The sequence below is a fragment of the Porites lutea genome, chromosome 4, assembly GCF_958299795.1.
Source record: "Porites lutea chromosome 4, jaPorLute2.1, whole genome shotgun sequence".
NCBI lineage: Eukaryota > Metazoa > Cnidaria > Anthozoa > Scleractinia > Poritidae > Porites > Porites lutea.
The window spans coordinates 5,333,099-5,403,038 of record NC_133204.1 but is presented as its reverse complement, the minus strand read 5'-3'; the positions used below and the strand labels follow the sequence as shown (position 1 = coordinate 5,403,038).

Here is a 69,940-nt window from a genome sequence, read left to right as displayed (position 1 = left end):
GTCTTTTTTGTTTTGTCTTGTTTGCCTATTTGTTTTGCTTTTTTTTTTTTTTGTTTTTTTGTTTTTAAATATATACTTAAATAACTGTTACTAAAGTGCAATAAACAGCAAGAAAAGTATTGTGTTTCCAGAACAAGGATAGTATATTTATAATCTGAATTTCTATCATTTCCTAAAATTCACTGTGGGAAAACCAGAGGTGATAACTACTTGATTATTTTCTAAACAACGTACCCACGAGTTGACGATAGTCTTTCTTTGATTTCCGTCCGAGAGACTTCACACTTCAACTTTAGATGCGAAGTTTTCTACATTCGTGATCAGGGACCGTCAATTGGTACAACACCACGACGTTTACACTTAAATGAAAGCTGCTGACCCAAAATACTGTACAGGAAGAATTATGGCGATAAAAAGGGAGTAAATCATTCCAACAACAAAAAAAGGTGTTCTGCAGGAAATTTGGATGACCTTCTATGAAAGTGTTGCAAATCAAGGTACGCAGGCTTAAGCTGTGCGGATGTTCATTGAAACTTCTGGCGAATGTGCAATGCACTTCGACTAGGAAGCGAAGTGTGTAACTGATACCGGCTAGCTATTTCACCGATTAAGAGAAGAAGGAGCACAAATGTTTAAAAACGTCTACAGTCTTTATTCTGCATTTTACCCCAACCTGCGTTTTACTCTCAGTCTGCAGTCTGCATTTTACACTCAGTCTGCATTTTACCCCTGGTCCGCAGTCTGCAGTCTGCAGTCCGCAGTCTGCGTTTTACACTGACCGAAAACGGAAGTAACCGCTACAAAATTGAAAGGCACATATTTTCACCACTTATCACGATACGAATATCTAATAAACTCTAACTAGTAATAGTTGACACTACAGCTGCCCCCGCTCTGTATATTGTCGGTCAATAGTGTTCTTGCTGATTGTGTAGCTCTTTGAAATATACCGATTCATAATGAAGATTTTCACACATATTCCATACAATAGGTGAGATAAATACAGGAAACGCAAGGTTCCATGCACAGTTTCAGCTCGATTTACACAGCTTTGATCAAAACATTCTCAGTTTCGAGAATATTTTATTCTAAACCAAAGGAAAAGATTTAATAAGAAGTTGAATTTTTTGCTATTTCTCTTTCCGTTTTTACATTCAGTTCATTTTATTTGCCGGAAAGTAAGCCTTAGAAATTAAAAGGAAGTTTGATCGATTCACGCTAGTGCATTCTAATCATATTTGAAACTTTATAACGGAAGGACATCTGCAGGGAATAAGTCAGCACAGAATTTGATTGTCGGCGAATTTCTGTAAATGTCCATCAATCTGCTAGTGATAAGCTAGCCGTTGTTCACTCGTCTTGCTTGTTTGGGGCTGAGTCTTATTCCGGTCAAAGAGAGAGAAAGAGTGTCTGGCAAGGTTTCCAATATAAATCAAAGATTTGTGAACTCGTGTCTGGCAAACCCTCCAAGTGTTTATATATACACAGTCAAACGCACCTTATAACCTCCCCTGCGCTTAACGAGTGTCTTTTGGTCCATAACTTTCAAAACAAACTGCTCCACAGAATGTCACTGCGTAACGAAGTATGACTGCACAATAAATGTCACAAAATCTACCTGAGCGGTCCCTTCGGGATTTTCTGTCTTTACGTCATCCTAACCATTTAGTACTTGCGGGCGCAAACAATAGAAACGTCATCATTACCTACCGATTCCTCGCGGCCCCAGTTCGAGCAAATCGAGATTTTTTCTAGTATACTGACTGTATATTTGAACTGTAAGTACTGTCCTTAATATACGCGCGAGTTACTAGGGTGCCTCCTCGGGATTTCGCTCGAGGCGAAATCCCTGCGGGGGCAATAAAGTCCGATGTAAAGAAAAAGCAACAAGAAACGCACCATATTTCGGCGGTAACTATCTGCATGCAATCGTGACTGCAAAGACTAACGTGGCCCCGTGCTGCGACTCGGGCAAAACACCACTAGACTTCGACATGCTTCTTCAAGTCTCACTTGTGTACCCTTCGGTTGAGTTTTTAACACTTACCCGCTTCATTTTTAGTACGATAAGTCTCATTCCATGGGCGCTTTAAACTCTCCATGACCTCGCATCTGCCAAAACATTATTCCATGTGTCACGCAATATGTATGACAAATGAACCGGAAATGGAATTGTCCGTATACTTTTAAGATACTTTCCTGACTGAACAAAAGCGAAACCACCTATAGTAAAACGTTCTAAATCAGAGGCTGCAGTTTTTTAATTAAATTTATATAGGCAAAGAAAATGAGCTCAGCCTTTACTATACTCACACATGTCTAGAGGATCACACATATCTAAAAATACCTGAAAGGCAAGGTACAGTGGAACCTCGCTCTACGGACACCCGGATATGAAACAGTTTCGAGTGTCCCGACAAAAAATGCATAAATTTTCTCAAAAATAAAATTTTCTCCAAAATCCTAATACGTTATTACGGACAAAGGACAATTTTTTTCCAAGTTACATTAACTGTTGTAACAGTAAACCCCGCTTAACAGTTTTTTCCTGCAATTTTCACATGTTAATCGGTTGCTAAAATGAACAATCAGTAGGGTAAGTAACAGTATTGGTTTCCTTTTTTTTTTTTTTCGTTACCAGAGCTGCTATCATTTCGGCTGACCAAAAGTTACGCAATATGTACATATCCTCTACTGAGGAACAAAAACTGGTTCGCAATTCTATGCTATTTGCTGTATTTGGTCTTGTTGTTCATTGTACAAAATCAAGCCCCCGCCCCCTTATCCCACCCGCGCCGTTGGATTTGAAACCCTGTTGTGCAAGAATCGCTCCAAACACCCCTTTTTTTTTGTTATGTCGACGAACTTCAAACGTAATAATTGGTAGCAAGCGCAAACATAGCTGACAGTGGAAGACAGTGGGAAGACTCGACTAGTTATGACATATACGATTATGTCTCTGAATTGCTCTATTTCGTATTAGTTATGGTCCCGCCAGGCACATTTCACTTGACATTAACTTTGCCCTGACGGGACAGTGAAAAGCCAGGCATTTTGAATTCTTATGTGGTTAGCCCACACGTAGCACGAGAGATGAAAGACCGCCGAAGGTGCGAGTTTCTCTAGAGGGGCCAGCCAGAAAATGTTGACAATTTGAAATAAACCCAGTGGTACCCCTGGAATTCTTGATGGGGGGGTGTGCCGCCCTTTTCTTTAAATCCTGACCTTATTTCAGACCGAAAATGTCATTTTTCACACCCGTTTGCAGTCCTGGCCCCTAGATCCAGACCTGGCCTCTAAGAAATTGTCGTCATTCGGCTTAGATTGGAACGTCAAAAAAAGAAACTTCTTAAAATCCCCTTTGAATTTAGTTATTATTTAGTTATCTAGGTAGTTTCCTAGAAAACCCTAAGCGATTCCAGACCGAACCATTCTTCTAGTTTTCTGCACAAAAACGTAAATTTTCGCCACCCAATCCAAGCTCATGTGGTACAACGGGAAGATAGTCATGTCGTGGATTTTTCTGGCGTTTGAAAAAGGACACTTCTGATTAGTCATAAGCTCAATTTCTGTTTCGCAATCACTGAATTGAAGCTGTTTATGTGAAGTGAGCCAACGAAGTTAGCCCGGCTTCCCCGCTTTTTCGTGCTGGCTCGGCTCAGATGCCTTGTTTCCTTATTCAATTTTTGTTGTGTTTGTATGAGAAGCCAGGCTGACGAGATCCCAGTTGCTCGAGCCGAGATCTCAGCTAGTGGGTCAGCCCGCCCTTTATATCAACACAACCACAATTTGACCAGCCATCCCAGTAAAGCGGGCCAGCCCAGCTAAGCCATTGGCTCACCATATATAAACGAGCCCCATGGCTGCTGATTTCAAGAATGACGTCATACTCTATAAAAAATATTTTACCCCTGCACGAATTACAAAATTACAAAAGAAGAAAGATGTCAAAGATTACATAACATACAAGAACCAACTGGAATGAATTCACCAGTGGCTTCCATTATGAATTTTGATTGAGCCAAGCTACAACCCCGCTCTGCGTTTTTCTTGGATTCATCACTATGTCCGGGGAAATTGCCCCGGAAAGGTCATGGATATTTTCTGGCATTTGAAAACAGGCACTTCTGGCTAGAATAAGCTTAGTTGCTCAAATTCTGTTTCGCAACCACTGAAATTGAAGTAGTTTTTTTATGGCTAGATATATTCTTGGAGCTTGGTACTATAGCTAGTGATAGGATTTTACGTGACCAGCTAGCCTTTGACTTTGACTCCACTGACCAAAAATGCGAGAAGGTACAGGCCATCCCTCAATAAGGTAAATCAACGTTTACGTTTAAAGATTAGCTCGGCTCTATTTTACTTCGTGACATACATGATTTATGATGAAAATTAGTTTTTCGGGCGAGACTTGTAGACCGAAAAAATGACAACACAAGACTGGTTGTAAAAAAATTGCGCCAAAGTAATTTAATTATCAAGCTCAGCTGCAAATTTAAACATATGTATATAAATTTTTTTTATGCATCTTACTGATGCCATTCTCAATCCCAATACCCATTTTAAGCGACTTTATGCCAGTCCAAAGTCTAACTTTTCTCAGTTTTGAAGGCATCCTCTGACAGAACCTTTATTGTTTCTGTTTTTGCAATCCCGTGTTGACTGACAGCCGTGAAGTCAGGATATGCTATCTACACAGGTGTTCTGTATTTGCATAAGGGCTTCGTGCAGTCAAATAAAGATTTCGTGAAAATTCCTCCACGCTGTTAAACCCAAAGGAAACGGAATATAAAGCTACCTCGCTCACCCATTATTCGACGTTACATAAAGTCTAATGACAGTGTCAAAGGTCGGTGCGTGACGTGTAGGAAATCAATGTCACGATATCATGCATGGGAGTCACAGTCCTATAAACCATTGCCAAATTGCCGTTAACTTTAAAAATAACAAAGAGACAGCGACATTTGTGTATTACCAAGCTAAATCTCAATTGCACTTATAATTTTAGACTGATTTTATCCAAAAGTAATACGATTTTTGTACGGTACTTTCTCACAATTTCAATGTGGGGGTCATCGAAAAATCTTGCAAATTAGCAAACTTCGGGGAGGTCGTATCGAAAAACTGAAAAAGATCCCAAAAAAATGAAAATCTATCCTTAAAATGTAGAGAAAGCGTATTCGGAGGATTTATTTTGGCGTATTTATCAGGCAAAACTAATTTTCTCGAGAAATTGATTGGGTGGTTTTAGTGAGACTTCCTGCGTTTCCTGACGATAACATAAACAGAGTCCCGGACTCCGTAAAATTTTTGCTTGTGGAATCCGGAATACTGGGCTTTGGAATCCGTATTCCGAATCCACTGACAAGGAATCCGAAAACATAATTTATCCAGTACCTGGAATCTGGACTCCATAGCTTGGAATCAAGAATCCAATAATGTATTGGATGACCTTACATGAGACCAATAAACAGGGTCACTCAACGACAGAATGTTTCCAAATACGTCAGAGGTGTTTCATATGGTTTCTCTATACTTTAGAAGCCTGTTAAGTATTTGGTTAATTTTGGCTGCCCTAAAAGCTATTTATCTGTTCGGATGTTGTTGCTACCGCATGCGTACATATTGCGGACCTACATGTATACCAAGTGCTTTTGTAATCTGATATGATAATATGTTGAGTTTTGTTTGTTTGTTTGTCTGTTTTGGGAACCATCTTGACTTTTCTTGACCGTTTGGGCCATCGTAAATTTATCGTTTGCTTGTTTAGAAAACATAACTTGTTGTGCATTTACTGTACTATAGGAAATTAACACTCCATGAAATTAACGCGAATCGTTACAATTCGCGTTAATTTAAGTCGCGTTAATTTTGTTGAGCGTTAATTTCTGGGACGTTAACTAGGTGCAGCGTTAATTTCCGCGCTCTTAATTTCCAGTTTACTAACCCCAATTTTGGAACCTGTCCAGACATTCTTGACACCTAAAAAACATTAACTACAAGCTTTCTTTCTTTCCATTTACCCTTTATTTTTCATCTTTCACAAAAGCTAAGGCGAAGGTTTACAATATTTCGAGTTCATCTTTATCGTTGTCGCTGTCAGAAGTGATGTCAATATCTCCTCCTTTGATTTCGGCCAAGATAATCACGTTAATTTCCTTTATTATGAAATTCTATCTCCTTTTTCGCGTTAATTTTCTTTATTCGAAAGTCGTTTGCCCTTAAATTCGCGTTAATTTAAGTCGCGTTAATTTCCAATACCTAAATTTCATGGAGCGTTAATTTCCTATAACAGGGTAACATGTTTGGATTTGCGACGTGATGTTAAACTCGTCGTGAATTTTGGAAGCTCGATCGGGATCTAATTCATCGTGCATATACTTGGACTCTAATCTGTTTCAAATATGGAATACTTTGATGGAATAAACATACGATTTAAATACACGCGGGGGTAGAGTTTTCAACTGATTTTCGTAACAGATGTCTTTGGGAAACTTTGGTCGTCTCCAAAGTTTTAGGTTGCTACCTGTGAGGGCAATCAAGAAATACCTTCTTCATCTTCATACCTTTCTTCATCTATGTCGAAAAAAGACAAAATGGTGGCGGCACTTCCAGAAGGCTCCGTTAGTACTGACATGCTTAGTTTTGGTGGCGGAGAGATGGGGTAAGGGGGTGATGGGTGAAAATGTCCAAATCAAAAATTATGCCAATAGTTCCTTACTTCAAAAGGCTATCTCTTTCCCATTTCACAGTTTAGGAGCAGCTATACACTCAAGCCGGCAAAAAGCGTAATTATAATGTATACTTCCCAAAATAATAAAGCACTGCATCACGCAGTCGGCAGCCCAATGAACCCCCACCGAATGGTGGTCTTGTCTCATCTAACCTGCGATCAGGCGATTTTTTTTTTTTGGGCGGGGGAAAAAAATACGCCTGATTTTTTTTTTCCCGCCAAAAAAAAAAAAAAAAAAATCGCCTGATCGCAGGTTATGTCTCATCTAAAACTGTCAGCTGTAACAATCAGTCTAACATTTTTGTTTTTTGTTTGTTTACTTGTTTTTTCAGTCAATTCTTGGAAAATCTTAAATACCAAATTCTTTATTTGACGAACACTTCTCAAAACAGATCAAAATTCAAGTAGTGATGTTCAAAATAATGTTAAAAAAATTTTTAAAAAAAATTTAAAGAATTATCTCACTGATAGCCGATCTGTCGTTTAATTTTCTGATCTTGCTCACTCTGCACTCAGCCATGAACTTAGTTCACTAGGTAGTTGAAGGAAACCTATTAATATAAGCTTCAAGCTTCGTTAGGCTTCCTTGTCACATTAGTTTTATAATTTAATTAACACCTTTTGTTCATGTTGTGTAAGGTTTTGTGAGTGACTAAATAAATAAATAAATAAATAAAAAATAAATAAATAAAGGTAGGAGATCAAAATCCTATGACAATTGCCTCACAGTGTCCATGGTGTCGTACATTACTACACTCAGATCCTCCTGGCAATCGTATTTAAAGCCCACTCGCGGTCTTATTTCTGAGCTAGACGAGCATAAAAAATACTTACGTCTTTACCTCTCTCTCTCCCTTCGCGTCTCTTATTAGTCTCGATTGCGTAAGCAGCGAGACTCATATCTGCAACGCGTTTTTCGTCGTATTTAGGGGTCACTGTGCCAGGCGTTCCTTGAGGAGACCGTGGAAACTGGGAATAAGAATCGTTGCGTGATCGAAGCCACGCATGTTTTGCGAAGAAAGCTTAGGAAAGATTAAATTTAGAGCTTTTCAGACGTGTCGGTCCACTAATTCTATCGCCGAAAATAAATCGCGTGCTCATCACAAGACCCATTTGACTTCAATGAAAGTTTACAACACCCCACCATCGCAGTATTCTCATTTTTTTTCGACCACTCAGTAGTGTTCACTTGTTCCAAAGTAATATTGAAATGACGTGCCATGTAAATCATCTTTTTGATCTCTGCCAATGATGTAATTTCTCTGGAATCGAGGCCCTTGAATTTTCGTGTATTTATACATGCGTATAGCCTGCGACCGCAGACGTATTTCCGGTCGTCGCTAACACGTGTACTAAATCAATTCAGAGACAAATAAAAAGTACCGACGACGTTAAAGTAGGAAGTAAAAAACCTTTAGCGAGTAAATCCTGTTTCGTGTAGAATTCATCGCCTCCCTATTTCTCGATCGAATCTCGAAGCAAGCTAGACTGGACGCCGCTGTCAGAGCGTTCTTGTTAGACTTGGTTCATAGAGAAATAATCACTCAAATCGCTCCTTAACTGACCTCTCAAACCTCCACCAATCTTTATTTTCTTAGTCCCAAAAAATGCCAAACTTCATGAAATTCATACTTCCATATTTCGGATACATCCGTGGAAATGCGGAATCTTTGCTCTTATCCTTCGGTGCTGCCATATATGGGCCATATAGGTATGTGCCACTGCGAAGGGTATGGTTTTCAAGCTGTTAACTCTGGGATAGGGTGTATAAATCAAAGAGTTTAAATCTAGAATTGGGTATCATTTTCCAAGAAACTGATCAATCTGTTGAAGATTTTAGTGAAACCCGGAATTGCCACTCAAAAATATAAAAAGATCAAATCGGCATGTTTAAATTTACGCAACTCAGCCTAAAAGCTACTCTAGAATTGGGGGGGGTGGGGGATTTGGGGAGTTTAGTCTAGAATAGGGTAGCAAATTTCAGCTGAACTACAATCACAGACAAAAGTAATTGGGAACGTTGTACAATTTAACAATACTCTATTTTAATCCTCCAAAAAGAGAGTTTTCTCTTTTGCTAAATATCCCCTGTTCCCCTTATTCAATGTTGGGATATAAAAGAACAAGTACGCGCACAAACATTAACGTTTTGCTCAGCATTGGGCCAGGGGCGGGAAGAGGAAGGAAAAAAAAGAGGTAAAAAAAGCAACCTTCCCAACACTTTTGACGATGATTGTAGCTTTGGTATAGGCTAGGGATGCCAAGGTCCCAGCGGCACACCCCCACTTAAAAATTCCTAAAGTATCCCTTCGGTTCTACTTTAATGAATCTTTTAACTCTCTGTGGTTTTTGTATGCTAATCAACTATAACTTTCAAGATTTCAGCATAAGTAAACAAGCTTTTTTCCACTAACTTTCATATGAAAGCAAGCTAAAATGTGGTATCTCTTACAGGATCAGAAATTGGTCATGGAATACTCGCAGGAGCAACTGAACTACTTCAGACTCTGCTACGTAGGATTCGATTTGGTTCCAGTAGGACTGCGGCAAATCTTTAAAAAAGAATGGGATTTTCTTTATAAGGCAACTTCATTTGGAGAATGGAAAGATACAGCACAGAATGGTCGTGATTTTTATAATAAAGAATCTAAGAAAAGTCCCAAGAAAAACGCCCGGTACCTAACGACAATACAGAGTGGAAACACGGCAGAGTGGGACTCTTCCTGTTTGTTTTTTGCCATCCTGTACTCAGACAGCGTTGGTACTACCTTAAGTCCAGCTGTCCGGAAAGAGGTCGATGATATTCGTCAGGTGCGAAACGAGATCGCACATATCACGGAAGCTAAGCTGACAGATGCCGACCTCCAAACTTCTATAGTTAGACTGTTAAACGCTTTTACATCTCTTGGTCTTGCAATAACTGAGATCCAAGAAATAAAGAATCAGAAGACCTTTCCAACGAAAGAAGTGGAAACTTTTAAGAGACAAGTTCATGATCTCCAAGATGAGTTAGATCAGACAAAATGTGACCTGAAGGAAACAAAAAGTGCACTTCAGAGTACAGAAGCTGATCTGGTTTCTGCAAAAGAAGAAAACAAGGCTCTCACGCAAGAAATTAGTGCGAAACTTCAACCTTTTTGCTTTCTCGCGTCGACACCACCACACGATATCATCAGGCGTTCTCATGACATTAGAAGAATTACAAAGAAAATGAAAGAACTTTCCAGTAGTGCCAATGGAGGAGTTAGTACTGTGTATTTGTCAGGAAATCCAGGATGTGGTAAGAGTCAAATTGCACGGGAAATCGGACAACAGTTTTTTTCTGAACGAACGGGTGACGTTGAAAATCTGATTTTTGTTTCGACGCTGAACGCAGAAAGCATCGAGACACTTGCTGCTTCTTACCTGACTCTTGGAAGACACCTAAGGATAACAGAATACTCCTTGTCAGGGTTAGAATCTTTAAAATTAGAGAAGCCTCTTGAAGCAGTTCAACAGCTCCATCGTTTGATTTTGCCCAAGGTCACTAAGTTTACCAAATGGATGATTATAGCAGATAATGTGGTTGAGTTGCGTTCAGTTAACGCCTTACTACCTCAAACCGGTAGTAAAGAATGGGGAAATGGTCAAGTGCTGATTACTACTCAAGATAGCACTACAATTCCTCATAACGCTCCTCATACATATCATGAATCATTAAGTAAAGGAATGAGGCTGGACGAAGCAGTAGAATTATTGGAAAAAGTTTCACAAATTTCAGACCGAGAGCAAGCAGAAAATGTCGCCGATTTTCTCGATTTTCAGCCCCTGGCCTTAGCTGCTGCTGCTTTCTACGTGCAAACAGTTATTAGCAGTGGGTCTTCAAAGTATGAATGGAAGGCATACCTCCGCGACATATCAACATACGGTCAACGAAGAGAGGTTGAAACTGTCCTTGCGAATGAGAGTTTAGCCTACGCTACAACAACAATGGCTGCCGTAGAAATGGCCATGGAAAGAACTGTAGACACCGATAAAGTTCTTCGTCACGCATTCTCCTTTCTTTCGCTGTGCGCTCACGACGATCTCCCACTCGAAGCTGTTTCAAAGTTCGTCGAAGCGCAAACAAAAGACCAGCCGGAGGAGTTGATCAAGGCAAAGATTGTTAGGTCTTCTTTAGTTCTTGTTCATTCCGAGAAAGGAGATGAACGTAGATATATTCGCTTGCATAAAATTGTTTATGAAGCTTTGATTCGAGGCGAAGTCCTCAAGCTAACATCAGCGGAGATTAATTGCGGCTTGGCCGAAGCAGGAAAGATTTTCAAATCCCTGTTTGAAGAAAATAACGAGGATTATGCGATTTTTAGGACCCTGAGGCCCCACTGTGAATCTTTACTTAAGCACATGACACCAAATTGCAGTTCTGATCAGCTGAGAACTTTTTTGAGAACGTCGACGCCTTTTGTAGATTTGAATATGGTTGCCGATTGGTTGAGGCGTCTTGCTTCAATCTGTTGCCATTTTTGTGATTTGTTGTTTGCTAAAACTGTGGTCGATTTAGGATGCGACTTGCTAGAGGACATAGAAGATACTGACCCAGGTGCCTTTTTAAAAGGGGATATTTTTTGTAGCAGTGGCCAAGTGTACGATAGGATTGGAAAATATATTCAAGCGGAAGGATTTCACAAAAAGGCGCTCATGATTCGGAAAAAGATTTTCGGTGAAGATCATACCGATGTAGCATCAAGTTATAACAACTTGGCATCAGTGTACAGCAGCCTGGGAGAATACAATCAAGCCAAAGAACTTCACGAAAAAGCACTGGTGATTTGGAAGAAGATTAACGGTGAAGATCATGTCGATGTAGCTACTAGTTATCACAACTTGGCATCAGTGTATGACAGCCTGGGAAAATACAATCAAGCCAAAGAACTTAACGAAAAAGCACTAATGATTAGAAAGAAAATTTTGGATGAGGATGACCCCCATATAGCATCAAGTTATAACAACTTGGCATCAGTGTACAGCAGCCTGGGAGAATACAATCAAGCCAAAGAACTTCACGAAAAAGCACTTGTGATTTGGAAGAAGATTAACGTTGAAGATCATGTCAATGTAGCAGCTACTTATAACAACTTGGCAACAGTGTACTGCAGCCTGGGAGAATACAATCAAGCCAAAGAACTTCACGAAAAAGCACTGGTGATTTCGAAAAAGATTTTAGGTGAGGATCATGACAATATAGCATCAAGTTATTTGAACTTGGCAAAAGTGTACCGCAACCTGGGAGAATACAACCAAGCCACAGAGCTTATCGAAAAAGCACTGATAATTTGGAAACGGATTTTCGGTGAAGATCATGCTCATGTAGCAACAAGTTATAACGACTTGGGTTCAGTGCACTACAGCCAGGAAGAATACAATCAGGCCAAAGAGTTTCAAGAAAAAGCACTAATGATTAGGAAAAAGATTTTCGGAGAAGATCATCCCGATGTAGCAGCAAGTTATGACAACTTGGCTTCTGTGTACAAAGCCCTGGGGGAATACAATCTAGCCAAAGAATATTCGGAAAAAGCACTAATGGTAAGGAAATGATTTTACGGTGAAGATCATACCCATGAGTTTGCATAACAGTGCGGCGATAAAGTGTTGTCATCAGTGTTGAAAAGGTTCTCGGTCGATCCTTTGGTGAACTTTTCTTTTTTTGAAGAAAGCCCTTCCTTCATTTCGATTTTTTTGTTGTTGAACTGAAACTTTTTCCATATGGATCGCTATTATAACGTGCCGGTAGTTCATTAAAGCGTGAAAGAATTTCCTCGTAAAACGCAGGCAAGTTGTCTGAGATTATCACTTGGTAATTGCGGTTCATTGGAATTCTAAGCACCCATTACCATAGTCTTAAAGAATAGGACATCTCCATGATCTGGAGAGTATTTTATTTAAATCAAATTGATATCACCTTGTACTAACCTTTGACTGAATTCATCGTGATAAATTTTAATGTGTCAAACTATCTCAGACTCTATTCTGTAACACATTTTATATTCCATATCTGGAAAAATCCTATTCCAAGGTCTCTCTTTACTGTGACCTGTTTACATGAGATGAATGCCAGGGAGATTTTCTACTCAGAAAGACCTGATCATGACCCAAGGCACTTTATTTTACAAGATTCCCTGTATCCCTTGGAACATTTCTTAACTTTGTCTTACTGATTTTAAATTCCCCTTGGTCAGCCCTAGGGTTCTCCCTTCCCCCTGCGGGTTTCCTCTCCCCCAACGGGGTCGCCATTGACAGGTGCATAAGGTCCCTTTAGAACTGGTAAGGTAGGACAGGACACATTGATATCGTTGTTCGCTGACTTTAATTACTTCTCGAATCGCGTTGAATGTCCAATATGAGCTACCCTTGTTCCACAGGTTTTATTTCTGTTAGTTCTTTTTCCTAAGAGAGCCAAACAGAATTGGGTCTCGTAGCGGAGACAAAGAGCCTCAAAGCGTCCAAAGAAGTAGACTACGTAGAATAGGCTACTTGCGAGTTCCAAAAACCCTCTAGACTGCAAAACAGTCCGTATTTTTGCGTATTCAAGTACGCGCGAGCAGTCAAACAAAAGGTCTGGAACGAGGCTGAAAACAGAAAGCGAGACTGAGGAGAGACGCTAAAAATACGCCTCACACGCTTCACGCGCGTAAGACTCTTACGCCACGCTTTAACGATTTCTTTACTGATTTTGAGAAAAAAACCGACTGTTTTGCAGTCTAAATACCCTCAGTCAAATGAGTTTTATTTGCATGAGAATGAAAAATCATTTCCAAATCAAAGGCTGAGCACTTAACCTCGTTTTGATACAGAGGCGCGGGAGAACTCGGAAATGGCCTTTGTATCGCGGGTGACTGACCCCACCCCCCTCCCCCTCCCCACCTCCCCCGCCACCACGACCACAGAAGGGCTCATTTTTGTTTATGTCAAGGTGTTTTTACGGACCTGTTTATTTTAAGACACATTTTACGGCACTTTTGCCCGCGAAGATAGAATCTCCACCAGGAAAACTAAACGATATTAAAAGCAAAAAATATCATTTTTAGGTCTGTATGTTTTGATTGGTTTGTGGAATTTAAAACTAAAAGATATTCAAAATTTGCGCCAAAACCGTTCTAAAAATTAAACCGGTCCGTGGAAACGCCGTGACATGAGCGCATGGAGGTTGTTCACTCCGGGTTATGGGTCCCTGGCTTGGTTAATAAAGGATTTAATAAATAGCCAAAAAAAGGAACTCTTCTCTTGCGGGACCAACCCAAAAGCTCCGTCAAGGTGAGCCCTTCTTGCCCGCTCGGGCAACGGCCTATCAAAAAATGGATTCGCTTCATATTGACCGCGTGGGGATTCAGCCATGAAATAAATTGAGATTGCAAATAGCAGTTGATAATTCGTTAATGATTCAGTTTACGTATTCGTAACCGCATTGGCGGATCTGGCCTCGCTGTAAGTCGAACCAAGGGTGTCACAGTGAAACCAGGAATCTCTTCAAATGCAAACTGCCGCAGAAGGCTGATTAAAACGACTTTCATCTCTGCCAAAGCAAACTTGTTCCCGATACAAGAGCGAGGGCCAGCAGAAAATGGTATGAAAGCGTACGGGTGTATGGACGGATGGGTGTCATCTGCAAAGAGAAAAAAAAAAGAAAAGCTGCAGCAATTAAAGATCACCTATATGGCGCGATTTTCCAGTGCAAATATTCCAAAGATCAAACACCAAACCGTCTAAGTGATGATAGGGAGATAAGGGGGAATTAAGAACCGAATGAAGAAAACCGATTTTAAACTTCACTAGCATGCATGATCAGTATCAATGCTATTATATTAAGGGAGTTTGAGCAGCGACATTTTTCAGCGACACAAATCAAGCGGAAGGGAGCCTTTTTCTCTTTTAATATGTCTTGACGATACCAAATTTGTATTGCTAAGTGATTTTACTCTTTTAGAGACGATCAAGGCTGAAGAGTGCCGCTTCCACTTCCGGTTGACGTGCGTCGCTCAAAAAAGTTGCTGCTTAAAGGAGCTGTGTCACGAAATTCACCCAAATTAGGAAATTACAAAATGCTAGTTAAATTAAAAGAAACAAAAAAGTAACCACTTGAAAACATTAAAGGAAGGTTAAAATCAGGGGCACCCAACGACAATTTTCGGAAAATATCTGTTCGGAACACGATTTGAGATCTAGAATTTTCGGAACATTTTTTGTAAAATTTCTTGTTTGCCTGCCTCTCCTAGGATTTTCGAACATCTAAAAAATGGGATAATTGCCTATTTTTAACGGATTTTTACCCTAAATAAGGTCACCTAGAATTTTCGGGAGCCTTTTTTCTGGCTGAAATTTTCAAAGAGCTAAGTTTTGACCCTATAATTTTCGGATCACTAGACTTTCAGCTAAGAAATCCGAACAGATAAAAAGTTTTTAGGGGATAAAAATATGCCTATATCTACTAAAAAATACTAAAATACGTTTAACAATGCTATGTTTAAGTGGTTTTGAACTATATTCTCGTTGGGTGCCCCTGTAAAATAACACAACAGATACAACAGATGCCACGGATGGGCAAAACTGAAGAAGATTGAAACGGATTGAAATTAGGGTTTTTGAAAACTGTTCAGCCTAACAGTTTTTCAAAGTTGATCTCTGCCGTTTGCAACTTCAAAAACAATACTCAGGAGACATATTTGTTTGTCTCGAATCTCTGATTTTGTCATTTCCATGTAATTTCTTTGCTTAGTTTAAGTTCCATAGCGATTGAGGGCGAGTAATTGGCAAAATTAAACAAAATAAACCGGACTGCCGTGACACAGCCCCTTTAAGTGTGCTGAAGTTTGTTAAGTGTTAGAGCAAAGTTTGCACTGTATTCTGCTGTTTTTGTTAAGTATTAGAGCAAAGTTTGCACTGTATTCTTCTGTTTTTGTGTTAACGTCTGCTTCAGTTTCTGTACCAGTACGGACATGCCATTTTTAAAAAGATCTCAGAGAAGATTAGCAACACTGAATTTTCCACACCACAGATCACCCAATTTTATAGACTGGATTCTCATCCACGAAAGACTCTCAGTAGATTAAAATTAAAGGGTACAGGGAATGCTGTTTTGTTGGGGCATAGCTCATTATCTGTACCATTATAAAGAGGTACAGGCTCCCCCCCCCCCCCCCCCCCCTCCCGCTGAAAAACAAAAATGCTGGGTCATTTTTTGGCTCGATATAGGTACTGACTGAAACCACTCAAATCGCAGTCATTTTAGAATTAAGTGCACTGTGCAGTATCAATACACACAATCACGTTACTCCCGAAAAAGTACACTCCTAACATTTTTATAGAAGACATTTTTATATCAGTCTGTTTTTATAAGAAGTCGCAAAGGCCTAAAGGCTTTTCTGAACACTTAAGATAAAGAGAAGACAAATTTACCTTTCTCATCAAATCTATTTGGATCAAAGGCGTGTGGATCTTTCCAGAACTTTGGTGAATTGTGAACAACATCAACTCCTAGCCCCACATAAGTCCCCTTGGGAATCTCATAGACGCCAATGACGTCATTTTCTTTGGCGACTCGAAACATCATAGCTGCTGGAGAATGGCGTCTTAACGACTCTTTGATGACATTTCCCAAAAACTTCATCTCAGCCAGTTTTTCCCAGCTCAGGTCTGATAAATTTGGTATCACCCTTTGAGATTATCGTCTGATCTCTTCAGCGATCTCAGGATGTCTAGCCAGCTCATACAGTGTCCACGTCAAGGAGACGCTTGTAGTTTCATGACCAGCTAACATAAAGGTGAACACCTGAGCTCGAAGAAGTTCATCATCCATGGCTTCACTGCCGTCCTCGTCCCTCTGGTCCATCAATAAGCCCAGCAAATCTCCTTTGGAATCGGCCATCCCTTCTTCTCTTCTTTTGCGTCTTTCTCTGATGATCTTAATAGAGGCATAATATTTCATCATCGTCATCAGTTTTTTGCCTTGTTTCAAAACAGTGCAAAGGGTTTACAGATAAATTTGTTTAGGACAGGGGACCTCAAGGAACCATCCGCCGCTTTTAAGAGAGACCACCCGAATGTAAATATATTTTACAAATAACAGAAGTGCGGCGCACGTTCGGCTTGGCTGACTCCGGATTATTAATTTTTAGTAAAAACTCTAACGTCTTTTTCTTTAAGCTAGGCCGCGGCTAGGTCAGAAAACCAATCGATAAATAGATAATTGTCGATAATCACGTTTTCATTCATATCGATTGTATCCATAAAAATCGATCGTAACAACTTTTTGCGTTGTCAGCGCTATTGATTTTATCGATTTTATCAACATTATCGATTTCATGGTCTTTCATTGCCTTCAAGGTTTAAAACCCAGTAATCCTGAATAATGCATTGAAAACTGGGCCTCGAATGAAACACTTGCGAACGGCTAGCGACTGGCGTTATCTGCATAAGTCTTTACTTGCTTTTCCGTTTACTTTCGAAATAAATTTCATTGGCACCCGCCAAGTCGAGTTTCAAACGTGAAACGCTACCGAAATTGTGCCAAATTAGCCTCCTCCCTTTCTCCTTTTCCCAATGAGATTCGGCAGAAGTGAAAATCATAGTTTCCAATGCAAGCAAGCTGAATCAATTGTTTATGATAAGTTTACTCATTTATAACTCTTTAGTGGAGGTACCTCTATGGACCTAGTCCATGGACCTCTTTGTGGACCACCCCTAATTTTTAAAGATGGATTTTTATCACAGGTCTAAACGAATTTTAGGAAACTTAAAAGGACGAAATTGTGTCAAAGGGGCCATTTCATAGAAGTGTCTCAACATCACTTTTGTCCATCATTGTAGTCTAATGACCTTAAATCCCTCGAGTATCCTGTAGCTCAGTGGTAGAGCATCAGGACTAGTAACCAGAACGTCATGGGTTTCACTCTTTTCGAGAGTACTCAGATTCTCTAAGTCCGTGGTTGTTATCTCGCAAACCGGTTCTGTAATCAGGGCTGTCAACAACCCATGTTTTCTGATATTGAGAATTGATAGGGAACAAAAGATAGAAGGCATCATAACACACAGTACATGACGTCATTTGCACAAAAAAATTCTCGTTGACTCTGATAGTCACAAATATTTGCAGTGACACAAAACGCGCAAAAAATATGTTATTACCATAGTAACATTTGTCCTGATTGGTTTTCTTTAATATAATGGCATACGGGAGTTTATGAGGAAACATTAGATGTTAACAGTAAAATAACTGGATCAAACAAGGCAAAATATTTGAAATTTCATTGTCGGAAAGTCGAGTCTACAAGAAATGGCAGCTTTGGCGATTACCCGGGAGATTTCAGACTCTAATCTGGAGACTGGAAGATACGGTCCAAAATCTGAAGTCTCCCGGATTATCCGGGAGAGTAGTTGACAGTACTTTGTAGTTACGTTGTGTTGCACTCATGACTAAAATGCTAGTGGTCATTAAGGAAACACTAGTGTTCACATGATAGTAAAATGCAATGAGCGGTGGCAGAGTTCTCTCGCTTTCCTATCATTTTGTTCTCTGTGTGAGAGAGCTGACTGCTAGCAGGAAAAAACAAAGATAAAATTATGACGGTAAAATTAAAATGATAGAAAAAAACTGTTGTATTATTTACCTTAAGAACAGTTTCATCAGTCTTTTCAAAAGATTTCTGTTCCTTTATATTGTCATCCAGTGGGAGAGAATCATAAAATGGAATAAGCCTCTTTTTCATCAACCGGCCAAATGATAAATTGTGTTGGTGGGCGTGGCCTTTTTTATTAAATTATTCACACATTTTGATGCTAGTTACATGGAATATAGTAGAGTGCAAGCATATCATTAAAGGCACATAAATCATACAAGATAGTGCTAAGTTATGCACATGTTATTGATTTCTATTGTACTTTGGAAATTAAGAACCTACTTCAAAACTTCAGCCTGAAATGGTTCTTACGTGAAGGGTGCTTAAAATGAAAATTTCAGCCTCACAGGTTCTTAAATTTTAGGTTCTTATACGTAGGGTTTTACTGTATTTAGTCTTGAAGAATAAGGGAGAAGGGGAAGGGGCTTAAACTTTCTTCCCATGAAACTAGGGGGGGAAGAGGGAGAGAGGGAGGGGGCTTAATTGAGAAGGGAGACTGAATAGAGGATTTACAGTAACCACACAAGATATTATTATTTCAAAACAACGACTGCAAAATTATGCACTTTCTTTATCCCATGCAATTTCAGCAAAATTGCCAGTACATCTACATGTGTTCAACATTGCATGAGGGGTTAGGCATATGAAGTTGTAAGTCATTTCATTGGTTTCTTTGCAGCAATTAAAAAGTGACACAAATTTCAATTTTGTCCCAAGACTTAATATAATTCAACATCTTATTCATGATCAAAACAGAAATACTCACAGTGATCAGACTATTTGAAACTTCACAAAAATCATTCACCATCCGACCTAAGTTGCTGTAATGAAATGCAGGGATGATCATTTTGCGCTGAAGAGTGTGGTCCTTGCCATTGGAAGAAAACAAACCATTTCCAATGCTGGGCATAACTTTGCATATAAATCGTGAACGCAAATAGTTCTTGGAATTTGTAACAGTAACATGTTTTATAAGATCAGGGTCTGCCAAAAAGACTCTGGTGTCCCCTGTCCAAAAAAAAGGGATAACAAAAGCAGATATAATCAATAGTAATTAATACTCTTGTAAATATCTTAAGGGGCTGGTCATTTAATTATTACCTGTGAGAGGGGGCTGCCACTTTGCTGGGGGTCACTTTCAAAATCTTGATTGGTTTTGGTGGGCAATTTTAGATAAGGGAGCATTACATGGGGGGTCATTTGAATAAATGAAAGTACATTAGTACCAAGTGTGAATTGAAATTCAATGTAACTGCAGGCATAAATTCTCCTCATTTAGGGTAGGTCACCACAAACTCAGAAAACAGCTGCAAATCATTAATTCCTTCAACCCTTTTGTCTTGAAATTGGGCGTAGACTGATTGTAATGTTCAATTATTGTACCAGCTGTTAGATCTAACTTGAGAGAAGATTTTACCAGAAACTACCAAATGTTTTAATTAATCAGGAGCACCCAACGACAGTTTTTGGAAAATATCTGTTCGGAAGACGATTTGAGATCTAGAATTTTGGGAACATTTATTGTAAAATTTCTTACATGCCTGCCTCTCCTAGGATTTTCGAACATCTAAAAAATGGTATAATTGCCTATTTTTAACGGATTTTTTTCCCTAAAAAGGTCACCTAGAATTTTCGGGAGCCTTTTTTCTGGCTGAAATTTTCAAAGAGGTAAGTTTTGATCCCTATAATTTTCGGATCACTAGACTTTCAGCTAGGAAATCCGAACAGATGAAAAGTTTTTAGGGGATAAAAACATGCCTATATTGTCATGAATGCCGAGGGCCGTTCTTCACGATATCACAGTTTAAAGCAAAACAGGGTTTATTTCACAGCTTCGATCCTCACAGTACAATGGCTCGCTCACACACTACACAAAATCGTGACTTTCTTGAATCTATAAGTTTTAGTTTTTAATCCGATCTGTCATCAAGTTCTCTGTCACTCTGACAGACGAGTGAAACTATTAATAACAAAATCTAAAAGGAATAAAATCACGCCATCTCACAATCACGCTACACTCTTGCTTCATAACAATATCTACTGTTTAAATACTAAAATAAGTTTAACAATGCTATGTTTAAGTGGTTTGAACTATCTTCTCGTTGGGTGCCCCTGATTAATTTAAGTTGCACATTTGAGGACACTGAACAGCTGCTAGGTGCAGGGAACTCATATTGATCAGAGTGTACATGCTCTATTTACCACTTCTATAATGATTTTAATGTCAATACAACTATAATCTGGAATATTATTTGCAGAAACTAATAAAACAGCAGCTTAAAGGTCAAATTTCCAAACCCCCGGGAATGTCAGTCGCCTCTTGCCCATTTCTCGGCTAAAAAAATAATACAGTTTAAGAGTGTGTGCAGTAAAACAACAAAACTATGCCGCATTATTAGCTTGGATATTGAGCAGCTGATTGAGCTTACCAAAACCACGATTGTAGCGAAAAATCGGTCCATGCTTCTCACTCCAGTCGCTTAGTACCTTCAAGTGGTTTCTCTCTCTAAGAAAAACCAATGCATGACCCAAAATTGGAACATGACTACTAGCGTAAGGGATTTTTCGCAATGGCGAAAACTCATCCTTAAATGTCCTGTACAGAACCCATATGATACCAAGAACTACTAATATGAGGAAGAACATTTCAGATGTCTAAAAAATGATTCCAGGGACAAGAAAACAACGCAAATGTTTGAATGTGAGAAAAGTCACGCAAACTCTGCCGCCATTTTCTTTTCGCTGTTCTTTTCGTGGGAGGGGTGGTAGACTAAGAGAGCGATTTGTGCGGGGATTTGTGAGATACCTGTAGAATAATATAATATTTTGTCAAACTGAACTCCGAATTGAACTACGAATCAACCACGTTTTTAATAATAAATGTTATAATGGTCAGTGTCAAAAATAATGATACAAAAGAATCAACAAAAAGCCCCCTACTCGCAACCTTGCTCCTAACCCTACCCCTATCCTGACGTTTTTCCCACATTCTTTCCCAGTCTTTCTGAATCGAAGTATTTTTTCGGCAGCTGGGTGAAGCAACAACAATCGGAGTTACATGAAATTGCATCAGCGATGAAAACCCGAGGAATTACAAAAAGACCAATTTTTATTCCCTTGAAGGTTTTCTCGTTGCATCAGCCTGGAAATACTGATTGGAGTTGCATCAGAAACGCGTACGTAATGCAGCCTATAGAAGCGGTACAAACAACAAGTAATTCCACTATGAGCTTGGATCTTTTCCTGGCTTTTCTGACAAGTGGTTATACCCAGTGGTTAGATTGCCTTAGTTTGGAAAAATGATCATTGACGCCTTAGGGACCTTAAGCGACTTTTGCAGCCTCAAATTCTTACTCCTGTCGACATTTTTGCTACCAGTCTTCTGGCTCGTGTTCAAGTTTGTAGAAGAACGATTGTCTCCTTTACAAAAGATACCTAGTCCACCAGGTGCCTTACCTTTGATTGGCCATGTTTTCGAAGTTCTGCGGCGTGACAATTTCCTTCAAGCGCTGCGATCGTGGACTAACCAGTATGCTCCCATGTTTGTTATTCACCCCGGATTGGGAATAGGGATTGGTGAGCCAGAAGTAGAAATAATATTACAAACACTAATAATTAATGACAACTTTATTACTCGTGTTAAAAAGTCCTTTTAAGCTTGTATGTTAATGTTTACCCAGTTCGACATTTTCAAGGGAATTTGCCTTTTGACTTTTCATAAAATTAATATGCACATGGACAGGCGGACCTATACAAAACATGGACTCCCCTGGTCCATGGACCACCCCTGTGGACCTACAGTCCTGGACAAAAGTCCTTGGGACAGTGCTGCAATATTCATGTTTTTCCATTATTTCTCGGTTCCCTCTTAAAACAATGCATCCTTTTCAAAATTTTCTTGCAGTTCTCCCTCCCCCCACCCTATACAAAGTTGAAACTCTGAAAAAATTCTGGATACATGCATCCAACATTGTTTGAGGGGTGAGGGGAGGGGCTGGGCCTGTGTTAATTGGAAAATGCCCCAGAAATGCAAAATTGTCCCAAGACTTTTGTCCACGATTGTAGTCCATGGATCCCTTTGTGGACCTGGGCATTAACTACCTCTATGGACCACCATTATTTTTTAAGATGAATTAAATAGTCAAGAAACTGTGTCAATAAATTATAGGTATTACCACAGGATTATGGACTCCCCATATTATACACTTGTTCAAATTTTTAACTAATGTAATGAGTTTGGTTTAGTCTGGTAGAGGAGCAACAATATTTGACGGGAACATAAGGAGAGCCAGGGAGGAAGTAGTCTTCCCACACAGCCTTTTTTGTGTCATCGTGTTGCATGATGACACAATACAGCTGCGTTGGAGACTAGGGAGGAAATACATGTCTAATAATGTCTAATATGGTCTTTATTTGTACTCACTCTTGCTAACAATGAAAATATTAAAAGTAGAATTAGAGTACACTCCCCAAGCTTTCCTTCCCTTGATAGCCCTTGGAAATGTTAATTGATCAGCAAACCTGTTGAATCCTGCTTTTTGTGTGGATCAAGCACAAAATGGCCAGCATATTTTCAAACAATGTGGTGGTTGGTCAGACGTCTGACAAGCTTTGCAGACATAACAGTTACAGCTATTTCGAGAAAGGTTGTCGGAAAAATGTGCACACGACAATCCCGAAAGGTAGTATGGGATATGATCAATACACTGTTTCTGACGACCGTACCTGTCAAACCTCCTTTTGTTGCTTTCCTTTAGCACTCGCAAACACATTTCCACGGCCTTTCGTACCAATTCTTTCAAATTTCATTAAAGAACAGTGAACTTAAAACCACCCACAATGCCTTTCAGGATTGTCGCATCCAACAACCTTTCTCTAAATAGCTGTATATGCAGGTAATTTTTTTGCTTGATGCATAAGCAGGATTCTAAAAGTGTGCAGATGAATAAACGTTTCCATGGGCTATCAAAGGAAGGGAAGACTTGGGAGGGTACACAAAAGCAACAACACAAAAACTTGTTGACGTAGGAGACTGCTTCTGTCATACCCCTCTTCCCATGCTCTTCACCAGACTTAACTTCGCTAGACTTAACTTGTCAATCCATGTATGGAATTTAAAAAAAAATTGAACAGTATATAATATGAGGAGCCCATAACCCAATGATAATGTAAACTGATGGAAGTTAATTTGTTCATTTAAAGTTCGTAAACACTGGCCCCAGTTTTTCAAAAACGGGATAATGTTATCTGCTGGATAAATCTCTATCCATTGGATATTGCATTAAGGTTTCCCTCACACTGTACGTATCTTCTAGATAGTGATACATCTGGCCCCAGTTGTTCCAAAGCTGGATAACACTATCCACTGGATAAATGTCTATCTACTAAAAAAAGCAATTGGTTTCCTAATACTTATCCACTGGATAGTGATTTATCCGGTGGGTAGCACTATCCAACGTTTGAACAACCCGGGCCTGGTGGATAGCACTATCCAGCATTTGAACAACAGAAGCCTGTTCAACCGTAGGAAGGTTAGGGATTCAGATCCCAGCTGGCACCACCCTTCTGAGGTGACAGGTACAGGTGAGGGGGGATGGCTATGGGCATAAAATAAATGATGAAAAAAAAGCAAAAGAGTAAAATAATGATACTGCAATGCTTATACTATCTTCAAATTTATGAGAGCAAAAATTGTGCTCATGGTAACCCTAAGGACCTTCATGTTTCACTCCGTTAATAGTGCTACTCAAATTCCTATCAGTGACTGTCAGTCAAGGAACTAACTTGACTCCTGCTTGTACCCATAAGGTGCTCTTAGGGGGGATATATACTTACCTAGTGTGAATTTCAAATTCAGACTGTTCATGTTTTGAGGAGTATAACCATGTCTCTGTTGGGTTTTAACCCATCTTTATGTTATTTGTCACCATTTCATCTTGTGTCGGTGTTTTAAGGCCATGTCACTTGTAAGAGTTTTTTCTTAACAGGGCCTTACGCATGCAAAAAACAGAGGAGGGGAAGGAACAATTTTAAATGAAATAGAGAGGGGACTGGGAAGAGGAAGAGCCGGCATTTCCTGCTTCTTTTCCATATCACTCTCACCCCCTCCCCCCCCCACTCCCCCGGCCACCCTTCCCTTTTTGTTATGTGCTATTTAAAGTTATGCATGTCCTTTGCTTCATGGATTGTAGTGACCTGGGTCCATCCCTTTGGTCCCAATGCACTCTGTTATGTTTAAGGGTGTTTGACATACTTTATACATCATTTCTTTATCATGATAGTTTAAAGAGCAAAAATGTATAGTAATGATTTTTTTTGTTGTTGTCTAATATTATAGTACCTGTGTTATTCTGTAAAAACCACCATAATTTTGCTTTTTCTTTTTTTGCTATTTTTGTGTGTTGTTTAGGTGGCTATCGAGTCATGATTGTTGATCCAGAGATTATCAGATCTGTAGCTGTCACAAACTGTCAAAAGTTTGCCCGTTCTGACTTTGTAACTAAGGTCATTCCTAGTATAGAAAAGGCGTTGTTTGCAGTTAATGGAAAAGAACATGCACGTCAAAAAAGAATGATTGGCCCGGTGTTTAACTCTTCAAATTTGAGAGGATTTCTGGACGTTTTCAAGGAAAATGCAGAGAAGCTTCTACAGGTAATCAAGCAATAAATTTACATAAAAAAAACAAGTTTAAGGGAAAGATAACCTTGTTTATTGGGGGCAACAAGAGGAGCGTGCAATCCTAATCTCCATCTGCTATTATGCATGCTTGGTACGTAAGTAGCCATCGTTCATGTGGATTCACTAAAAATGACTGGAATGCATAGAACGCAGTCTGATTACACACATTTGTGCCATCCAGTGATCACTCGTAATCTGATCGTGTGCACTGGACCTTCTATCGATTCACATGGAAACTTATGCAAAAGGCACACCAACAATGGAGCAAAAGTGTTTTGACCTTCAGTCACAAGCCTGAAATTTGCCCGCACCCGCTAACCTTTGGAATATTACCAGTTTTATAAATTGTCTGGAGTGAGTAGTGTTTTTCTTTTTACTGGTATTAGCATTAGTCTGTGAATTGTGAAATTATTTTGTTTTATTATTTTTTGGTCTTCTGCTCCTTTCTTTACCCTTTTGAGTATTGTTAATGTGTATAGTTAATGTAGTAGAGTTAACGTGTTTAAATTCCTTGTAAGAATTTGCGATAAACATCAATAAAATACAAAAAAGGTTTTATTATTTTTAGATGCTTGGAATTGGGGAGAGCAGTAAAATAAAACATTGTCATAGTTAATTCTGTTTATTCCTTTAAACTTAATTAGAGTTGATTAAAAACAAGTTATGGATCTTAAGTCTTCCATTTGAGAAAATTTATGTTTTTTACTGTGATACTCAGCTTTGGTCTGGCCAGTTAAAAGATTTGAAATCACCAGAGGGATTCATGGAAACAGAAGTTATTAAAGACCTAAGCCATCTTACTCTTGATGTTATTGGAGAAAGTGCTTTCAGCTACAAATTCAACTCTGTACTTGGAGGGGACAGCAAGATTTCTGAAGCTTTCAACACTGTAATTCAAGGATTTGAATTCAAGTATTTAATCCTGAAGTTGATGATTCCATTCTTTGATTACCTGCCCTTAAAAGAAAACAGGAGAATTCAGTCAGCCAGGGAAATCTCTGATAACATTGTAATGGAGGTACATAGTGTAGTTAAACGGATTACTAATAATGATATGTCGATTGAATTAATGAAAGGGAGCCATTTCCGTCGTTGTCTCAGTTCAAAGTGAGAAACCATTAATATGAACATGATTTTTTATTTTCATGCAAATAAAGCTCCTTTTCAACAAAGGTTTTGCACTTAGCCTCAATTTGAAAGTGAGATTTTGTAACTTGGAAATGGCCTGTTAATTTCTATTCAGTATCAGTCCAACTGTGCAGATATAAGCCTTAATTCACTCATGATAAATTGCTATATTCTCCTTCAAACTGCTTTGTACTTGCTTTTGAAAAAAAACCGCAGGAGAATTTGAAATTTTCCTAGCTATGCTCGTGAATGGTCATGAACAGACCATCAACAGGTCACCTATTGCAGTTGTTTGGCAAGAGAAGCCTCAACCTCGTTCCAATGGACTCTCTTCCCGGCGGGGGGGACTCCACATATTAAAGGGCTGGGGATGCTCGTCATCTCGCTTAGGGGTGTCAATTTCGGATTTTGGTCTCACTTAGGGTGTTCTGTATATTATTTTTAATTCGTTTTATTTACTCCATTCATATAATCCAAGTATTCCCATTTGTCTATGTTTTAACATGGTCTCTTTTAGGGGTCAAAAAAAGCTTGGGCCACGCTCAGATCCGTCTCTTTTAGGGGTTTACTTTAAAATTTCCGACCAGCATCCCCACCCCTTTCATATGCGCAGTCCCCCCGGGGCTCTCTTCTTTTCTGGAAGATGTTAACCCATAGAAACAAAGTCCGTTGGCCTGTTTACTTCTCGATACTTCAGTGATTTTTAGATTCTCTGCCCCAACGACGCAGCACTGTTAGTGTTTGACAAACTAATCGCTGAACTCAAATTAAACAGGTTATCCTAGACCGGCGCAAACAGAAAAGAGAAGGAAATTATGCGCCATTAAAGAAAGATCTTCTTGACTTGTTAATGGACATGTATGACGAAGAAACTGACTCAAGAATGGACGATGAAGAATTAAGGGCCCAGGTATACGTGGAAGTATAATGACTTTACGAATAGGTGATAATGTGGAATAAAAAAACACTCTAATAACGCTAAGCAATGGGTATTTTTCTGAATGTCCAACGAACAGGTAGTGACTGGGTTCTGCTTAGATCGGAAAATTTCAGAGTACTAATAACCTTTTCATATCTCCAGGATTATTATTATTATTATTATTATTATTATTATTATTATTATTATTATTATTATTATTATTATTATTATTATTATTATTATAATTACTTTTTTTGCAAATCGGAAAGCGCTTCTCGAGCCTTTGAAAGAACGAAGACCTTTTTCTTATTTTTTGGTTTCGTTTTGTTTTGTTGGCAAATTCTATTGGTTCATGGAGGGATTCATGCAGTAGCTTTGAAAGAAACTTAACTGTGGTGCCGAGTTCCTTCGGTCAGGGGGTGAAACATAAAGATTTGGTTTTTTAAGTTGATAAAGTCATTTTTTACCACCGTAAAAAAAAAAGAAATCCTGATGTTTCGAGCAATAGGCCTTTGTCAGAGCGATTTTAGGGCCTTTCATTTCAGCCTTTTGTCTAATTACTTTATGATTTATTTTGGCAGGTTTTCACTTTTCTTTTAGCGGGAAATGACACAACTAGCGTGGCCATGGCTTGGACATTGTATGAACTTGCCAAAAACCCACACATTCAAGAACGGCTAAGATCAGAGGTTAAGGCAGTCTTCCTAGATGATGACAAAATTACATGGGAAAAACTCGAGAAGTTACAGTACTTGGAAAATGTTCTGAAAGAGTCTCTGCGCTTACACTCACCTGCTCCTGTCACAAATCGCGTCTCCATATCAGATGTTGAAATAGCAGGGTATTTTATACCCAAAGGAACACAAATTCTATTTCCCATTGATGCGATTGGGCGTTCATCTCAATTCTGGTCCAACCCGGACATATTTGATCCAGGACGCTTTGAACAAGAAGGTGAGTAATAGTAATAGCTTGATTTGAAACGCTCAGCTTGGAGCCACAAGGTTCCCTTGGTGGCGGAGCTGGAAGATGTTCAGTGTATGATTTTTTTTACCAACAGAAGCTTTCATTCTAAAATAATTTCACTTAAGCTTTCCTGCGATTCAAGGGTAGAATCGCATTCAGCGTAAAGCACACATTCATTGTCATGATCGTAGCAAAATTGATCATGGTAGCCGGTCCAGCTTTGTTCAGTCAGAAGTAACGTTTTACAGTAACTATCCTCCATGCTCTAAACCGTTACTGAATTCTTTGTACTGAGATATAGTGGCTTATGATAGTACTGACAGTACTTTTGGAGTGAATGCTACCTGTCGGTGCATTTATTCTCCAGGTTTGCTCATTATTTAGTGTAAGTAAAGTAGCTTGTTTCCTACCCTTACTAGCTCCGCTTTTTAAGAGGGGCGAAGTCAGGAGGATATTACTGTTTTAGGTCAATTCTGTTCTGAAGTGATTCCTTAGTGCCTTTACCCATACACAACATACTCCTGCAGCCTAGTCCCTCGGCGTTCTCGGCGCGGTCAATCCTGGACTCTACTGTGAGCTGTGACGTCACCGAGAGTCTTTCCCAGACTTCGCGTTCGCGCGGACAACAGGACACGAGAGAACGCCTAGGGACTAGGCTGATACTCCTGTAGAATTATCCAGAAGATATCAAGGTCATCAAGCAACTTTCATCAGAAAGCGCAAGTCATAATGCTGATTTTTGCAGGCATAGTATAGACCTTGTCACGGTTTTCGACGCCATCTTGATGAGTAGGCAAGAGCGTGAGAAATTACAGTGAGAATCTAATGTGGAATAATTTCCGTAAAACGGCTGTTCTGAACAAACTATCAATTGTAAACTAAAGCTACAAAGAAAAGGATTGTCCTAAAAAAATTTGGGGGGGGACCTGTGCTTAAATTTCTCCAGAGGTTTTCTTTAGATTTTCCATACATTTGTCTGTAATTTTCCCGGGACTTTCTTACAGACAAATGTACAGAAAATTTTAAAAAGTGGTTCTAGATCTTGTAGTGCATGTAACGCCCTCAAATTTTTTCAGGAGAATCCTTAGGAGTGAAGCTTTAGTCTACAAATCATATTTTTTTTCAGAACAGCCGTTCTACGGAAATTATTCAACATTAGATTCTCATACAATCACTGTAATTCCTCGTCAAGATGGCATCGAAAACCGTGACAAGGTCTATTAGAAGTTGACCCAACTGTTTCAAGTTTCAATCCATGTCCATCCTTACCATCTGTTGCGACAGACGACAGGAAACAGTTTCAATGCCTTAATTATAATGTTACGTAACAAAACTGGAACATTAGTTTTGGAATTTAATTGATGAGAAAAAGGTTTAAGCTTTTTAAAAAGATACCAAATTGCGTGACGTAGCCCCGTTCAACTCCCGGCACCATCCGAGAGCGACCATAGGACTTTTATATGATACTTGTATTTGACTGGATGAGTTTGTTATAAAGAAAGAAGGTTTTCGAATAAACTATGGCCCGGTGTCACCAGGGGAATGAAAGTATTAAGCTTGATCACAGCGAGTGGATAATAGGGAGCAAGGGATGGCGCAGTGGTGAGAGCACTCGCCTCCCACCAATGTGGCTCAGATTCAGTCCCGGCGTCGCCACCATATGTGGTTTGAGTTTGTTGTTGGTTCTCTCCTCTAGTCCGAGAGCTTTCCCTCGGGTACTCTGCTTTTTCCTCTCACCATCTGGGACGTGCAGACACGTTTAAAACGAGTTCTTGATGTGCTGCAAAACGTTTTTCGAGAGAAGTATCTTCCAGCTCTAGCTACAGCATAAAAATGGTTCATCTTCCCTTTTGCTTAAACTCCCTAACATCGCGATACCACCCATTTACGTCTATAAGGAAACTCTGTTGTTTTAATTTTGTCTATTTTCCTCGTTAGATGTCCAATCTAGTATCCAGACTTTCTCGCTTATTCCGTTTGGGTGTGGTCCGCGCATGTGTATTGGTAACAAGTTTGCTATGATGGAGATGAAAGTGGTTTTAACAACGTTGGTAAAGAATTTCTCTTTTAGTGAGGTTCCTGGTTGTGTGGTGAAAGAAGCTGCCTGGGCGACTGTACATCCAAGTGGTCTGAGGTTGCGAATCAAAATGGCCTAGACTCGGTTGTAACTTCAGTGTGAAGAGAGCCACAAAATCTGGCCGAACAGTGTACCGATTTTTATATTATTTATTGCATTGACCCCAGGGTCAGTTTTCAAACTCTTAGAACTTTTTTAGTAAACTTTTTTAAAAAACGTAAGCAAACTAACAGTGTATTGGTAATAACCTTTGAACAGTACAGTCAAGTAGCAACCTTAGTGTGCCGATTTTTATATTATTTATTGTATTGACCCCCGGGTCACTTTCAACCTTTTGAAACATTTAGTAAAGAAATTCTGCGCAGTTGAAAATTAAAGGTGGCTGCATAGCTTTAAGAATCCTCCTTCAAGTTTGAGGCCCGAGGCATGAATGCGGTCAAAACTGGAGTGTTCATATCACAGGCAACCCAAGATCAGTACGACGTATGAGAGCTTATAAAAAATTTAACATCATGTGCTGTCACTGGTGTCTCACATTGCGCTATCCTCAAAATGGCCGTGAACATGAAGGCCTGGAATTCAGGTAATAGATTCATGAAGATAAATTTAAATACTCGCTGAAATTTTCAAAATAAAACACTCATCTTATTTATTTGGGTTTTTCTTGCCTGCTGTGTAGTTATTTTCCCGATCCCTTGCGGTTTTAGAGAGTCAAATGGAAACCCGGGGGTAGATAGTCTGCTACACAGCCGTTTTTATTGTCGTCACGGCTGTATAGCGGACTAGTGGGTAGAGGAATACATCGCTTAAATCGCTAGCGGAAAGCCAATCAAAAGCTTCGTGGTTCCAAGCTGTTAGAGACGGCGAACTACGATGGCGACAGCAGGGAAAAAGACATTTGCAAAGTAACTACCTGTATCGTTTTCTTTTTTATCGTGATTAGTCTACCCACTCATTTTCCAATTAAGGCCAATTTTCCTGGAGCTGTATATTCTTCGGGATCACATACAGTAACCACCCCCTAATAAGAACTTGCTGGCAGAAATTTGGCACTATATATAATACCTCCCCCCCCCCCGCCCCTCCTTATCTCAGGGTCTGGATCCGCCACTGATTTCATGTAACTGTGAGTTTTGCGGGTTCTTCAGGATTTATGGAGATTAGTTGTCATCTACTGAGTGTTTGAATTTGCGATGAGAACACAGCGCTAAGACGACAGCAAAATTTGTAAATGTAATGAAACGATCAAGATGAATCCACTCTTAAATTCGACTTTTGCTAGGCTTATCCGAAATTCTTGTGTACTCCGTTTATTGGCCATGGCGTCATCACTTAACCAAGGTCATTCAAGGGGAACCAAGGGCTGGGTAACGAGTTCAAGCCTTAGTTGTTCAGAAGGTGAATAAGCTAGATGCGCTATCCACCTCTATCCAGTGGATAATGCAACTGGTTTCCGGTTCCCTTAAAACTTAGTGACAGTTTATCAGGCCCCCAGTTGTTCAAAAGCTGGATAGCGCTATCCACCGGATAAATCACTATCAAGTGGATAAATATTAGGGAAACCAATTGCGCTATCCAGTGGATAGAGATTTATCTGGTGGATAGAGCTATCCACCTTTTGAAAACTGGGACCTGGTGGATAAGTGCTATCCAAAGTTTGAACAACTGGTGTCATAAGGATACATGTATGATGCAAAAAGGAGTCAAAAGGTGTTACCCTGTTTGTTTGTTTTTGTTTCCCACTTTGAATGTTTTAGAACCAAGGCAAAAGGATTTGTATGGTAAGATGCATTTCTCAATATATGTACCTTCTGGCCGACTATACAGTTTTGCCGATTGTTTAGTTGTGATGGAGAGAAGAAAATTAAAGCCCACTTGGGATGAAAATGAAGAGCCTTTCGCTTTTGAATACATTGGAACCTCTATTCAGGAGACACCTTTGGGACCAAGAAAAGTAGCCCCTGAATGGAGGTTGGGCTGGGATTTGTTGTTAATTAACCAACAAAGAAAATTTTTTTATTAGAGCGCAAAAGGGCGTCTGCTCCCGCAGGCCAGGGAATCCCCAGCAGTCGTTATTTCAAGCAGCTAGATAATGTATAAGTTGTTGAATTCCCACAACTGCAGTTCATTGGGTTAAGTGAGTTAATTTATGTTTTGAAAGCTGTGGCCATTGTGACTAATGAACACTTAAACTTATCAACGGCTTTTGAGGCTAGTCACTTTTTGATTGCTAAGGTGTCCCCTGAACAGAGGTTAAAGCCGGGTTTCAGGACCCAGAAAAAGTGTCCCTTTCCCTTGAATGGAGGTGTCCCTTCAGTAGAGGTAACTAAAGATTATGTGAACATTTTTGCAGGACCAAATTTTGTGTCCCCTGAACGGGGGTACGTGTCCATTGAATAGCGGTCTCCCAAAGGAGAGGTTCCACTGTATGTAGTGCAAAATGCCAGCAATACTTTTGTAACACTGTTATGAACTAATTGGTCAAATTTGAGGCCAGTTTCTCCACATTTACTTCATGTTAAATTTAACTGAAGAATCAACAAATTAATACATTACAGGGAGACACCTTAATATTAGTATATGCTTTTTTTCAGAGAATTATCGCGATTACTTTAGAACACCTTACTTCATCTTCATCCGGGACAGTTTGAGCTATCTGGCGTTACTAGGACTACATTTCGCCGCCTGTCTAAGCCCAAGCAGTATCGAGATGACTGGCCTAGAGTGGGCCATCATGGTCTTTTTTATGGGTCGAACCTTACTGGAGATTCAACAGTTACGTGCCATATACATAGACATGAAACGGTACAAACAACGCGAGTTGAAGATGAATCAAAGACTTAAAGAAAGTTTTAAGGTTTACACCAGGTAAGTAAATTCAAACGGCGCTTGAAAAGAAAGACCCATGAGGGCACAAAAAAAAACAAATCGATGGCGCCAGAAGCAAATCACACACAACAAGTAAAGCTACAGCAAAACGGGCAACAAAAACGTGTAACCTGCTTTGCAGCATTGCTGCAGAACGTGTTGAAAAGCGATGATATGTTGCGCGTTTTACCACCCACGTTCAAATCTGTTTTGCAACAAATCAAATGTTGCTGCGAGTTGCGTAGCCTGTTCCAGGCGTTCAGATAGTGGGGAGCGGTGCGAAGTAAAAAGCACCGGTCACCACTATCTGAACGCTTGGAACAGGCTACGAGTTGCGTGAAAACCGTGACTTCTGATCAGTGGATAAAATAACGCGGGAGTCATGCCATACACGGGATTTACGTCACTTGCTGCAAAACAAGTTAGCCTTGGGCCGGTAAAATTTTTTGCTAGACAGGTTTAAACGTTGGTGGCAAAACGCACAACATCTCTTCCAGTCTCAACGACACTTTCACTCGTTAAAAAAGGAATATCGTTTCTCCTTGTTGCCCAAGATATATTTTCTTTGTCGCCTTTAAAATACGTAAGCTCACTTATGAAAGCACACTTTTCAAACGCAAACTACTCACATTAAAACTAATTCCTAACAGCAAAAACAAATTACTTACATAAAAACAAATAGCTCTCACTTAAAAAAACATGAAAAGTAAATCACTCACAAATTGAAACCGATCACCGCGAGCAAAACCAGATCTATCATAGCAAACTAAATTGACTCACCACTGACACGCTTCACATCCTCAGTTTGTATCGATGGACGCTCAAGTTAAAACCAGGATTAAACTGCATACATGGATAGCTTTTCACCAATGCAATATTTTTTACCAGTTTTTTAACAGATCAAACCAAGTTTATACTGATAGACCACCGAAGCATACCAGTTTTCCTAAACCTGTGCGACGCACCGGGGAGGGTGAAAATTTAGAAGTTTAAATTAATGATTAGAAGTCTTTTCCTTATGATATGCAGCTCCAACCTCAAAGCTCTGGGTGGCCACAGTATGCGAGAAAGTTATGCGAAAAGGTCAGTTGGGTAGGCGGGGACTTCGTGTTGCTAGTTCACACTCTGCAATTATAATTTTTTACGGCCGGCTGGTCCTGTTTTTTGAAAAACAGTCCGTAGTTCCCGTATCCAAAATCTGGGATTCCTTTTTCAAGGGAAGAAGATGCAAAAATTTTTGTCAAAGTCGATAAGGAAATAAATCTTGAGAGATAAAACGACATTTCCTTTTTAAATAGTGAAAGTGCCCCTTATTTTTAACTCGTGGTCGTAACAAAGTGGTGGTAGTGCCATCTCTTCTTGGCTCCGCTAAACAAGCCAAAAATACGAGGAAAGGAGCAGGTATTGTTACCATAGTATTTCTTAATCAGGCGATAATGTCAAAACTCGACGCAAATTGAACTGATGGAGCCGGTGCTAGTGCTAAAAGATATATGCAAATAGGTCAACATCCAAGGCTGTAGTATTTATTTAATCCAAACTTGATTCAGCAAAGGAAAGTGACCGTTTAACCTGTGTACAGAAGAAAAGAGCAAAGACGAGGTTGTTACTTCGACACTGTAAATCAGGACAATTAACGTCATGTTATGTTCTGGGTAACCTATCTTGTGTTGTCTTATGATGTTGCTTCAGAGATATCTATGTTGCATGATTTTAAGATAAGTTGGGACTTGACGCAAAATTAAAACGAGCATATTCGGTCAATTCACGGATAGCAAGTAATCATTAAGTAGCCAGCAACCAAACCTCGTTCCCAGACTTCCCTCCTACTAGGCCCCGAAAATAGCAAGCAACGCTATCTTTTCAGTTGATGCACTATAACATCAGAGGAACTTACTAATTTACTTTTCTTTCAATCCTCATAACAGGAGTAGCTGGAACTGTTTGGACCTCGTCACTCTTATCGTGTACAGCTGTGCATTTTTCCTTAAGATTGCCGTGTGGTCGTCATCTACTACGACAGTGGTGAACAATCGAGCTCTCATCGTTAGTGGTTACCTTTACGGCCTCAATACAATGATTCTTACCTTCAGAGTATTTGGACAGGTGATGGAGACAGTCAAAGGACTTGGAACTATTCAAATAGCTTTGTTCAGCATCATCAGTGACGTTGCCACAATATTTTGGCAGTTTGCAGCAGCAATATTGGCATTTTCATTCGCCATAACTAAAGTTTACATGACGGAAATTTCTTTTATTCCGACGAGATTTAATGGGACAGACCCGTAAGTATGCTTTTGAAAATTAAACATTTATATCCTTCGTCTGACAATAAAGAAATTGTATTGTTCGGTAATAATCCACACTTATCTCATCGTTTTATTTTCAGGGTCTGCAAAACTTCTGGACAATCTTGGTAAGTTGCTTTCCTTCCCTATCAAATAAATTGTGTATTCTGAAGTAGATATTTTGGCCTCTTTTTTGCGAGATAAATCGTCGGACAAAACAGTCATCGGCTGCGAGGAGTGAACAAGAAATATTGAATTTATGTAACAAGGTAACGAATTATTTGAAGAATGTTTATATAACGTTTTGAGCAAAAACTATGCAAAGACGCGAAGTTAATATAATTAAACTAAACCGCTTTGGACAGGGGAGTTAGAAAACCTGTTCAGACTGATCGAGTTTCAAGCCAAAATAAGATTTCTTTAAAAAAGTAGGTCTGGCGAAAATTCAAATCTTTTTTGTTCCTTACACATTTCACTTGGTGGTTGACAGCAAAACACCTTTGTTGGTCCTTACTTGGAATGGCGGAAGTAGATTCATTGAACTCAGTTGACGAGACAACAGTAACATTATGTAAAGTCTTATATGCTATATATCTGGTGGTGGCTGGTGTTCTACTTATGAACATGATGATTGCCCTGTTATCAAACACTTACCAAAGAGTGGAGGTAAGTATAAACCATTATTAACCGTCAGTAGACCCAGTCAAAATTCACGGACGAATCCAAAATTCGTTTTGGAAAACGCTGAAAAACATACAGGACCATGTAATAGTGTAACAGTACTGCTGAAGAGGTTTAATTTGAATGGCAACACCATAAGATCTCATCAACACACTCAGCAGTTAGAGCTACAAACTAATAAAATAGTTTCATGTGAAATGTTTACTGCTGAATGGTCACACCATAGGAATTGGTCACAGGGTTGAAAGTTAAAACCGCCTTTCAGCGTAATAAGCTTCTATTTGAGTGGTTACCTCGAAGGGCTTTGGCCAGAGACGTAAAAATTAGAATTATATTCCGTGTCTCCATTATTTAACCCTTCAAGTCCCAAGAGGGACAAACAACAATTTTCGTATTAATTTAGGTTTCTGAGAAACTGCCCACCTACCCCTCCCCTAACCCATCATTTTTCCCAAAGTGAAAATTAAGTGTTAATGTTAGCTTAGGGGAGGGGTAGGTGGGCAGTTTCCCAGAAACCTAAATTGATCCCAATTTTCTTCTTACAATAATGATACATTAATAAGAGAAAAGGTTATGAGAATGAATGAAATGATCACCAAAGAGAAAACGCTTTGATCATGTTTTGATTCTCTCAACCAATTCTTTAAGGAAATGCATGGAGATCAGTCTGGACAATTTACATGCTGATATAGAGTACTAAAGTGTGACGTCATAAAAAGAAAATTTCTGAAATTATGGGATTTGTCAGGATATTCTGAAAGAACAATGTCCAAGAGGCCTACTTGCCAAAAATGAGCATTTCGGGGCAAATTGTCTCTGAGATCGTAGCCCAGTTATACTCAGAAAACTCCATACAAACCCCTCTAATTTTTTTTTGGGTCGACCCCCCAAAAAAATTTAGAAGGGTTTGTATGGAGTTTTGTAAGCATAACTGGGCTACGATCTCAGAGAAAATTTGCCCCGAAATGCTCATTCTTGGCAAGTAGGCCTCTTGGACATTGTTCTTTCAGAATATCCTGACAAATCCCATAATTTCAGAAATTTCCTTTTTATGAAGTCACACTTTAGTACTCTATTGGGGATTTAAGGGTTAATACTATAAGGAGGTGAAGTTTTAAGGAAACTGAGGTGTTGCCTCTGTCAGGAGCCGATCCTGCCTCTGTACGTGGGGTAGTAAAACATCAAACGAGTTATCAAAGCGTTTATGAAACAACGTTTTTCAGTTCTCAAAATTGAGTAACCTCTTGCGGCAATTCTAATTCTGCCTGTTTTTATTATATTCCAGGAAAACTCTCTAAAAGAATGGTCTTTCAAGAAAGCCATTACAGATCAAACATACATGTATTTGCACCCAGTTCCTGTACCGCTCAACATTATAAGCTGTATTGTTATGGGCGTGGTCTGCCTGTGCAAAAAACGTATTGGAAGGTGCCCGTGTGTGCCCGAATGCCGTGGTTTCTTTACTCCTGAAGACGATCAGCCCAGAGTACGTGTAATTTCAAACCCGTTTCAAACCCTTCGCGTTTTCCTTTTCTCTTTATTTTCAATCTCTCAAGTCCTTTAAACTGAAAGAATTACAACTAAGAATTTCCACGTTCTATACTTCAAATCTCCGAACATTTTCTATCGTACTGAATATACTCGTCCACAGTCCATAAGGTGTAGTAAATTATCGCTAATCCAAGCAGTACATTTGCAGGGTTCTTGAAACACCATGACTACCATAGTTCAGTGGCTACAGCGCGGAGATCATTTGTTCGAATCCCGTCGATAACGACTCCGACTTTTACTATTCTCGTACGCCGTTGCAGCATTTTCATTGCAGACTCCTGTTAAGAAGTAATTTGAGTGTCAGGCCTTCCTAAGAGGCTGAGGAAGAGGAGATTTTAGATCAGGCCTTCCTAAGGGGCTAAGGGAGAGAGGATTTTTCGCTTCTCTCTTCCCCCTTTCCCCCAGAAACGCCTAATACTCAGGCTAGTTAGGATGTTGTTAAGATCTTCGGTCTCCATAGTCTTCAACGCAGCTGTTGTTTTCTCGTGACCCAACGCTCCACCTCAAAAGAGAAAGTATAAAGGTAAAACTCCTTATTTGGGGAGGGACGTTGGGTGACGAAAATCACCCAAAAGTATGCATGGGAGACAAGCGTCCAGAGTCTACTAGTGCCGGGGGTTTGCTGTAACCTGATAACCCAGCCGACATTTCGCAACGCCACCACTAGTTTCCTTTCGAAGTGACGTCTGAGGACGAGCACAGAAATTCCATATTTATGACGTGTCACAGGCCCAGAACTGGGTACTGCTTCTTATTAGTCCTGCCGCGAGGGAATTTACTTCAACCAATCAGAAGCACTACATAGATCAGGGTAGTGGCACGTCATCGGTATGAAAGTTCTGCAGCCGTTCCTCAGTCGTTATTTCGTAGGGTAACCTGAGTAGTTGCGTCGCGAAATGTTGGACTAGGTTTGCTGCAGCTATTCGGCTCAGTTTGATGTTATATTATATTTGTTTCAGGATAGACTTGATGTCATCGTTGAAGATCTTCAAAACACTTACTTCACAGCTTATGGAGACGCATTCCCAGGAACAGGTTTGTGTTAATATCCGTATGCCATATCTACGTTCTGAATTTAGTCACTTTTAAAATCAACAAGAGTAAAATCTCCTGCTTTGTAATTTTGTTGAGAACCCTTTAATAACCACAGAACAATGTTGGTATGCTCCCTAGAAAGAGAACATTAACAAATTAAGAAGGTTTGTTCGCTTTAAAGTAGTTGACGTGGTGAAATATCTTATTGAAAAGTGTATCGAGAGAAACGTTTACCCGGCATAATGACAGTCAAAAGAGGTTGAATCTGGCCTGACCCACTTTCATTGTGCTTTGAACCCATTATTTCATTCCCTGGAATATTTTTTAAAGGTACCGTATGCTATGAAAAATAAATAATTTTGGGAAGCAAAAGGTGATAGCGAGAAATTTTATGTCCCCTTATGCCAGGGGTAGCTAATTGAGAAGAGAAGCGGGGTTTTAAATCATTGCAAGCAAAATTCACGAGATGACTAGAAAGAGCTCCTGTAGCTTTCTCTTACCGAAGTGGCTGGGGTGGAAATAAAATTTACGCTTAGGGTTTTCCGGTTCTTCGTGTAAACGTTTCCTGCGAAGATTTCGCTCGTGGGTGTTTCATCCCAGTTAGCTGTCCCTGGTTCCGCCAACGAAGATGCGCCTAGCGCATGTTCAGAACGGTTGCAAAATATAACTCTAGAATAGGCAGTTCCCGCTAAAGTGCATGATTAAAGGTACAAAATCTAGCCTTTTATGAAATTGCCTAGCTATGCAAGCCTCGGCCTCAGTTCATTTTGTTTCTGAATGTGGGAAAACTTGCCCGATTTTGGCGAACTCGAGAAAGACATGCATGAATCGAGTAAGATCTTTGTTGAGCTTGTGTTGCTTGTTGCTAGCATACAATTTCCAGCCCTGTCTTAATAGCTGTGCGCATGACACAGCGGGCGTAAGTTAGCTATGACCATCGATTAATCAATAAACGGAAGCTCGCACTCGGAAAACCAAGTTTTTCTCCACAGAAGAAGACGAAAGGAGGCTCTGCAAGCAGGGTAGAAAACTATCAACAATCGTGGTTTATATAAAGAGTACATAGAAATGACGACTCATCTGTTAACAGCACGCGCCACAGACGAAACTAAACTCTGTTAAAGACCGTCTGCGAAACAGCGCCGAAATTCTTGTTCTATTACGCGCCATGATTGGTCTGTTAAAAGAATATTGGAAACGCACTTCCGGTAATTCGTTGAGTCAGTTGCGGACCCAAAACAAGAATCTCCGCGGCGCTTCTTCGCAGACGTTACTTCCCTGGGTTAAATTACGTCTGCGACGCAGGCTGCTCTGTTAACAACTCCGCTAATATTTGTTGAATGCAGAAGAAAGGAAGTTGGAAAAACCGCTGGATGAAGCAGAGGGAAATCGAGAAATTACCGATCAAATTGCAAATCAAGCGTTGGCGAGTAAGGTAATTGTAGGTTTTATTGTAGTATGGACGCATGACGAAGGCAGTCTCACTGATTACTCTGTTTAGTTAGGGGTTGGGAACAGCTGTAGAATTAGTAGCCACAACGTGCTGCGTCATTATGATATTCAATGGTAACGAGTTTTCACAGACGCCTTTTTCGAGCGTGCGTCTGATAGTTCCCCTGGAGGTTTGGCAGGTCAACTGATCAAGGAAATTCAACTTTGCAAGACACCAAAATGGCACCCAAAAAAGTAGGAGTATAGCGGTGGGCTGCTGTTTCCATTAACTGGAGCTCGCGGCGTCGTATACAGCTATTCCGAGAAAGGTTGTCAGAAAAAATGTGCGCGCGACAATCCCGAAAGGTAAAATGGAATGTGATCAATACACTGTTCTTGACGCTGTAGCTGTCGAACATACTTTTGTTGCTTTCCTTTAGCACTCGCGAACATTCGTCCATGGCCTTTCGTGACATTCTTTCAAACTTCTTTGAAGAACAGTAAACTCAAAACCACCTACAATACCTTTCAGGATTGTCGCGTGCACTTTTTCCGACAATCTTTCTGAAATAACTGTTAATTTGTAAAATAATTTAATAGTACTCGCACGAATATATCGGATGTTCGCCAAGTTAAGTGCCATGTTTGTACCGAGGACGCACAGAAACAAACCTTGGGCAGTAATTTGCCCCCAAAAAAGAAACTTAAAATCATACACAGCATATCGAGCATCACATACATCAGACCTACGGTCTCAAAAAACTGCGTTAGGTAATTGCACTCACTATTGGGAAGGGGTGGGCTGCCCGGCGGGCTGTGAAACCATAACCCAGCTCATACTACACTGGTTGATCTATCTCGCTGTATTTGGACTTTTTTGACAGCCATACATCCATCTGTCCTTTTTTCCGCAGACAAGTCGGGCTGGCAATGGGGACGTTCCTGTGCAGCAAGATTTGGACAGTGAAGACGTTGTATTAAGTGAAACAATAAGCAAAACAACATCAGCAGCTGACGCAAGTGGTAGCGATAAAGAAGCAATTCATAGTGAACTAGACGATGCTTTCGCATCTTTTCGACGACTGAGGAATAATTTCTTAGTAAACTTTAGAAACTTTGAAGATTTGTTTCATGACAGACAGAGAGAATTAGCAAAGCTGGCCAGTAAAAGTAGTAAAGACGAGAGCGAAGTCATCCTTCGTAACCTAGACAAACAAGAACTTGCTTGCTCTAACATCGTGAAAAAAATGATGCAAGATTTAGAAAAACTTGGCGAAATTTCGAATGAGAAATACAAGGTACATGGTCTTCTTGAAAAGCAAGTCAAAGGAGAAGAGATATCTAAAAGCTGATAGAATAATTGCGCAGTGTAAAGAAAAAGTGAATTGAATAGACCTCTTTAGCTTGTATGTTTTGTTTTCCTAATGTTGGTCATGTGATAATACTCTTGAGAACTGTTCTTTTTATTACGTCTTTTTCACGTGCATATATGCACGCATAATTCATGAAACAACAAAGGTAAATCCCTCTAAGACTACGTTATAAACACTCTATAGCGGACAACTTTTCGTTACCGAAGCTAAAAGCTATCCAGCATAGTACGAACACCTATCCGATATGTGACTCTCCACTTTGGCCGTTACAGAAATCGCGCGAAAATTACCGTTCTCGTGTGTGAACGGAAGCCCTATCCGGTATGGTTTTCGTGCCGGCACAAATGGTGTCCGGTATTATATGAATACCTATCCGATATGTGACTCTCCACTTAAGAGATCGGCGCAGCACGGCTTCACTCCGTTACAGAAATCGCGCCAAAATCCTTGTTCTTATGTGTGAACAGAAGCCCTATCCAGTATGGTTTTCGCGCCGGCGCACGTGTGAACACAGCCTAAGACATTCACTGTGAAACAAACCACCAGCTGAAGAAATCTATTGAGCACAAGGGTGCTTTAGTGTCTCTTAAATGACTGGGCACTAAATGCGCTAAACTTGGATTCAAATTTAGATTAGTTTTTTTTTTGCACTAAACACGTTTATCAGATTGAGCTACGCCGTAACCATTCACATATGACAATATGAAAATTTACTTCAATTTTCATTATAATGAATTAAAACTCCGCGGTATATTTAGCTGGTATATTTACCTGGCTGGTAAGTTTTGTTTTCCCAATACAGGTCATGTGATAATACTCTAGAGAACTGTTCCTTTCAAATTTCGTCTTATACACGTGCATATGTACATATGTACATATGTAATTTATGAAAAGGCAAAGGCCGAGTCCTCCTGGGACCTCTATTGCGAAAACAAAACATACAAGCTAAAGAGGTCTCGGTATTGAAAGAAGACTATTTCTGTTAAAAAAAATCGTGGATGGACTCGCTTTGTACGAGCTCTTGTTGTCTTATTGCCTTCCTATTTTCACAGTCATGCTATCGGTTCCTTCCTTTGTAGAGAATTACTTTGTGTATGAATCATAATGTGTCAACGTCCTTTGAGTATTTACCAGAACGAACTGTCCGTTTTTCTTTTGTTTATGCTTATGCTTATGTCGACCCAGTTTCACTTGCTTACACATGTGCTTGTGCTTATGCGCTAGTGACAAACCAGGCTGAAATTTGGCAAACTAAAAAAAGAATTAAACAAATAAGAAGATCCCATAATCTACATTCGTAAGAGCGACGGTCAGGAAAAATCGTCCAAAATCTTAATTTCGCGGCAAGAGTTAAAAAATCAATTTCTTTCATTTTTTGTTCATAGATAGCTTTTAGGTAGATAAGAAATCTAATGTAGATTGTTCCTGCCGAAAGCCTTTTATTTGTGGGAAAAATTAGAAGATTGGTTTTCGATGTCGGAGTCTCAGACTGCCCTAATTTTTAACCTGAAATTCGCTAACATCAACTTTTCTCGTGTTCGCAAACGAAGCCGCATGGAGAAATTTGGACACTTTCCATGAACAAAAAAATTCTTTTTCTTCCACTTAAAGATACTTTCAGGGCAATAGCTAGGCTCGTCGTAATGAGACAATTCAAAAATGAGGGATAGGTTTTCAGGATAACCAAAACTTAAGTTCGTTACTCATATTCGACGGCAATATTTAACATGTGGTATAACTCCAAATTCTCTTCATGCTATTTAAATCACACATTTAGACATACATTTAAAACATACCTGGGAATTGGCTTAGGTTATTGAAGGAAATCTTGGTAAGACACTATCGAATTTCAGGAATTTTCATGGTAGGCCGGCGGTAATTGTGTAAACACTTCCAATTTCGAAACGCACAGAAGTAGATATTTACAGCCTAAACGCTCGTTTTTCGTACTTCTTGTAGGTTTTTCCATTGGAAAGTTACTTTTTTCAATGAAAGAGTGGAGTACAGAGTATCCTGGCTCCAGAGGTCTGTTCTCAAAATACCTAATATGAAATAAACCGTGCTTACGGTTTGATAAGGCTTCCGAGTTGACTTCGCCGCAAACCATCACTATCGATAAGAAAAAAAATATCCTCTGGAACCTAGGGTAAACTGGGTGAATTTTAGCCATTTTTGAAACACTGAACTCTACCGGCCGGCGACTCTGCGTGACAATCTGTTCCGTGACTGCACGTGACATAACATACTTTTGAAGAGACCGAGACGTCAAAATGACAGTCAAAAAAGTTAATCACGGTAGTAATGCAACGCAGTTCTTGAAAGAGTAACATTTTCGATGCCGACAATATTCTGAAGAAGAAAAAATCAAACGCACTAGTATTCTGGTTTCATTGTTACTGGCATTATTCCACAGCTGCATTATAAAAGAACATTCGCTTCAGGTTATTGGTAAGTGGAATAGCCTGACCATAATTAAAAGCATTTGCGTGTCTGCTAATGTTCGGTCATGTGACGGGAATTGACTACTACTTTCACTTTCCATCGTCAGTTTCCAGCAGTTCCGCTTTCGTGTTACTTTAGGTTTCGACTTTACGCCGATTTCTGATTTCGACAAGGTGAGTAATTCTGCGTTTGTTTTTCAGCTGAACAAGACAGGGGTTAATTCAGTTTCTTTTGACGTAGTTATAGCTTGTAGTTTTGCTCGTATGTAAATTCTTTTTAAACTGTAAACTGTCTTCCATTTGTTGATTTACATTTAATCCTGACACGTTCGCTGCACATTTAGTCATTTATGAAAGAGTTTTCAAAATAGTGTCTGTCTCAGTAGTTTTGATGTGCTGAAGAAAAGGTTTTACTTGTTATGATTTTCTGGTTCTTTCCGCTAAACTGTACCTGTAACAGTCGGCAGTAAATATCCGAATCAGACTTCCTTGTACGTCGCGCGACAGCATTAAGATTAGAAGCCACGCGACTACGTTGTAAGTTCAAGGAGCTCAGTATCACTAACGGTCGGCCTCTCGGGGAAACCCAGTCGAAGTCTTTAAAGAACACTCAAAAATTATCACGTCCACATGAATCCGGATATTTTTAAACCGCATATTTTTCACACGAACCGGTCTTTCGTCCACACTAAACCAGTCCAGATTGGTTAAAGACCCTGACCACACGAATCTCAGTAAAAAAATATATACGGTTTAAAAACTGGATTCGTGTGGACGGGGCTTGGGGGAAATTCAAGATTTTTTACTCGATATTGTATATTTTTATACACATTATGAAGATTATGTGACGAGATTTTAAAAAAATTCGTTCGAGTCGTTTCGGAGATATAGAAGAAAGCGCGATAAGTCCAAATTCTGAATGAAGTTGCACTTATACAAGTGGTGACAAAACGGGTTAGTTTTCAAGATCGCAAGAACGAAAGTACACCAAAATTTCCTTGCATCAAAATATGATATTAAGCAGCATTCTGACGCTACTTAAGAAAAATTTGAGTCATTTATAACGCTTTTATCAAATAATCTATCACGGTTAATGAAAATTTAAGGTTTGAAATATATTTTCGTTTAGTCGAATTCAAACTTACAGAATTTTTTACTTCTTACGGAGATTGTTTGCTAAACACCAAACTTTGAGTTCCTAGTGTTGGATTTTCAGTAGCAGGTCTAGATCACACAAAATTCGGCTTTTATCAATTTCAAAGTTTTTTGTTTATTGTTGTCATAGTAATATCGATTTTACTGAAAACTACATTTTCACACATTTCAATCCATAGCCAATTACTGGTGAAAATTTTGTAGCAATCGGACAAGGAAAAAACCACTTTTAAGGCGATTGAAAAATATCAGTATGGCGTCTGAAAAACTGTATCGAAACACCTTAAACTCATCGTGAATTTTGCAAACTTTTGGATCTAATTCATCGCGCATATACTTGAACTAATCTGTTTCAAATGTGGGATACTTGGATGGAATGAAAATACGAGTTAAATATTTGCGGAGCTAGAGTTTTCAACCGATTTCGTAACAGATGTCTTAGGCAAACTTTGGTCCCCTCCAAGTTTTAGGTTGCTGCTCGTGAGGGCAAGTTTTAGGTTGCTGCTCTTGAGGGCACTGAAAAAAAAGACAAAAGGGCGGACGGAACCCCCAGAAGGCTCCGTTAGTACTGTCATGCTATAGTTTTGGTGGCGGAGAGATGGTGATGAGTGAAAATGGGGTGATGAGTGAAAATGTCCAAATTAAAAATAATGCCAGTCGTTTCTTTCTTCAAAAGGCCATCTCTTTCCCATTTCACAGTTTAAAGGAGTAGCTATACAGTCAAGCCGGTAAAAACTGTAATTATAATGTATACTTCCCAAAAAAAGCCCATAAAGCACTGCATCACGCAGTCGGCAGCCCAATGAACCTCCGCCGTATGGGGTCCATGTCTCATCTAAACCTGTCAGCTGTAACAATCAGTCTAACATTTTTGTTTGTTTGTTTGTTTTTTCAATTAATTCTAAGGAGAATCTGTACCACATTCTTTATTTGACGAAACATTTTGAAAAAAGATAAAAATTAAAGTAGTAATGTTCAAAATCTTATAATGACAATTGCCTCAGACTGTCCATGGTGTCGTACATTACGATACTCAGATGTAATTTAGGCCCACGCGCAGTCGTATTTCTGACCCGGACTAGCATTAAAAATAAGTACGTCTTTGTCTCTCTCTCTCTCTCTCCCTTCTCGCTTTCAGAGAAATAATCAGTCAAATCGCTCCTTTAACTGACCACTATATAAAACCTCTACCTACCTCTTATTTTCTTGATCCCAAAAATTGCCAAATTTGATGGAGTTGATGATTTCATGGATACATCTGAAATGCGGAAACTTTGCCCAATTCTTTAGAGTCCCGAGGTTCTAGGTTAATAAATCTCTCTAACTCTCAGTGGGTTTTGAATGCTAAGCAGCGATAACTCTCAAGATTTTTGCATACGTAAACAAGCTTTTTTCCACAAACTATCATTTGAAAGTAAGCGTAATTGTGTATCACTTATTCTCTTACAGGATCAGAAATTGGACATGGAATACTCGCAGGAGCAACTGAACTACTTCAGACTCTGCTACATAACATTTGATTTGGTTCCAGTAGGACTGCGGCAAATCTTTAAAAACGAATGGGATTTCCTTTATAAGGCACCTTCATTTGGAGAATGGAAAGATACAGCAAAGAATGGTCGTGATTTCTATAACAACGAATCTAAGAAAAGTCGCCAAAAAAACGCGCGGTTCCTGACGACAATACAGAGTGGAAACACGGCAGAGTGGGACTCTTCCTGTTTGTTTTTTGCCATCCTGTACTCAGACAGCGTTGGTACCACCTTAAGTCCAGCTGTCCAGAAAGAGGTCGATGATATTCGTCAGGTGCGAAACGAGATCGCCCATATCACTGAGGCTAAGCTGACAGATGCCGACTTCCAAACTGCTGTAGATAAGGTGTTGAACATTTTTACATCCCTTGGTCTTGCAACAACTGAGATCCAAGAAATAAAGAATCAGAAGACCTTTCCAACGAAAGAAGTGGAAAATTTTAAGAAACAAGCTCGTGATCTCCAAGATGAGTTAGATCAGACAAAATGTGACCTGGAGGAAACAAAAGGTGCACTTCAGAGTACAGAAGCCGATCTGGTTTCTGCAAAAGAAGAAAACAAGGCTCTCACGCAAGAAATGAGTGCGAAACTTCAACCTTTTTGCTTTCTCGCGTCGACACCACCACACGATATCATCAGGCGTTCCCATGACATTGAAAGAATTACAAAGAAAATGGAAGAACTTTCTAGTGTTGCCAATGGAGGAGTTAGTACTGTGTATTTGTCAGGAAATCCAGGATGTGGTAAGAGTCAAATTGCACGGGAAATCGGACAGCAGGTTTTTTCTGAATGGACGGGTGACGCTGAAAATTTGATTTTTGTTGCGACGCTGAACGCAGAAACTATTGAGACCCTTGCCGATTCTTACATGACCCTTGGAAGATACCTAGGGATAACAGAATACGCCTTGTCAAGGTTAGAATCCTTAAAAATAGACAAGCCTCTTGAAGCAGTTCAACAGCTCCATGGTTTGATTTTGCTCAAGGTTACTAAGTTTACCAAATGGATGATTATAGCGGATAATGTGGTTGACTTGCGCTTAGTTCAGGGCTTACTACCTCAAACCGGTAATAAGAAATGGGGACATGGTCAAGTGCTGATTACTACTCAAGATAGCACTACAATTTCTCATAACGCTCCTCATACGTATCATGAATCATTAAGTAAAGGAATGAGGCTGGGTGAAGCGGTGGAATTATTGGAAAAAGTTTCTCAAATTTCAGACCGAGAAAAAGCAGAAAATGTCGCCCAACTTCTCGATTTTCAACCACTGGCCTTAGCTGCTGCTGCTTTCTACGTGCAAACAGTCATTAGCAGTGGGTCTCCAAATTATGAATGGAAGGCATACCTCCGCGACATATCAACATACAGTCAACGATATGAGATTGAAACTGTCCTTGCGAATGAGAGTTTAGCCTATGGTAAAACAACAATGGCTGCCGTAGAAATGGCCATCGAAAGAGCTGTAGATACTGATAGAGTTCTTCGTCACACATTCTCCTTTCTTTCGCTGTGCGCTCACTACGATTTCCCACTCGAAGCTGTTTCAAAGTTCGTCAAAGCGCATACAAAAAACCAACCGGAGGGGTTGATCAAGGCAAAGATTGTTAGGTCTTCTTTACTTCTTGTTCATTCTGAGAAAGGGGATGAGCGTAGATATATTCGCTTGCATAAAACTGTGTATGAAGCTTTGATTCGAGGCGAAGTCCTCAAGCTGACATCAGAGGAGATTAATTGCAACTTGGCAGAAGCAGCAAAGGTTTTCAAATCCCTGTTTCATGAAAATTACGAGGATTATGCGATTTTTAGGACCTTGAGGCCCCACTGTGAATCTTTACTGAAGCACATCACACCAAATTGCAGTTCTGATCAGCTGAGAACTTTTTTGAGAACGTCGGCGCCTTTTGTAGATTTGAATATGGTTGCCGATTGGTTGAGGTCTCTTGCTTCAATCTGTTGCCATTTTTGTGATTTGTTGTTTGCTAAAACTGTGGTCGATCTAGGATGCGACCTGCTAAAGGATATAGAAGATACTGAACCAGGTGCCTTTTTAAAAGGGGATATTTTAAGTACCTGTGGCCTAGTGTACGATAGGATTGGAAAATATATTCAAGCGGAAGGATTTCACAAAAAGGCGCTGATGATTCGGAAAAATATTTTCGGTGAAGATCATACCGATGTAGCGTCAAGTTATAACAACTTGGCATCAGTGTACAGAACCCTGGGAAAATACAATCAAGCCAAAGAACTTCACGAAAAAGCACTGGAGATTTGGAGGAAGATTAACGGTGAAGATCATGTCGATGTAGCAAGGAGTTATAACAACTTGGCATCAGTGTACAGCAGCCTGGGAGAGTACAATCAAGCCAAAGAACTTAACGAAAAAGCACTAATGATTAGAAAGAAGATTTTCAATGAAGATCATGCCGATATAGCATCAAGTTATAACAACTTGGCATCAGTGTACAGCAGCCTGGGAAAATACAATCAAGCCAAAGAACTTTACGAAAAAGCACTAATGATTAGAAGGAAAATTTTCGATGAAGATCATGCCGATATAGCATCAAGTTACAACAACTTGGCAGGAGTGTACTTCGACTTGCAAGAATACAATAAAGCCAAAGAACTTCACAAAAAAGCACTAATGATCAGAAAGAAAATTTTCGGTGAGGATCATGACCATATAGCATCAAGTTATAACAATTTGGCAACAGTGTATGGCAGCCTGGGAGAATGCAATCAAGCCAAAGAACTTCAGGAACAAGCACTGATGATTTGCAAGAAGTTTTTCGGTGAAGATCATGTTGATGTAGCAACAAAATATATAAACTTGGCAGTAGTGTACTGCCGCCTTGGAAAATACAATCAGGCCAAAGAACTTCACGAAAAAGCACTGGTGATTTGTAAGAAGTTTTTCGGTGAAGATCATACCCAAACAGCAGCAAGTTATTTCAACCTGGCAAAAGTGTACCGCAACCTAGAAGAATACAACCAAGCAAAAAAGCTTACAGAAAAAGCACTGATAATTTGGAAAAAAATTTTCGGTGAAGATCATGCCCATGTAGCAGCAAGTTATAACGACTTGGGGACAGTGTACTACAGCCAGGAAGAATACAATCAGGCCAAAGAATTTCATGAAAAAGCACTAATGATTAGGAAAAAGATTTTTGGAGAAGATCATCCCGAGGTAGCAGCAAGTTATGACAACTTGGGTTCTGTGTACAACGGCCTGGGGGAATACAGTCTAGCCAAAGAATATTCGGAAAAAGCACTAATGATAAGGAAACGGTTTTACGGCGAAGATCATACCCATGAGTTGGAATAACAGTGCGGCGATGAAGTGTCTTCACCAGTGTAGAAAAGGTTCACGGTCGATCTTTTGGTGAATTTTTTTAATTTTTAAGAAAGTCCTTCCTTTATTTCGATTTTTTTGTTGTTGAACTGAAACTTTCTCCATATGGATCGCTATTATAACGTGCCTGTAGTTCATTAAAGTTTGAAGGAATTTCCTCGTAAAACGCAGGCAAGTTGTCTGAGATTATGTTATGCAATTCATTGGAATTCTAAGCACCATTACCATAGTCTTAAAGAATAGGACATCTCCATGATCTGGGTAGTATTTTAAATCAAACTGATATCACCTTCATGTTGTACTAACCTTTGACTGAATTCATCGTGATATATTTTAATGTGTCAAACTATCTCAGACTCTCTTCAGTAACACATTTTATATTCCATATTTGGAAAAACCCTATTCCAAGGTCTCTCTTTACTGTGACCTGTTTATACGAGGTGAATGTCAGGCAGATTTTCTACTCAGAAAGACCTGATGATGACCCGAGGCACCTTATTTTACAAGATTTCCTGTACCGGCCCTGGGAACATTTCTTAACTTTGTCTTACTGATTTTACAATCCCCTTGGTCAGCCCTAGGGTTGTCCCTATCCCTTCCCCCTACGGGTTTCCTCTCCCCCAACGGGGTAGCCATTGACAGGTGCATAAGGTCCCTTTAGAACTGGTAAGGTAGGACAGGACATATTGATATTGTTGTTCGCTGACTTTAATTACTTCTTGAATCGCGTTGAATGTCCAATATGAGCTGCCCTTGTTCCAGAGGTTTTCTTTCTGTTAGTTCTTTGTCCTAAGAGAGCCAAACAGAATTGGGTCTCGTAGCGGAGACAAAGAACCTCAAAGCGTCCAAAGAAGTAGACTGCGTAGTATAGGCTACTTGCGAGGTCCAAAAACCCTCTAGACTGCAAAACAGTCCGTATTTTTGGGTATTCAAGTACGCGCGAGCAGGCAAACAAAAGGTCTGGAACGAGGCTGAAAACAGAGAGCGAGACGCTAAAAATACGCCTCACACGCTTCGCGCGCGTACGAGTCTTACGCCGCGCTTTACCGATTTCTTTACTGCTTTTGAGAAAAAAAACCGACTGTTTTGCAGTCTAAATACCCTCAGTCAAATGAGTTTTATTTGCATGAGAATGAAAAATCATTTCCATATCAAAGGCTGAGCACTTAACCTCGTTTTGATACAGATGCGCGGCAGAACTCGGAAATGGCCTATTAAGCGCGGGTGACTGCCCCCCACGCACCACCACCACCACCACCACCACCACTGAAGGGCTCAAATTTGCTTCAGAAAGACTTATTCAGGCTTTCCTGTTGTTTATAGGTCTTTTTCTAAAAATTTTCCGTTGGGTGCCACTGTGTCAGGTCAAGATTGGCCAAGTTCTCTAACGTGTTTTTATGGACAGAGACGAAGTCAAGGTCAGTAAAAACACAAGAACGAACAAGCCAATATCCAGTACTCCGATTCTTGACCGCACAAGCTTGGTCAGGAGCCCATAACCCGGTGCCAGCATCTCTCATACTAGGCTTATGTCACGGCGTTTCTACGGACCTGTATATTTTACGACACATTTTAGGGAACTTTTTCCCGCGAAGATACAATCTCCACCATATCTAGTATCAGTCTATGAGCGCACTCGAAGTATAAGATATCAAAAAGGAAAACTAAAGTTATTAAAGGCAAAAAAATATCATTTGTAGGTCTGTATGTTTTGATTGGTTTGTGGAATTTAAAACTAAAAGATATTCCAAATTTGCGCCAAAACCGTTCTAAAAATTAAACCGGTCCGTGGAAACGCCGTGACATGAGCGCATGGAGGTTGTTCACTCCGGGTTATGGGTCCCTGGCTTGGTTAATAAAGGATTAATAAATAGCCAAAAAAAGGAACTCTTCTCTTGCGGGACCAACCCAGAAAGCTCCGTCAAGGTGAGCCCTTCTTGCCCGCTCGGGTAGCGGCCTATCAAAAAATGGATTCGCTTCATATTGACCGCGTGGGGATTCAGCCATGAAATAAATTGAGATTGCAAATAGCAGTTGATAATTCGTTAATGATTCAGTTTACTTATTCGTAACCGCATTGGCGGATCTGGCCTCGCTGTAAGTCGAACCAAGGGTGTCACAGTGAAACCAGGAACCTCTTCAAATGCAAACTGCCGCAGAAGGCTGATTAAAACGACTTTCATCTCTGCCAAAGCAAACTTGTTCCCGATACAAGAGCGAGGGCCAGCAGAAAATGGTATGAAAGCGTACGGGTGGATGGGCGGATGGGTGTCATCTGCAAAGAGAAAAAAAAAAAAGAAAAGCTGCAGCAATTAAAGATCACCTATATGGCGCGATTTTCCAGTACAAATATTCCAAAGATCAAACACCAAACCGTCTAAGTGATGATAGGGAGATGAGGGGGAGTTAAGAACCGAATGAAGAAAACTGATTTTAAACTTCACTAGCATGCATGGTGGTACTAGTCAGGGAATCAGTATCAATGCTATTATATTAAGGGAGTTTGGGCAGCGACGTTTTTGAGCGACGCAAATCAACCGGAAGTGAGCCTTTTTCTCTTTTAATATGTCTTGACGCTACCTAATTTGTATTGCTAAGTGTTTTTACTCTTTTATAGACGATCAAGGCTGAAGAGTGCCGCTTCCACTTCCGGTTGACGTGCGTCAAAACGCCCAATCTCCATACTGTTTAGTATACTCTTTTCCTGTACTGTTGAAGAGAATTTGTTATATATCATGTTTTCCGTATTAAAATAGGCCATTTACACTTGACATTAGACTTGCTACAAGTCGACCTCTTGGCGAGTGGGGCGAGCCTTTTTAGGCCGCGAATGATACATTAATGAGAGAAAAGGTTATAAGAATGAATGAAATGGTCACCAATGCCGGAAAACGCTTTGATCATGTTTTGAATTCTCTCAACCAATTCTTTAAGGAAATGCATGGAGATCAGTCTGGACAATTTGCATACTAAAATTGGGGATTTAAGGGTTAATACTATAAGGAGGTGAAGTTTTAAGGAAACTGAGGTGTTGCCTCTGTGGGGTAGTAAAACATCAAAGGAGAATTCAAAACATTTATGAAACGACGTTTTTCAGTTCTCAATTGCGTGAGCTCTTGTGACAATTATAATATTCTGCCTATTTAATATAAAACTGTTTTTATTATATTCCAGGAAAACTCTCTAAAAGAGTGATCTTTCAAGAAAGCCATTACAGTTCAAACATACACTTACTTGCACCCAGTTCCTGTACCGCTCAACATTATAAGCTGTATTGTTATGGGCGTGGTCTGCCTGTGCAAAAAACGTATTGGAAGGTGCCCGTGTGTGTCCGAATGCCGTGGTTTCTTTACTCCTGAAGACGATCAGCCCAGAGTACGTGTAATTTCAAACCCCTTTCAAACCCTTCGCGTTTTCCTTTTCTCTTTATTTTCAATCTCTCAAGTCCTTTAAACTGAAAGAATTACAACTAAGAATTTCCACGCTCTATACTTCAAATCTCCGAATATTTTCTATCTGAATATACTCGTCCACAGTCCATAAGGTGTAGTAAATTATCGCTAATCCAAGCAGTATATGTGCAGGGTTCTTGAAACACCATGACTACCATAGTTCAGTGGCTACAGCGCGGAGATCATTTGTTCGAATCCCGTCGATAACGACTCCGACTTTTACTATTCTCGTACGCCGTTGCAGCATTTTCATTGCAGACTCCTGTTAAGAAGTAATTTGAGTGTCAGGCCTTCCTAAGAGGCTGAGGAAGAGGAGATTTTAGATCAGGCCTTCCTAAGGGGCTAAGGGAGAGGAGATTTTTCGCTTCTCTCTTCCCCCTTTCCCCCAGAAACGCCTAATACTCAGGCTAGTTAGGACGTTGTTAAGATCTTCGGTCTCCATAGTCTTCAACGCAGCTGTTGTTTTCTCGTGACCCAACGCTCCACCTCAAAAGAGAAAGTATAAAGGTAAAACTCCTTATTTGGGGAGGGACGTTGGGTGACGAAAATCACCCAAAAGTATGCATGGGAGACAAGCGTCCAGAGTCTACTAGTGCCGGGGGTTTGCTGTAACCTGATAACCCAGCCGACATTTCGCAACGCCACCACTAGTTTCCTTTCGAAGTGACGTCTGAGGACGAGCACAGAAATTCCATATTTATGACGTGTCACAGGCCCAGAACTGGGTACTGCTTCTTATTAGTCCTGCCGCGAGGGAATTTACTTCAACCAATCAGAAGCACTACATAGATCAGGGTAGTGGCACGTCATCGGTATGAAAGTTCTGCAGCCGTTCCTCAGTCGTTATTTCGTAGGGTAACCTGAGTAGTTGCGTCGCGAAATGTTGGACTAGGTTTGCTGCAGCTATTCGGTTCAGTTTGATGTTATATTCTATTTGTTTCAGGATAGACTTGATGTCATCGTTGAAGATCTTCAAAACACTTACTTCACAACTTATGGAGACGCATTCCCAGGAACAGGTTTGTGTTAATATCCGTATGCCATATCTATGTTCTGAATTTAGTCAACAACAGTAAAATCTCCTGCGTTGTAATTGTGCTGAGAACCCTTTAATAACCACATAGCAATGCTGGTATCCTCTCTGAAAAGAGAACGTTAACAAATTAAGAAGGTTCGTTGGCTTTAAAGTAGTTGACGTGGTAAAATATTTTAGTGAAAAGTGTATCGAGAGAGACGTTTACCCGGCATAATGACAGTCAAAAGAGGTTGAATCTGACCTGACCTGCTTTCACTGTGCTTTGAACCCGTTATTTCATTCCGTGGAATATTTTTTAAAGGTACCGTATGCTATGAAAAATAAATTATTTTGGGAAGCAAAAGGTGATAGCGATAAATTTTATGTCCTTTAATTATAAAGGAAAATTGCCATAGCCAGGGGTAGCTAATTGAGAAGAGAAGCGGGGTTGAAATCATTGCAAGAAAAATTCACGAGTAGAGAGAGCCCCTATAACTTTCTCTTACCGAAGTGGCCGGTGTGGAAATAAAATTTACGCTTAGGGTTTTCCGGTTCTTCGTGTAAACGTTTCCTGCGAAGATTTCGCTCGTGGGTGTTTCATCCCAGTTAGCTGTCCCTGGTTCAACGAAGATGCGCCTAGCGCATGTTCAGAACGGTTGCAAAATATAACTCTTGAATAGGCAGTTCCCGCTAAAGTGCATGATTAAAGGTACAAAATCTAGCCTTTTATGAAATTGCCTATGCAAGCCTCGACCTCAATTCATTTTGTTTCTGAATGTGGGAAAACTTGCCTGATTTTGGTAAACGCGAGAAAGACATGCATGAATCGAGTAAAATCTTTGTTGAGCTTGTGTTGCCTGTTGCTAGCATACAATTTCCAACCCAGGCTTAATAGCTGTGCGCATGACACAGCGAGCTTAAATTAGCTATGACCATCGATTAATCAATAAACGGATGCTCGCACTCGGAAAACCAATTTTTTCTCCACTGAAGAAGACGAAAGGAGGCTCTGCAAGCAGGGTAGAAAACTATCAACAATCGTGGTTTATATAAAGAGTGCATCAAAATGACGGCTCCTTTGTTAATAGCACGCGCCACAGACGAAACTAAACTCTGTTAAAGTCCGTCAGCGAAACAGCGCCGAAATTCTTGTTCTATGACGCGCCATGATTGGAAACGCACTTACGGTAATTCGTTGAGTCAGTTGGGGGCCCAAAACACGAATCTCCGCGGCGCTTCTTCGCAGACGTTGCTTCCCTGGGTTAAATTACGTCTGCGTCGCAGGCTCTTCTGTTAACAACTCCGCTAATATTTGTTGAATGTAGAAGAAAGGAAGTTGGAAAAACCGCTGGATGAAGCAGAGGGAAATATAGAAATTACCGATCAAATTGCAAATCACGCGTTGGCGAGTAAGGTAATTGTAGGTTTTATTGTAGTATGGACGCATGACGAACGCAGTCTCACTGATTACTCTGTTTAGTTAAGGGTTGGGAGCGGCTGTAGAATTAGTAGCCACAACGTACTGTGTCATTACGATATTCAATGGTCAGGAATGGTAACGAGTTTTCACAGACGCCTTTTCCTAGCGTGCGTCTGATAGTTCCCCCTGGAGGTTTGGCAGGTCAACTGATCAAGGAAATTCAACTTTGCAAGACACCAACATGCCACCCAAAAAAGTAGGAGTATAGCGCTGGGCTGCTGTTTCCATTCACTGGAGCTTGCGGCGTTGATACAGCTATTCCGAGAAAGGTGGTCGGAAAAATATGCGCGCGACAATCCCGAAAGGTAATATGGGATGTGATCAATACAGTGTTCCTGACGCTGTAGCTGTCGAACCGAGTTTTGTTGCTTTCCTTTAGCACTCGCAAACATTCGTCCATGGCCTTTAGTGACAGTCTTTCAAACTTCTTTGAAGAACAGTTAACTCAAAACCACCCACAATACCTTTCAGGATTGTCGCGTGCACTTTTTCCGACAACCTTTCTGAAATGGCTGTTAATTTGTAAAATAAAATAATTTAATAGTACTCGCACGAATATATCGGATGTTCGCCAAGTTAGGTGCCACGTTTGTACAGAGGACGCACAGAAACAAACCTCGGACAAAAAGAAACTTAAAACCATACACAGCATATCGAGCATCACATACATCAGACCTATGGTCTCAAAAAATTGCATTAGGTAATTGCACTCGTATTGGAAAGGGGTGGGCTGCCCGGCGGGCTGTGAAACCATAACCCAGCTCATACTACACTGTTTGATCTATCTGTTTTTGGACTTTTTTTACAGCCATACATGTATCTGTCCTTTTTTCAGCAGACAAGTCCGGCTGGCAATGGGGAAGTTGTTTTGCGGCAAGATTGGGACAGTGAAGACGTTGTATTGAGTGAAACAATAAGCAAAACAACATCAGCAGCTGACGCAAGTGGTAGCGATAAAGAAGCGATTCATAGTGAACTAGACGATGCCTTCGCATCTTTTCGACGACTGAGGAATAATTTTTTAGTAAACTTCAGAAACTTTGAAGATTTGTTTCATGACAGACACAGAGAATTAGCGAAGCTTGCCACTAAAAGTAGTAAAGACGAGAGCGAAGTCATCCTTAGTAACCTAGACAAACAAGAACTTGCTTGCTCTAACATCATGAAAAAAATGAAGCAGGATTTAGACAAACTTGGCGAAATTTCGAATGAGAAAACCAAGTTACATGATCTTCTTGAAAAGCAAGTCAAAAGAAAAGAGATATTATAAAAGCTGATAGTATAATTGCACAGTTTAAATTTTAAAAAAAGTGACTTGAATAGACCTCTTCAGCTTGTATTCTTTGTTTTTCCAATGTTGGTCATGTGATAATACTCTTGAAAACTGTTCTTTTTATTACGTCTTATTCACGTACATATATGCACGCATAATTCATGAAACAATAAAGGTAAATCCCTTTAAGACTATGTTATTAACACACTATAGCGGACAGCTTATCGTTGCCGACACTAAAAGCTATCCAGCATAGTACGAACACCTATCCGATATGTGACTCTCCACTTTGGCCGTCACAGAAATCGCGTCGAAATCACCGTTCTTACGTGTGAACAGAAGCTTTATCCAGTATGGTTTTCGCGCCGGCCCACGTGTGAACAAAGCCTAAGACCTTCATTATAAAACAAACCACCAGCTGAAGAAATCTATTTAGCGCAAAGACAAAGGCTAAGTCCCCCTGGGACCTGTACTGGGAAAACAAAACATACAAGCTAAAGAGGTCTATTGGTCACTGCCACGTGCAAGCGATTGGCGTGTAAATTAGAAATACGTTTTACGTTATGAAAATGAAAACAAAGAACAATTATTACGTAGATTTACCATTATGTTGACAAATATGTAAAGAAATAGCATGATAAGCAAGCTATTGCTGAAATATAAAAAAAAGATCTTATAAAGGCAAAACCACAGTGACAAACCAGCGAAGAATGACAGACATATTTAGGGAAAGTAACCTAGCTTGGATTCGCCACTGCCATGATCAACAGAAATCTTTAATACGCCGTTCAAATAGGGGGAGGAGGATCTTAGAAGGTGCAACACGGTTAGCGCCAAATGTCTTCTGTATTCGGTTTACATGCGAAGGGTTGCACCTGTCAGTATCGTTAGGATCTTCCTCGCTGATAGGTCGCCAGTTTGAGAGCAGAAGGGCGCAAATTGCATTTTTGTGATTGTCGCCCTGCACCTTTACTTCCTTCTCTACTTGGCAGCCACACGAACCAAAATTTTGGGCTTCAAGTAAACCCAACGAAAAGTTGTTCCATCTTCTAGGATCTTCCTGGTGCATCTTCCTCCATCCATGTAAAAAGCCCCCTCAGTGTGTATGAACACTGGCCAGAAGACAGGCAGCAAAATATCGTGAGAAAGACAAGTTTTTAGACTGTTTACAGTCCTCTATTTTTCCGTAAGATCGTCGAGATCGAGCGCTTTGCGTTACGGGCTACCATCTTGCATGAGTGTCAAAACTACTTAGGGGGCGGGGGCGGTTTGGGAGGAAGCGAGAAAAATAGAGGGACTGTAATAACATCACTGCAGCTTGCGTTGAGGAGGCGTGACAGGAATTTCACGCCTTTTACCATTCATTCATTAAGAAACTCCGCTGGTGATGAAAAACATGCCAGACACATTTAGCATCTATTTCGGGTGTTTACGAATATCTCCTTTCGAAACGGTGATTTTATAATGTTTCTGGGCTATTCCTCGAAATGAAATCGGCAAACATGCACTAGAAAACATTTTCCCAACCAAAATACCAAAAATCCTTCGTGTGTTTGCGCAAGATGTGCCTTATGGTATGAAAGCGTACGTTTTATCGAAACGTCGACTTGTCAACGACTTGGTCAGTGTCGGCAACTGAAACTAAAGCTGTTGTCAACGCAAATTAACATCTATTGTTTAATGACCAATCAACCGCCTGCGTTGCTGGTACAACGCGCTCCGTGAACGCGAGCTGCAGTGATGTTATTACAGTCCCTCTATTTTTCTCGCCTCCCTCCCCCCCCCCCCCCCCCCCCCTCACCTACAGTTATAATGCCCGACGCCCGCACCCTCGGTGCTTTTGAAAATCAAGATAGCCGTGGCGGTAAGACGCGGTATATCCAAACGATCTCACGAAAAAATAGGGGACTGTGAACAGTCTAACAAGTTTCCCGCAGCTTAGGATCTCTTAAATACGGTAATCATCTTCTGGAAATTTCCCGGTAAACTTTGAAGTTTATGGACGCTTTTACCAGATATACGTACTCACTAAAAACTGGGATAAATCTTTTCAGTTTTTATCAGGAGAGTCGACTTATCAGTAAATCTAGTGTTCATGTGGTTCTCCCCCCACTTTTCGAACATCAGATCATCGACTTTCCCTTGGAGTCGATCCCTCTTCCATCCTGCATAGGGTTACCAAATTCCACAAATGCTTTCTTATGGCATAGGTAGACTAGTAGAGTACTTTAAATCATCACTAAGCTAATATGCTATGTGTCTGTTTGGGGAAGTTGTAATGCAGAATTTTTCGATGAGATTTGTACGAGTATTATGATACTAGATGCTCCCTTTAAGGCTAGAACCCTGCGGCTACATTTCTGGAACACGGGTGGCTACCCGTCAATCAAATCTCGGTATTGAAAGAAGACTATTTCTGTTAAAAAAAATCGTGGATGGACTCGCTTTGTACGAGCTCTTGTTGTCTTATTGCCTTCCTATTTTCACAGTCATGCTATCGGTTCCTTCCTTTGTAGAGAATTACTTTGCGTATGAATCATAATGTGTCAACGTCCTTTGAGTATTTACCAGAACTCCGGACTGTCCGTTTTTCTTTTGTTTATGCTTATGCTTATGTCGACCCAGTTTTCACTTGCTTACACATGTGCTTGTGCTTATGCGATAGTGAAAAACCAGGCTGAAATTTGGCAAACTAAAAAAAGAATTAAACAAATAAGAAGATCCCATAATCTACATTCGTAAGAGCGACGGTCAGGAAAAATCGTCCAATATCTTAATTTCGCGGTAACAGTTAAAAAATCAATTTCTTTCATTTTTTGTTCATAGAGAGTTTTTACGTAGATAAGAAACCTAATGTAGATTGTTCCTGCCGAAAGCCTTTTATTTGTGGGAAAAATTAGAAGATTGGTTTTCGATGTCGGAGTCTCAGACTGCCCTAATTTTTAACCTGAAATTCGCTAACATCAACTTTTCTCGTGTTCGCAAACGAAGCCGCATGGAGAAATTTGGACACTTTCCATGAACAAAAAAATTCTTTTTCTTCCACTTAAAGATACTTTCAGGGCAATAGCTAGGCTCGTCGTAATGAGACAATTCAAAAATGAGGGATAGGTTTTCAGGATAACCAAAACTTAAGTTCGTTACTCATATTCGACGGCAATATTTAACATATGGTATAACTCCAAATTTTCTTCATGCTATTTAAATCACACATTTAGACATACATTTAAAACATACCTGGGAATTGGCTTAGGTTATTGAAGGAAATCTTGGTAAGACACTATCGAATTTCAGGAATTTTCATGGTAGGCCGGCGGTAATTGTGTAAACGCTTCCAATTTCGAAACGCACAGAAGTAGATATTTACAGCCTAAACGCTCGTTTTTCGTACTTCTTGTAGGTTTTTCCATTGGAAAGTTGCTTTTTTCAATGAAAGAGTGGAGTACAGAGTACCCTGGCTCCAGAGGTCTGTTCTCAAAATACCTAATATGAAATAAACCGTGCTTACGGTTTGATATGGCTTCCGAGTTGACTTCCCCGCCAACCATCACTATCGATAAGAAAAAAAATATCCTCTGGAACCTAGGGTAAACTGGGTGAATTTTAGCCATTTTTGAAACACTGAACTCTACCAGCCGGTGACTCTGCGTGACAATCTGTTCCGTGACTGCACGTGACATAACGTACGTTTGAAAAGACCGAGACGTCAAAATGACAGTCAAAAAAGGTTAATCACGGTAGTAATGCAAAGCAGTTCTCGAAAGAGTAACATTTTCGATGCCGACAGTATTCTGAAGAAGAAAAAATCAAACGCACTAGTGTTCTGGTTTCATTGTTACTGGCATTATTCCACAGCTGCCTTATAAAAGAACATTCGCTTCAGGTTATTGGTAAGTGGAATAGCGTGACCATAATTATAAGCATTTGCGTGTCTCTTGATGTATCGGTCATGTGACGGGAATTGTCTATTACTTTCGCTTTCCATCGTCAGTTTCCAGCAGTCCCGCTTTGTTTCGACTTTCCGCCGATTTCTGATTTCGACAAGGTGAGTAATTCTGTGTTTGTGTTTCAGCTGAACAAGACAGGGGTTAATTCAGTTTCTTTTGACGTAGTTATAGCTTCTAGCTTTGCTCGTATGTGGATTCTTTTTAAACTGTAAACTGTCTTCCATTTGTTGATTTACATTTAATCCTGACACGTTCGCTGCACATTTAGTCATGTATTAAGAGTTTTCAAAATAGTTTCTGTCTCAGTAGTTTTGATGTGTTGAAGAAAAGGTTTTACTTGTTATGATTTTCTGGTTCTTTCCGCTAAACTGTACGTGTAACAGTCGGCAGTAAATATCCGAATCAGACTTCCTTGTACGTCGCGTGTCAGCATTAAGATTAGAAGCCATGCGACTACGTTGTAAGTTCAAGGAGCTCAGTATCACTAACGGTCGGCCTCTCGGGGAAACCCAGTCGAAGTCTTTAAAGAACACTCAAAAATTATCACGTCCACATGAATCCGGATATTTTTAAACCGCATATTTTTCACACGAACCGGTCTTTCGTCCACACTAAACCAGTCCAGATTGGTTAAAGACCCTGTCCACACGAATCTCAGTAAAAAAATATATACGGTTTAAAAACTGGATTCGTGTGGACGGGGCTTGAGGGAAATTCAAGATTTTTTAGTCGATATTGTATTGCATTTAAAACAGAAACGAAAAACCCAGACCTTACACGACACGTAGAAGCAATTGCCTTTGATAGAGATTTTGAACATTGCGGCCAGAGGATTATTTCAAATCAAAGCAAACTCATGTTGGTTATAGGTAAGTCTTGATAAAGCCTTTGACTTAACAGAGTATCAGGCAAAACTAATTTTCTTGAGAAATTGAACGGGTGGTTTTAGTGAGACTTCCTGCGTTTTCTGGCAATAACATAAAGAGAGCCCCGGAATCCGCATAATTTTGGCTTATGGAATCTGGAATACTGAGGTTTGGAATCTGGATTCCGAATCCACTGACAAGGAATCCGAAAAAATAATTCATCCACACAGTAATTTTCAAGGAGTTATAATAACTCCTCTAGTGGAGTTAATTTAACTCCTTACAGTGGAGTTATTTTGGGGGGGAGTTATTTTAACTCCAAAAAGGAGTTTAAAGAACTCTTTTTCAGGAGTAAGTAAAAATGCCCCCAAATATTGTGGAGTTAAAATAACCCCAAAAAAGGAGTTATCCTGCACCTAAAATTTTTACTCCACTTTCAGAGTTAAAGTAACTCCAAAAAGAGTAAAAACAACCCATGTAAGAAGTAAAAATAACCCCATTTTCGGAGTTATTTTAACTCCAGACTGGAAGTTAAAACAACTCTTTTTCAAGAGTTAAAATGACCCCGAATTTGGAGTTCAATCAGGAGTTAAAGTAACCCCATAAAAAGGGTTCTCCTCTACCTAACATTTTTAAACCATTTCTGGAGTTATAATAACTCCCTAAAAATTACTGTGCAGTACCGGGAATCTGGAATCCACAGCTTGGAAATGTCTTGGATGACCTTACATGAGACCAAAAAACCGGGTCACTCAACGCCACAATGTTTCCAAATACGTCAAAGGTGTTTCATATGCTTTTCTCTATACTTTAGAAGCCCGTTAAGTGTTTTTTTTTTTAATTTTGGCTACCCTAAAAGCTATTTATCTGTTCGGAGGTTGTCGCTACCGGATGCGTACATATTGCGGACCTACATGTATTACCATATGTTTTTGTAACCTGATATGATAATATGTTGACTTTTTGTTTGTTTGTTTGTTTGTTTGTTTGTTTTCTGGGAGCCCTCTTGACTTTTCTTGACTGTTTGGGCATTGTAGCCATCGTAAATTTATCGTTTGCTTGTTTAGAAAACCTAACTTGTTGTGCATCTAACATGTTTGGATTTGTGATGTTAAGAATTTTTTACTTCTTACGAAGATTGTTTGCTAAACACCAAACTTTGAGTTCCTAGTGTTGGATTTTCAGTAGCAGGTCTAGATCACACAAAACTCGGCTTTTATCAATTTCAAAGTTTTTTGTTTATTGTTGTCATAGTAATATCATCGTGAATTTTGCAAACTTTTGGATCTAATTCATCGCGCATATACTTGAACTAATCTGTTTCAAATGTGGGATACTTGGATGGTATGAAAATACGAGTTAAATATTTTCGGAGCTAGAGTTTTCAACCGATTTCGTAACAGATGTCTTAGGCAAACTTTGGTCGCCTCCAAGTTTTAGGTTGCTGCTCGTGAGGGCAAGTTTTGGGTTGCTGCTCTTGAGGGCATTGAAAAAAAAGACAAAAGGGCGGACGGAACTTGCCCCAGAAGGCTCCGTTAGTACTGTCATGCTATAGTTTTGGTAGCGGAGAGATGGTGATGAGTGAAAATGGGATGATGAGTGAAAATGTCCAAATTAAAAATAATGCCAGTCGTTTCTTTCTTCAAAAGGCTATCTCTTTCCCATTTCACAGTTTAAAGGAGTAGCTATACACTCAAGCCGGTAAAAACTGTAATTATAATGTATACTTCCCAAAAAAAGCGCATAAAGCACTGCATCACGCAGTCGGCAGCCCAGTGAACCTCCGCCGTATGGGGTTCATGTCTCATCTAAACCTGTCAGCTGTAACAATCAGTCTAACATTTTTGTTTGTTTGTTTGTTTTTTTCAATTAATTCTAAGGAGAATCTGTACAGATAAAAATTAAAGTAGTAATGTTCAAAATCTTATAATGACAATTGCCTCAGACTGTCCATGGTGTCGTACATTACGATACTCAGATGTAATTTAGGCCCACGCGCAGTAGTATTTCTGACCCGGACTAGCATTAAAAATAGGTACGTCTTTGTCTCTCTCTCTCTCTCTCTCTTCGCGCTTTCAGAGAAATAATCAGTCAAATCGCTCCTTTAACTGACCACTATATAAAACCTCTACCTACCTTTTATTTTCTTGATCCCAAAAATTGCCAAACTTGATGGAGTTGATGATTTCATGGATACATCTGAAATGCGGAAACTTTGCCCAATTCTTTAGTGTCCCGAGGTTCTAGGTTAATAAATCTCTCTAACTCTCAGTGGGTTTTGAATGCTAAGCAGCGATAACTCTCAAGATTTTTGCATTTTTGCATACGTAAACAAGCTTTTTTCCACAAACTATCATTTGAAAGTAATCGTAATTGTGTATCACTTATTCTCTTACAGGATCAGAAATTGGTCATGGAATACTCGCAGGAGCAACTGAACTACTTCAGACTCTGCTACATAACATTTGATTTGGTTCCAGTAGGACTGCGGCAAATCTTTAAAAACGAATGGGATTTCCTTTATAAGGCACCTTCATTTGGAGAATGGAAAGATACAGCAAAGAATGGTCGTGATTTCTATAACAACGAATCTAAGAAAAGTCGCCAAAAAAACGCGCGGTTCCTGACGACAATACAGACTGGAAACACGGCAGAGTGGGACTCTTCCTGTTTGTTTTTTGCCATCCTGTACTCAGACAGCGTTGGTACCACCTTAAGTCCAGCTGTCCAAAAAGAGGTCGATGATATTCGTCAGGTGCGAAACGAGATCGCCCATATCACTGAGGCTAAGCTGACAGATGCCGACTTCCAAACTGCTGTAGATAAAGTGTTGAACATTTTTACATCCCTTGGTCTTGCAACAACTGAGATCCAAGAAATAAAGAATCAGAAGACCTTTCCAACGAAAGAAGTGGAAAATTTTAAGAAACAAGCTCGTGATCTCCAAGATGAGTTAGATCAGACAAAATGTGACCTGGAGGAAACAAAAGGTGCACTTCAGAGTACAGAAGCTGATCTGGTTTCTGCAAAAGAAGAAAACAAGACTCTCACGCAAGAAATGAGTGCGAAACTTCAACCTTTTTGCTTTCTCGCGTCGACACCACCACACGATATCATCAGGCGTTCCCATGACATTGAAAGAATTACAAAGAAAATGGAAGAACTTTCTAGTGGTGCCAATGGAGGAGTTAGTACTGTGTATTTGTCAGGAAATCCAGGATGTGGTAAGAGTCAAATTGCACGGGAAATCGGACAGCAGGTTTTTTCTGAATGGACGGGTGACGCTGAAAATTTGATTTTTGTTGCGACGCTGAACGCAGAAACTATTGAGACCCTTGCCGATTCTTACATGACCCTTGGAAGATACCTAGGGATAACAGAATACGCCTTGTCAAGGTTAGAATCCTTAAAAATAGACAAGCCTCTTGAAGCAGTTCAACAGCTCCATGGTTTGATTTTGCTCAAGGTTACTAAGTTTACCAAATGGATGATTATAGCGGATAATGTGGTTGACTTGCGCTTAGTTCAGGGCTTACTACCTCAAACCGGTAATAAGGAATGGGGACATGGTCAAGTGCTGATTACTACTCAAGATAGCACTACAATTTCTCATAACGCTCCTCATACGTATCATGAATCATTAAGTAAAGGAATGAGGCTGGATGAAGCAGTGGAATTATTGGAAAAAGTTTCACAAATTTCAGACCGAGAACAAGCAGAAAATGTCGCCCAACTTCTCGATTTTCAACCACTGGCCTTAGCTGCTGCTGCTTTTTACGTGCAAACAGTCATTAGCAGTGGGTCTTCAAATTATGAATGGAAGGCATACCTCCGCGACATATCAACATACGGTCAACGATCTGAGATTGAAACTGTCCTTGCGAATGAGAGTTTAGCCTATGCAAAAACAACAATGGCTGCCGTAGAAATGGCCATCGAAAGAGCTGTAGCCACTGATACAGTTCTTCGTCACACATTCTCCTTTCTTTCGCTGTGCGCTCACTACGATCTCCCACTCGAAGCTGTTTCAAAGTTCGTCAAAGCGCATACAAAGGACCAACCGGAGGAGTTGATCAAGGCAAAGATTGTTAGGTCCTCTTTAGTTCTTGTTCATTCTGAGAAAATGGACGAACGTAGATATATTCGCTTGCATAAAATTGTTTATGAAGCTTTGATTCGAGGCGAAGTCCTCAAGCTAACATCAGAGGAGATTAATTGCGACTTGGCCGAAGCAGGAAAAATTTTCAAATCCCTGCTTGAAGAAAATAACGAGGATTATGCGATTTTTAGGACCCTGAGGCCCCACTGTGAATCTTTACTTAAGCACATGACACCAAATTGCATTGCTGATGAGCTGAGAACTTTTTTGAGAACGTCGACGCCTTTTGTAGATTTGAATATGGTTGCCGATTGGTTGAGGTCTCTTGCTTCAATCTGTTGCCATTTTTGTGATTTCTTGTTTGCTAAAACTGTGGTCGATTTAGGATGCGACTTGCTAGAGGACATAGAAGATACTGACCCAGGTGCCTTTTTAAAAGGGGATATTTTAAGTACCAGTGGCCAAGTGTACGATAGGATTGGAAAATATATTCAAGCGGAAGGATTTCACAAAAAGGCGCTAATGATTCGGAAAAAGATTTTCGATGAAGATCATACCGATGTAGCATCAAGTTATAACAACTTGGCAGCAGTGTACAGCAGCCTGGGAGAATACAATCAAGCCAAAGAACTTCAAGAAAAAGCACTGTTGATTTGGAAGAAGATTAACGGTGAAGATCATGTCGATGTAGCAACTGGTTATCACAACTTGGCATCAGTGTACAGCAGCCTGGAAAAATACAATCAAGCCAAAGAACTTAACGAAAAAGCACTAATGATTAGAAAGAAAATTTTCGATGAAAATCATGCCGATGTAGCATCAAGTTATAACAACTTGGCATCAGTGTACCACAGCCTGGGAAAATACAATCAAGCCAAAGAACTTGACGAAAAAGCACTAATGATTAGAAAGAAAATTTTCGATGAAGATCATGTCGATATAGCATTAAGTTATAACAACTTGGCAACAGTGTACTTCGACTTGAAAGAATTCAATAAAGCCAAAGAACTTCACAAAAAAGCACTAATGATTAAAAAGAAAATTTTCGGTGAAGATCATGCCGATATAGCATCAAGTTATAACAACTTGGCATCAGTATATGGCAGCCTGGGAGAATACAATCAAGCCAAAGAACTTTACGAAAAAGCGCTGGTGATTACCAAAAAGATTTTCGGTGAAAATCATGCCAATATAGCATTAAGTTATAACAACTTGGCAACACTGTACTGCGATATGAAAGAATACAATAAAGCCAAAGAACTTCATGAAAAAGCACTGGTGATTAACAAAACGATTTTCGGTGAAGATCATACCCATACAGCATCAAGTTATTTCAACTTGGCAACAGTGTACCGCAACCTAGGAGAATACAATCAAGCCAAAGAACTTTACGAAAAAGCAGTAATGATTAGAAAGAAGATTTTCGGTGAGGATCATGCCGACTGATATGGCATCAAGTTATCAACAACTTGGCATCATTGTACACTGTCACGCCATTAAAAACAAAAATGGAAACCTTTTAATACAGAAAGTCTAGAATCTTGGAAATGAAAGAAGATAAATATACAAAAAAAAGCCTTGCTAAGAAACAGGTCTGTGCAATATTTCATATGTGAGATATTCAGAAAAACGTTTTATCCAGATTTATAAAGCTTTTTATGGAGACGCCATGGTTGTGTCTCTTTCAGAAACATCTGTTTTTTGAGTTTTCCTACTAATGCGAGAACTCTTCGCTTGAGGAACTCATGAAGATTAAAGAAATATTTATTCTGAGACAAGGAATATTTAGATGGCAAAATCTCCCAAAATCGGTAAGGGTCTTAAACCAGCTTTCCTGGCAGTCAGCTAAATGCCGCGTAACGCAAAAACCTGGAAATATCGCAAAAACGAAGAACCTTTTTGAACCGAAAATTTGTTTGTATAAAGGTTTTAAGGTGCTGTAATACCACATGAAAGTAGAAACTCAGAAGAAGCGATAGTTTTCTTAGTTTTAAATTTTGGTGACGTCATGTGAAAACCAAGAAAAGCACTGATAATTTGGAAAAACCACAGGCGGCCCAAACTCACGTTACGAGGGAAGGGTGTAATGTAATTTACATACCATAGGTGACGCGCCGATGTCGCGTTACAGGCGACCGTTGAAAATATAATAGACTTAGTATGAGAAATATATTACTGAGATCTGCGAACGCTAAATAACGCTAAACCTTACTTTTTCTTAAATGAAATGAAAAAAAAAGACTTACCTGCAATGTATTCCACTGCGTTTTGGTGTCTGTTTGTCGTTTTACTTTTTTTTGGCTTTATTGCGTAACCACTGTTACTCCTCTATGATTTTGCAATCCCCTTAGTCAGCCCTGGGGTTCTCCCTCCCCCATCTAGGGGTTTCCTCTCGCCCAACGGGATAACTCTCGGCAGGTGCATAAGGTCCCCCTAGAACTGGTAAGGCAGGACAGAAGACATTGATATCGTTGTTCGCTGACTTCAATTACTTCTTGAATTGCGTTCAATCTCCAATGAGCTGCCCTTGTTCCAGAGGTTTTCTTTCTGTTAGTTCTATGTCCTAAGACAGCCAAACAGAATTGGGTCTCGTAGCGGAGACAAAGAGCCTTAAAGCGTCCAAAGAAGTAGACTGCGTAGAATAGGCTACTTAATTGCGAGTTCCAAAAACCCTCAAATGAGTTTTATTTGCATAAGAATGAAAAATCATTTCCACATCAAAGACTGAGCACTTAGCCTCGTTTTCAAACAGAGGCCCGGGGAAACTCGGAAATGGCCTATTTATCACAGACGACTGCCTCCATTCTCGTTCCCAGGGCTTTTACCTCCTATTCTTTAAGGAAAAAGTCGTGGAGACGAGGTTAAACTGTTTCATTCCACGCCGCGCTGCAGCCGCGTACACCGCTGAAAAGCTCTCCTGCACTCCGATTCCTCATGAGTTACGCAAGGAAGAAAAGAAACTGTATCTCGTGCCTCTCGATGATTTGCGATTTCGCCGATCAGTTCGAACCTTCAACCTCCCCCCGGGGCATATCCAGGGGTGTTCGGGCAACGGAAGATTTGGTTGTGAACTTGAAAAATGGCGGACATTTCACTCGGTTCAAGAGTAAGAACTAGGCGAAAAAATAGCTAAAAACATAGCGAGAACAGCAAGAAGACAACTCGAAGGGAGACATCTGCTATTTGGAGAATATTTGCCGAAACGTGCACTATCGAAGATGAACTTAACATCGATGGATCGATGGAGATAAGCATGTTTTAGCCATGCTTTTAAACTAGGAATTATTTTGAATGAATAATAAAACAATTATTGAATTCGGCTTTCGTATCATATGAAGAATTATGAAGATCTCGGAGGGTGTTTGATTCTTCATAAGATACTCAGCCTCATTCATTTATTGTTAAATATCGTATTTTGCAAACAGTTTCACCAAAATGAGCATTTTTCTCCTTTTGAATGGCTGGAATTAAGATCGGCGTCTGAATCAATTCAGGCGGTCTAAATAGGTTAGGTCGGCCTTATTTCGAATTAGGTTCGGCTCATAAAAACTATAGGTTTTATTGTAGTATGGACGCATGACGAACGCAGTCTTACTGATTACTCTGTTTAATTAAGGGTTGGGAGCGGCTGTAGAATTAATAATAATAATAATAATAATAATCTTTATTTCTTAAGATAAAATCACATATCCTAAGTTACAATATAAACTCAAAAAAACTATTTACATATCATATCTAAAAATTATTCTGTTACTAAAAACGTTCTTAAACCTGTCAGTGTAGATTCTAGGGACAGGGACTGACGTATTTCTAAGATTGTACCTCATGTTCTTTTCCTTAGGTAAAACCTGGAAGAACGGGCATTCGGGGTCATTCGATCTTTTTTTTGTAGAGTGTCTTGTCCGCCTTCTCTAGCAAATCCCTGATATTTACATTCTTGGACATAAACTTT

General features: G+C 39.9%; 2 protein-coding genes, 1 long non-coding RNA gene and 1 pseudogene across 3 annotated transcripts; 3 read left to right on the top strand and 1 right to left on the bottom strand.

The window, feature by feature from the left end:
* Positions 1–14,056: 14,056 nt before the first annotated feature.
* On the bottom strand, positions 14,057–19,041 carry LOC140934063 (cytochrome P450 3A19-like; annotated as a pseudogene).
* Positions 19,042–21,457: 2,416 nt separating this feature from the next.
* LOC140935408 (uncharacterized) lies at positions 21,458–30,801 on the top strand. The gene is made up of 6 exons (XM_073384961.1): positions 21,458–21,957; positions 24,791–25,032; positions 25,778–26,077; positions 26,963–27,097; positions 27,688–28,060; positions 30,011–30,801. The coding sequence occupies exons 1-6, from the start codon at positions 21,681–21,683 to the stop codon at positions 30,226–30,228; spliced, it is 1,545 nt and encodes a 514-aa protein (XP_073241062.1). The 5' UTR covers positions 21,458–21,680; the 3' UTR covers positions 30,229–30,801.
* Positions 30,802–32,757: 1,956 nt separating this feature from the next.
* Positions 32,758–38,612, top strand: LOC140935409 (short transient receptor potential channel 7-like). The gene is made up of 6 exons (XM_073384962.1): positions 32,758–33,017; positions 34,946–35,302; positions 35,407–35,433; positions 35,782–35,971; positions 37,272–37,472; positions 38,497–38,612. The coding sequence occupies exons 1-6, from the start codon at positions 32,860–32,862 to the stop codon at positions 38,581–38,583; spliced, it is 1,020 nt and encodes a 339-aa protein (XP_073241063.1). The 5' UTR covers positions 32,758–32,859; the 3' UTR covers positions 38,584–38,612.
* A 14,399-nt stretch (positions 38,613–53,011) lies between these two features.
* On the top strand, positions 53,012–54,327 carry LOC140932771 (uncharacterized). The gene is made up of 2 exons (XR_012165003.1): positions 53,012–53,231; positions 54,252–54,327. It is a non-coding gene; the product is annotated as an uncharacterized lncRNA (long non-coding RNA).
* The last annotated feature ends 15,613 nt before the right edge of the window (positions 54,328–69,940 follow it).

Bases quoted from the DNA above. Each gene is read 5' to 3' on its own strand.
- LOC140935408 (XM_073384961.1), top strand. From the start codon at position 21,681: ATGATCATTGACGCCTTAGGGACCTTAAGCGACTTTTGCAGCCTCAAA. The intron at 26,078-26,962 runs GTACATAGTGTA...CAAATTAAACAG, and splicing joins CTGATAACATTGTAATGGAG to GTTATCCTAGACCGGCGCAA. The intron at 27,098-27,687 runs GTATACGTGGAA...TTATTTTGGCAG, and splicing joins ATGAAGAATTAAGGGCCCAG to GTTTTCACTTTTCTTTTAGC.
- LOC140935409 (XM_073384962.1), top strand. From the start codon at position 32,860: ATGACTGGCCTAGAGTGGGCCATCATGGTCTTTTTTATGGGTCGAACC. The intron at 35,972-37,271 runs GTAAGTATAAAC...ATTATATTCCAG, and splicing joins ACACTTACCAAAGAGTGGAG to GAAAACTCTCTAAAAGAATG. The intron at 37,473-38,496 runs GTACGTGTAATT...TATTTGTTTCAG, and splicing joins CTGAAGACGATCAGCCCAGA to GATAGACTTGATGTCATCGT.